The sequence below is a fragment of the Mobula hypostoma genome, chromosome 22 (genome assembly GCF_963921235.1).
Source record: "Mobula hypostoma chromosome 22, sMobHyp1.1, whole genome shotgun sequence".
Taxonomy (NCBI): domain Eukaryota; kingdom Metazoa; phylum Chordata; class Chondrichthyes; order Myliobatiformes; family Myliobatidae; genus Mobula; species Mobula hypostoma.
In genome coordinates this window covers 13,720,428-13,792,516 of record NC_086118.1, presented here as the reverse complement: position 1 = coordinate 13,792,516, position 72,089 = coordinate 13,720,428, and positions in this window count along the sequence as shown.

Sequence of the window (72,089 nt, the reverse complement as noted above, 5' to 3'; positions counted from 1 at the left end):
TGGTTCAAATCAACACAAGTATCTTGTTGGTAATTTGATTTACTTGATATCTTCAGGAATGAACAAGAGAGAGAGACTACTGAGGTAGAGTCTCAAGTGTTGTCTAATGAAAGCAGGAATCTTAAAATCAAAGTTGAATATGAAAACTAAATACTTGATAGAATTCCTTTCTATTGATATAGCACACAGATCTGGTACTGAGAAATAGATAGCTATGCAATACAATCCAATATGTTTACAATGGTGTAAATAAAGATACCAAGTTGTTGGATTTCTAGGCAAGAACATGGAGATAGAGAAATGAAGAACTGGCACTATATATTGAGCTCACCGAAACAGATAAAATGGAAACAGTGAAGGTGAAAAATTTGTCCTGATGCAGGGTGTTGTCACAATACATCAACAATTGCTTCAACACCATAAGTACTGCTCAAACCACTGATCCCCTAGTTTATTTTTGGCACGTTTTTGTATCTAATTCATCATTAGTGGAGAGAATGGCACCAGACTACATGAGAACCTGGAGAACGCATTAGTACCATTCATTACAATCACATGGCAAACTATCTGGAAATGAAGTAGTCAACTATCACTAGTTCCTCATATACAACTAGCACCAGGGAGAAACCTTTGATACATTCTTAGTTGGACTAAATTTGTCAGCAGGTAACTAAGATTTGAAAGATCTAAGGAACTTTCTCTTCAATCACTGAAACACTTGTGGACTTCAAGAGTTCAACCTGAAGAAAGTGCCACTTCACGGAACAAATTATTTTCTAAAAGAGCGCATAAAGACAGGCAAACTTGAAGAGCTAAACAAAGTCAGGCTAGAAATGTTGGACAGACAGCAGCAGGAAATACATGTTGTAAGGCATGAAATATAAGGCAGAACAGGGAGTGGCTAGTCAGTATAGCTTAAGCTTAGTAAGTATTATGAATAATGGAGAATGAAATGCCCTCTGTATTGAAAAATGGATATGAGATGTGAATTGGAAAATTATTTTACATACAATGCATTATGAGGTGAACATCAAAAGACCACAGAGACTGAAGAAGTTTCAGAGTGTCCATTGAACAAAATATATCTGGTGTCAACAAGATCAATTTAGCTTACTAAACCTAAACCATACTGACTACCCGCTCCTTGTTCTAAATGTACCTGTTGTGTATTTAATATTACAGTAATATTTGAGTAATATTATAAATATATTGTTTGATTGAGCATTCTTTGTTTCAATCATGCTTTGCGGGTTATATGTAAAAGTACATGAATGGCATACGTCATCACTCCACCTGGTCATAAGTGAGTGCCTCGCTTAAAATAAAAACAAAACTAACAGCACATATTCTGGACTCTAGTGTTTTTTTTCAATTAGTTTTATGTTTTGAAGTTAAAAAACATAGCAACAGTGACCAGGAAGCTTTAAACAAGCTTGAGATGACTAGCTACCTGTTAAAGCACTATGAGAAGTACAAGTTAAAAAAATGCATGGTGAGATATTCTATTATAAAAAGTGCTACGAGAAACAGATAAGTTAATAAAGAACACGTGGTTTCATCAGAAAAGAAAAGGTGATTGAATTAAAAAAAGGCAGAACAGCGATGAAATTCATGGGTTCATAAACCATGATTACCAGGTGATACTAATCATAAATTTAAAAAAAACAGAAATAGCTGGTTACATTGAAAGACAAACATGTTTGATTGCACAGTAGATAACTGGATATTGTATACTGTGTGAATTGAGCAGTATTCTGAATCAATTGAAACAGTAAATGAAGGTGAGAGCCAGTTATGCTCAGTGCACAAGTTGAAAGAGCAGAAGGTTGGCTTGGAAGTTTAACTGCTCCAACCAAACCAGCTGAAATGAGCTTTGCTGATATTGTGAAAGTGATGCAAGAACATTTCGATCTGCAATCATCGTTGAATGCAGAATGCTTTAAGTTTTATAATTGGAAACAAAAGGAAGGGGAAACTATTTCACAGTATGTGACTGAATTGAAGAAGTTGCTTCAACATTGTCAGTTCATTAAGTGGCTTAATAATGTACTGAGAGATCATTCAGTTTGTGGAATTTTACAAGAAAACATTCAAAAATGACTACTAACTGAAGCACACCATACATTTAAAGAACAATTGAACTAGATGTATCAATGAAAACAGCACTCAGAGTGCAATTGAGTTGTAATCAGGAATGAAAGTGAACGTGATCAAAGTTGCAATGTTTAAAGAGAAGTGTGCATGGTTGAACAAATTGCATTAACCATTGTGGCAAAGGGTCACATGGAAACATAGAAAATAGGTGCAGGAGTAGGCTATTCGGCCCTTCGAGCCTGCACCGCCATTTATTATGATTATGGCTGATCATCCAACTCAGAACCCTGCCCCAGCCTTCCCTCCATACCCCCTGATCCCCGTAGCCACAAGGGTCATATCTAACTCCCTCTCAAATATAGCCAATGAACTGGCCTCAACTGTTTCCTGTGGCAGAGAATTCCACAGATTCACCACTCTCTGTGTAAAGAAGTTTTTCCTAATCTCGGTCCTAAAAGGCTTCCCCTTTATCCTCAAACTGTGACCACTTGTTCTGGACTTCCCCAACATCGGGAACAATCTTCCTGCATCTAGCCTGTCCAATCCCTTTAGGATCTTATACGTTTCAATCAGATCCCCCCTCAATCTTCTAAATTCCAACGAGTACAAGCCCAGTTCATCCAGTCTTTCTTCATATGAAAGTCCTGCCATCCCAGGAATCAATCTGGTGAACCTTCTTTGTACTCCCTCTATGGCAAGGATGTCTTTCCTCAGATTAGGGGACCAAAACTGCACACAATACTCCAGGTGTGGTCTCACCAAGGCCTTGTACAACTGCAGTAGTACCTCCTTGCTCCTGTACTCGAATCCTCTCGCTATAAATGCCAGCATACCATTCGCCTTTTTCACCGCCTGCTGTACCTGCATGCCCACTTTCAATGACTGGTGTATAATGACACCCAGGTCTCGTTGCACCTCCCCTTTTCCTAATCGGCCACCATTCAGATAATAATCTGATTTCCTATTTTTGCCACCAAAGTGGATAACTTCACATTTATCCACATTAAATTGCATCTGCCATGAATTTGCCCACTCACCCAACCTATCCAAGTCACTCTGCATCCTCTTAGCATCCTCCTCACAGCTAACACTGCCACCCAGCTTCGTGTCATCCGCAAACTTGGAGATGCTGCATTTAATTCCCTCATCCAAGTCATTAATATATATTGTAAACAACTGGGGTCCCAGCACTGAGCCTTGCGGTACCCCACTAGTCACCGCCTGCCATTCTGAAAAGGTCCCGTTTATTCCCACTCTTTGCTTCCTGTCTGCTAACCAATTCTCCATCCACATCAATACCTTACCCCCAATACCGTGTGCTTTAAGTTGGCACACTAATCTCCTGTGTGGGACCTTGTCAAAAGCCTTTTGAAAATCCAAATATACCACATCCACTGGTTCTCCCCTATCCACTCTACTAGTTACATCCTCAAAAAATTCTGTGATTAATACTGATATAAAAATGATACTTGCAGGAAATGCCACAAAGTAGGACAAATACAAAGAGCATTTTGGGCAGATAAAAATATATGGACTGCTCAGGGAAGAGAATAAGCTAAAATGTCAAGTTGCAGTTTCAAAAAGAGCACTAATCTGCATGCTGTTGATAAAAAATCTGATAATGTTGAGAATGACACAGGACTAGGTAGCCTTCAGATATACAATGTGAAAAGTGAACAATATGGCTTACACCAGAAGTGTAAAGCAAATTATTTAAAATGTAATTGGACAGCAGTCATTCTACAAAATGAGTTTGAACTGCATTTCAATGATAACGAACTTCGTTCAAAACCTTCTTTCCTTTGTAATAGCTCTCTTACCAACCAGCATAGAGAAGGTGCTCATCCAGGGCACTGGGGTGGCATATGTAAAGCACCACATATCAACTGCACCACCCTCAGAACTACATACCCAGTAAGTACCATTCAGAATCCAATATAAGTCCACCTTCACAGCATCATTTGGCATCGACACAGGATACTGTTCCTGCTCACAGTTGTCATCCATCTTGCACCTTGTAACCAGACTCAACATACCCCCTACTCCAACACTCTGTCAGTTGTGGAAATCTTTAAGAGTTAGGACCTTCTAATTAAACAGATGGTATGTGGGGAAATACCAGCCCTTAAAGCACAGACTCCACAGGGGCAATTAAGGCTCAAGTCCTTTAAGGCTGTTACCATACTTTGGATCGAGGATGACTGGAACAGACTACTCCCTCCCAGCTCCCTCAAAACAGAATACCAAAACCTGAGAGGCCAGATAATTCCTTCCAACAGTCTTTTTCCTTGTCAAAGGGATCAATATCAGTGGTATTCCATCTGCAGTGTAGTAAGGAGTCCTCTATACAAATTTAGCAATCTGACCTGTTAATCCAGTGTGCAAATGCAAACACAATCCACAGGATTGTATCACAGGATCTCCCACTAAGATCACTTTGCCATTCTGTAATTCAGGGAGATACAAATGTACTCACTCCTGATTAGTCACTGGGTATGCAGAAAACGCGTAACAACCCAACTGGAATTGCTCCCCAAATGCTTATGCTCCTCTGCATTATGGATAGCTCATATCCGGAATAAAGTTGTCTGAATTTCTACCCCATTGGAACAAATTTCATATGGCCAGTATGAAATGTGAGTCTTCCATAAAACCAAGTACATGTGGAAGCAAATAACAAAGTAACACATTAAGACACAATAAACATGTAACAGATTAAGATAAACCAGAAACAAAGTAATTGACTAAACAAACACAAGAAGCAAAGTAACCGATTAGAACACAAAACCTAGGCGGCACTCCTCTTCTTTAAAACTTCGTAAGGAACTGCAAATTCAAAATTGACAGCTAATTTCTCAGAGAGAAATAGCACACTCATCAGAGAAGAAATGAGAAGGGAAAAAGCAGCTGGCCAGGGTCCAACAAATTCACAGACTCTTCCTAAAGGCAAAGTCCTCACACCCATATGCACAAACATACTGTCACATGTGGCCACATCTCAGGCTACGTCTACCCTATGCCGGATAACTTTGAAAACGCCGGTTTCGAGTGAAAACAATAAGAGTCCACACTAAGCGTTTTTCAAAATATCTCTGTCCACATTAGATGGATATTTGGGCGAATCTCCTCCTACTGGGCATGTGCAGGACACAAAGAAAACAAGTGAAGAAGAAACGGTATACTTAGTGCGCGTTTGTCCAGTTACAGAGTAAAAAACTTAAAAGGCTCTCGTGCAGGAGGACTTAAAACTAAAAAAAAAACAAATACTGCAGTGTAGGGAGGCAAGTGACAGGGAATTCACGAACAGTATGACCCGGTTGACGACGAACATTGAAAAACTGACTAACTGTGTTGCATTAATAAAGCACCTTGTTAAATGTATAAAACATGACTGCATCAGTGTTATCTTGCATTTCCATACAATGTTACATTAGGCTGTTATACATCTATTGTCAGAGAAGTACTTGCATAAATAGGTTGTGATGAAAAACCAAGTTATCAGAAGATTCATGCTAATGAGAGAGAGATAAGTGAGACAATGGAGAAACATTCAAAATGCTAATAAGAGAGAAGAGAGAGATTAACGAGAAAGAAACACATTTCAGAATATTGAGGGACCGGTTGCTTTGAACCTGAACTGTTTGAAGTTTGATGGACAGACAATACCCCAGCAGGGGGATAAAAAGAACAGGTTCGCCAAGGCACGACACACACCACGAGATCACGAGATAATGAGACCCTGGAAGAGCGGTGTTCCCCCACAAGTTGGTGGGAGTTGGAGGTCTGGTTCGAGGGAACTGACCATAGACTGACAAGGTGAAAAGGGACGATCGGCGGGAACCTGGTGTGTGCGTGTCCACCCTTGCCTGGGAGCCGGGTTCACTGCGGAAGAACGGTCGTATCCGGAAAAGGAGAGGTCACAGTCGGTGACCACAGAAGACATAAAAGGATTTGCCCGAAAGCTAACTGCGAAGAACATCAAAGGTCTGCTGAATCAAATTTGCATTCTCTCTCTCTCTCTTTCTCTCCAACGGCACAACAGCGATTACTGCGAACTGTACTAAGCTGAACTGAACTCCGCGTCACTTGAGACTGATCATTTTACCCCTAGACTGCGATAGAGCTTGGTTGATTCCTATTACCCTAGTTCTGTGTGCATGTGTGTTTTATCATTGCTAACCTGTTACATTTATATCCTTACGATTAGAGTACTGTGTTACTTATTTCTTTAATAAAACTTTATTAGTTTCTGTTAAACCAGACTCCAACTAAGTGGTCCATTTCTGCTGGTTTGGCAACCCAGTTACGGGGTACGTAACATAAGTGGAGATATCGCCCGCGATTTTGAACGCCAAATTTGGGACTGGGTAAATTGATTGGGTTAAAATTCTCGAAAGAAAGAAAGGGCAAACAGCAGAAATGGAGATTGAGGAATTTCTAAAGGCGCCAACCTTGGAGGCATTAGAGGATGCCAGGAAATCAGAATTGGCAACTGTTGCCAAACGGTTGAATCTTTCTAAAGCGAAGTCGACAATGAGGAGAGCGAAGATGCACAGAGCTATCATTGAGCATTATGTATATAAAGGTGTGTTTCCCCATGGGGAGCTGGAGATGGTATCTATTGGAAAACCTGGTGGAGACGCAGTACAGCTGCAGATTGAAAAATTGAGACTCGAGCACGAGTTCCGGGTAAAACAGCTGGAACAAGAAGAGAGGGACAGGCAGTTAGAATGAGAAGCAAGAGAGAAACAGAGGGAAAGGGAATTTGAGCTGGAGAAGTTAAGGATGACGCTAGCGCTGGGGCCCATGCCGAACCAAGGTGGAGGGTTCAGGGCGACCCAGGAGATTAGGATGGTTCCTCCATTTGAGGAGGCCGATGTTGATCGGTACTTTCTCCATTTTGAAAAAGTCGCTGCAAGTCAGGACTGGCCGAGGGATAAGTGGGCTGTTTTGCTTCAGAGCGTACTTAAAGGAAAGGCTCAGCAAGCTTACTCGACCTTGTCCGCAGAAGATGCCCAGAGGTATGATGTGGTGAAAGAGGTCATACTCAGGATTTATGAGTTGGTCCCGGAGGCATACCGGCAAAAGTTCCTGAATGTGAGGAAGCAGTGGGGCCGCACGTATTTAGAGTTTGCCCGTGAGATGCAGATGTATTGTGAGCGTTGGTCCGCCTCAAAAGGGGTCAATGGGGATTATGACAGACTGCTACAGCTAATACTGATTGAGCAGTTTAAAGGTTGTGTCCCTGAAGGTATGAGACCCTATCTGGATGAGAAAGAGGCAGAAACCTTAGTCGCAACTGCTAAGTTAGCGGATGAATATGCTTTAATGCACAAAGTGAAGTTTACCCCAAGTAAAAACTACCAGAAGGGTAGTCAAGAGGGCAGAGAGAGTCCGCCAGGAAAGTCAGAAAGTAAGCCGGGGACTAGTGAGAAGGATAAGGAAGACCGGGAGCAGTTTGGTAGGAAATCTCCTGGGGTCGTTTGCTATAATTGTGGGAAAGCCGGACACTTTGTGTCCAGGTGCTTTGCCCCGAAGAAGGAGACGGGGAAAGAAAAAACGATCGTTCCAACTGGCTGTATTGAGCTGGCAAACAAACCACTAGGGGAGAAGAGGTCTGATAAAGTTCAGGAAGGGCGCGAGAAGTTTATCTCAGCCGGATTGGTGTCGGTGAAGGAGGGGTTAAACCCGGTTCCAGTACAGATCTGGAGAGATACTGGAGCTTGTCAGTCACTGATCTTAAGCAGTGGTTTTAGACTTTAGTTCAGAGATCCAGACTGGCGAGGTCAGTGTGATAAAAGGCATTGGGAAAGGGACTGAAGCAGTACCTTTGCACCAGATACACCTTAAAAAGTGACTTGGTCTTCGGACCGGTCACGATCGGGGTAAGGCCCGAACTTCCGATGGAAGACGTGAAGGTCTTACTCGGTAATGACCTCGGTGGCGGAAATCTGTTCTCAGCAGTAAAACTGACAAGCCAGCCTGCCAGCATTGAGGCCCCGCCCATGGACTCACAGGTTTATCCCGTTTGCGCAGTGACTCGGCGTATGTCCAGAAAGGCTGCCGAAGAGAATGTAGATTTAGCTGAGACGTTTTTACCGGCCTTGTACCGGGGGGGGGGGGGGCGGGGGGGTGGTGTTAGAAAGTGAGAAGAAGGGGCGTAGTGAAATGGAAATTAAGGTAGACTTATCATTAGCAAGGAAGGAATTTATACAGGCACAGGAACAAGACGAGGAGCTCATGGTTTTGATGAAGACAGCTCTTTCCGAAGCAGAATTAAAAAGGGAGCCAGTGGGCTATTATGTGAAAGAGGGAGTACTAATGAGGAAGTGGAGACCACGTACCGTGCCCGCAGATGAGGAATGGGGGGTGGTACACCAGGTGGTAGTGCTGAAAATTAATAGGGATGAGATTTTTAACCTGGCCCACAAGATACCCCTTGGTGGACATCTTGGGGTGAGGAAAACAGTCGATAGAATCATGAAAGAGTTTTACTGGACGCACAGGAGGAAGGATGCTATTGCCTCTTGCTAATTTCTAAAGCACTTAAAATTAATTTACAACCTAATAAATTAACTGTGCTTTTTGGAATAGTTCCTCAAAATATTCATGCTATTTCTGTGTCTGAACAACATGTTATTGCATTTTTTATATTGATAGCTAGGATACATCAGCTCCCACTTTGTCACAATGGTTCTCACAAGTGATGCTATGTCTTAGTTTGGAGAAAATTAGAAGTCGAACCTTTGAACCTTTATTTGATTTTGAGAAAAGATGGGGTTCATTTGCTCGTTATTATCATTTGAGTTAATTGATATAATCTTCCCACAATCTAATTGTAAACTCTTTTAGTATATTTTCTTTTCTTGCTGGCGGTTTGATGTTTATTTTTAGAAGCTTTTTGTATGACGCATGGCTCCGGGGTTGTACACTTAATGGGTTCTTTTTTTGTCTCACTTTCCTGCTTAGTAGGTTTTTTTTGTTATCACAAAATTTTGTTTTCAATTTTTAAGATGATGGGGTTTTTTTTGAGGCATTGTAAGTGTTGTTACTTCGATGTACTCATGTTATTTTTCCTATATATATATATATACAATAAAAAGATTTGAAAAGAAAGAAAGACTATTGTAGATGTCAGCTAACACAGTTACAGGCTATTGATATGTTAACAGCCTGCCACGATAGGCGAGCAGACCTAGTCGGTGTTATCATGAAAATCAATGAGGCTAAGGTGCCACCTGATAAGGGGAAAGCCCATTTTGAAAAGATAAGTATGATGCCGACCAGATGGGAGAACACTATTGCTTTGGCCAACTATGCTGAAGAGTTCTCTCACTTAACCCCCGAACAGAGCGAGCCGCTGATAAAGCTAACTAACCAGCACGCAGGCATATGTCCGGATGTCCTGAGGCGATGCAAAGAGCCGGGACATGGTGTTGTTGTCACATCAGGTCAGCCTAGTAAGCAACATCCCTAAAGGATGATTAATTCAGTGACAAAAAGGCTAAGGAATGCAGAAGCGTATATTGACCATTTAGTGATCTGGAGTGACACGTGGGGGGAGCACATTGTGGCAGTAGAGGAACTGTTTAAAAAGTTGGCTGAAGCCAGCCTGATAGTGAACCTCGCAAAAAGTGAATTTGGCCACGCGAAGGTCACTTATATGGGATTTGTGGTAGGACAGTGGCAGCTGGCTCCAATGCAGGCTAAAGTGCGGGCTATCTCTGAAGTCCCCACCCCGACAGACAAGAGAGCCCTGAGAAGGTTCTTGGGGATGGTGGGGTACTATCGGAAATTTTGCAAAAACTTTGCAGATATTACCCTCCCTCTTACTAAGCTCTTGCCAAAGAATGCTAAGTTTGTGTGGGACGACCTTTGTTATATTTGTCCGGGACGGAAACCACTGGTAATTTACACTGATCACAACCCATTAGTGTTTTTGGCCAATATGAAGGATAAAAACAAAAGGTTACTAAGTTGGAGACTGGTCTTCGAGGAACTTGATAAGAAAATAAAACATATAAAAGGAACGGAAAATGTGATTTTAAACGTAAACAACAGGAATTCTGCAGATGCTGGAAATTCAAGCAACATTCATCAAAGTTGCTGGTGAACGCAGCAGGCCAGGCAGCATCTATAGGAAGAGGTGCAGTCGACGTTTCAGGCCGAGACCCTTCGTCAGGACTAACTGAAGGAAGAGTGAGTAAGGGATTTGAAAGCTGGAGGGGGAGGGGGAGATGCAAAATGATAGGAGAAGACAGGAGGGGGAGGGATAGAGCCGAGAGCTGGACAGGTGATAGGCAAAGGGGGTACGAGAGGATCATGGGACAGGAGGCCTAGGGAGAAAGACGGGGGGGGGGGGTGACCCAGAGGATGGGCAAGAGGTATATTCAGAGGGACAGAGGGAGAAAAAGGAGAGTGAGAGAAAGAATGTGTGCATAAAAATGAGTAACAGCTGGGGTACGAGGGGGAGGTGGGGCCTAGCGGAAGTTAGAGAAGTCAATGTTCATGCCATCAGGTTGGAGGCTACCCAGACGGAATATAAGGTGTTGTTCCTCCAACCTGAGTGTGGCTTCATCTTTACAGTAGAAGAGGCCGTGGATAGACATGTCAGAATGGGAATGGGATGTGGAATTAAAATGTGTGGCCACTGGGAGATCCTGCTTTCTCTGGCGGACAGAGCGTAGATGTTCAGCAAAGCGGTCTCCCAGTCTGCGTCGGGTCTCACCAATATATAAAAGGCCACATCGGGAGCACCGGACGCAGTATATCACCCCAGTCGACTCACAGGTGAAGTGATGCCTCACCTGGAAGGACTGTTTGGGGCCCTGAATGGTGGTAAGGGAGGAAGTGTAAGGGCATGTGTAGCACTTGTTCCGCTTACATGGATAAGTGCCAGGAGGGAGATCAGTGGGGAGGGATGGGGGGGACGAATGGACAAGGGAGTTGTGTAGGGAGCGATCCCTGCGGAATGCAGAGAGAGGGGGGGAGGGAAAGATGTGCTTAGTGGTGGGATCCCGTTGGAGGTGGCGGAAGTTACGGAGAATAATATGTTGGACCCGGAGGCTGGTGGGGTGGTAGGTGAGGACCAGGGGAACCCTATTCCTAGTGGGGTGGTGGGAGGATGGAGTGAGAGCAGATGTACGTGAAATGGAGGAGATGCGTTTAAGAGCAGAGTTGATAGTGGAGGAAGGGAAGCCCCTTTCTTTAAAAAATGAAGACATCTCCCTCGTCCTAGAATGAAAAGCCTCATCCTGAGAGCAGATGCGGCGGAGACGGAGGAATTGCGAGAAGGGGATGGCGTTTTTGCAAGAGACAGGGTGAGAAGAGGAATAGTCCAGATAGCTGTGAGAGTCAGTAGGCTTATAGTAGATATCAGTGGATAAGCTGTCTCCAGAGACAGAGACAGAAAGATCTAGAAAGGGGAGGGAGGTGTCGGAAATAGACCAGGTAAACTTGAGGGCAGGGTGAAAGTTGGAGGCAAAGTTAATAAAGTCAACGAGTTCTGCATGCGTGCAGGAAGCAGCGCCAATGCAGTCGTCGATATAGCGAAGGAAAAGTGGGGGACAGATACCAGAATAGGCACGGAACATAGATTGTTCCACAAACCCAACAAAAAGGCAGGCATAGCTAGGACCCATACGGGTGCCCATAGCTACACCTTTAGTTTGGAGGAAATGGGAGGAGCAAAAGGAGAAATTATTAAGAGTAAGGACTAATTCCGCTAGACGGAGCAGAGTGGTGGTAGAGGGGAACTGATTAGGTCTGGAATCCAAAAAGAAGCGTAGAGCTTTGAGACCTTCCTGATGGGGGATGGAAGTATATAAGGACTGGACATCCATGGTGAAAATAAAGCAGTGGGGGCCAGGGAACTTAAAATCATCGAAAAGTTTAAGAGCGTGAGAAGTGTCACGAACATAGGTCGGAAGGGATTGAACAAGGGGTGATAAAACAGTGTCGAGGTATGCAGAAACGAGTTCGGTGGGGCAGGAGCAAGCTGAGACAATAGGTCGGCCAGGACAGGCAGGTTTGTGGATCTTGGGTAGGAGGTAGAAACGGGAAGTGCGGGGTGTGGGAACTATAAGGTTGGTAGCAGTGGATGGGAGATCCCCTGAGCGGATAAAGTCGTTGATAGTGTGGGAGACAATGGCCTGGTGCTCCTTGTTGGGGTCACAATCGAGGGGTAAATAAGAGGAGGTATCCGTGAGTTGTTGCTGTGCCTCGGCAAGGTAGAGGTCAGTACGCCAGACTACAACAGCACCCCCTTTATCAGCGGATTTAATAATAAGGTTAGGATTAGTGCGGAGGGAGTGGAGAGCAGAGCGTTCCGAAGGAGTGAGGTTGGAATGGGAACAAGGTGCGGTGAAGTCGAGACGGTTGATGTCCCGTCGGCAGTTGGCAATAAAGAGATCCAGAGCAGGCAGAAGACCAGAGCGGGGTGTCCATGAAGAAGAGGAGGGTTGAAGACGGGAGAAGGGGTCATCGGTGGGGGTGGAAGAGTCCTTGCCGAAGAAGTAGGCTCGGAGACGGAGACGGCGGAAGAAAAGTTCCGCATCATGGCGAACACGGAACTCGCTGAGGTGTGGGTGAAGGGGGACAAAGGTGAGGCCCTTACTGAGAACAGAGCGTTCTGCCTCCGACAGTTGAAGTTCGGAGGGGATGGTAAAGACCCGGCACAGATGAGAGCTGGGATCAGAGGGGGGAGGGGGGAGGCTGGTGGTGTCAGTGGAGAGGGGAGGGTTGGGGTGAGAGGAAGATGGAGCCTCTGAGGGCCCAGGAGTTGACGGTGGGATCTGAGGAAGATGGGGCTGCGGAGTGGTGGTGGGGGAAGGGGAGACGGGAGTCACAGCAGCAGCACATAAAGACCCGGCCTGGAGTTCAAGGCTGGAGTCGCAGTTGGTGGTTGCGCGATCGCTTTGAATGTCTCCATGGTCGTTGCTGGAGTCCGGGTTTTGAATATGTCCTGAGGTGTTGGAGCCGCCGAGATCAATGGCAGGCGCCGCAATTGAAAGTTCATGCCTGCTAGCGTCGGGGCCGGCAGGCTCTGGAGTCCGTAGATGTAGGATCTTACGATCTTTGCCTAACATGACAAAGTCAAAAAAACGGCGATTGCAGGCGTGGATCCGACGGAGGATGAAATAGCGGGTAGGACCATTACAGACGGCGAAGAAAGTGTCCCGAAGGTGTGGAAGGGTCTGGGATAGGGACACCAAGTACCTCCTCATGGCGGAGAGCGTCGCCTTCAGAGCTTGACGGGAGAAGCGGCGAGAGGCAGAGTCAATAAAATGTGAGTACCTGGGATCCTCAGAAGGTCCAAATTGAGAGGCTTGGAAACAAATCCTAAAGCCAACTGGAGTAAGTTGGCGACGGAGGCACGTTCCAAGAAAGGATACATGGCTGTGATAGCGAGTCTGAGTCAAAATGTGGTCGAAAAGTTGAAGAGCCGAAGAAATTACAGATGGGGAGCAGTGAGAGATGGTTTCACTGAACTCCCGTCGAAGAGAGGATCTAAACTTCTTCGGTGTAGGCATCACCGGAAGAGGCTTCGCAGTAGTGAATTTAAACGTAAACAACAGGAATTCTGCAGATGCTGGAAATTCAAGCAACATACATCAAAGTTGCTGGTGAACGCAGCAGGCCAGGCAGCATCTATAGGAAGAGGTGCAGTCGACGTTTCAGGCCGAGACCCTTCGTCAGGACTAACTGAAGGAAGAGTGAGTAAGGGATTTGAAAGCTGGAGGGGGAGGGGGAGATGCAAAATGATAGGAGAAGACAGGAGGGGGAGGGATAGAGCCGAGAGCTGGACAGGTGATAGGCAAAGGGGGTACGAGAGGATCATGGGACAGGAGGCCTAGGGAGAAAGACGGGGGGGGGTGACCCAGAGGATGGGCAAGAGGTATATAAGAGGGAAATGTGATTGCTGACTGTCTGTCAAGGTGTTGACAACTTAAAGTTCTCTGTATTAGCCGAATAGCTGATGACCCTGTATATTAGTGTACCTAATAATGTATTCATGCCCATAATTTTTACCCCGGTAAAAATCCTTTAAAGGATAGGGGTGTGACGAAAAACCAAGTTATCAGAAGATTCATGCTAATGAGAGAGAGATAAGTGAGACAATGGAGAAACATTCAAAATGCTAATAAGAGAGAAGCGAGAGATTAATGAGAAAGAAACACATTTCAGAATATTGAGAGACCGGTTGCTTTGAACCTGAACTGTTTGAAGTTTGATGGACAGGCGATACCCCAGCAGGGGGATAAAAAGAACAGGTTCGCTAAGGCACGACACACACCACGAGATCATGAGATAACGAGACCTTGGAAGAGCGGTGTTCCCCCACAAGTTGCTGGGAGTTGGGGGTCTGGTTCGAGGGAACCGACCATAGACTGACAGGGTGAAAAGGGACGATCGGCGGGAACCTGGTGTGTGTGTGTGTCCGCCCTTGCCTGGGTGCCGGGTTCACCGCGGAAGAACAGTCGGTGACCACAGAAGACATAAAAGGGTTCGCCCAAAAGCTAACTGCGAAGAACATCAAAGGTCTGCTTGAATCAAAATTTGCATTCTCTCTCTCTCCAACGGCACAACAGCGATTACTGCGAACTGTACTAAGCTGAACTGAACTCTGCGTCACTTGAGACTGATCATTTTACCCCTAGACTGCGATAGAGCTTGGTTGATTCCTATTACCCTAGTTCTGTGTACATGTGTGTTTTATCATTGCTAACCTGTTGCATTTATATCCTTACGATTAGAGTACTGTGTTACTTATTTCTTTAATAAAACTTTATTAGTTTCTGTTAAACCAGACTCCAACTAAGTGGTCCATTTCTGCTGGTTTGGCAACCCAGTTACGGGGTATGTAACAAGATAAACCACCTTGGTTCTTGATCCTCCAAAATATTCCACATGGAATTTAAACTGGAGACAGCGGTGGGTGTTTTCTGTCCTTACCTTCATACAAGCAAGGACCGAAAACAGGGCAAAGTGAGTATACTTATTTATTCAGTAAGCTATGGGTCGAAGTATTTGGTGAGTACATTTCTAACTCTTCTGGCATCAGTCTCGTTGCCCTCTGTTCTGAAATTGTTAGGTTCTGCGAAGCGCAGAATCAAATATCGCTGGGATGAATTTAGGCTCTAAACAATAAAGTAGTAATAATAATAAGAATATGAATAATAAGAAGAAAGCAATGAAATGCTGTGCTGTCGCCATTTGTTCCGGCACGTCATGACAGCGGTTTTAAAAAGCTCCGTTTACCCCGTACACACTGCAACGGATATTAGGGGCTTTCAGATATATTCACTCTGGAGACTGTTTCTGAAAATCTCCGTTTTCAGGGACTAAAAACGCAGTTTCAGTGTGGACGGAAGGTCAAAACGAAGAGAAAAAGCTTTGTTTTCAAAATTATCCGGCGTAGTGTGGACGTAGCCTCACATTTCTCTGCAGTCAAATCATTCACACTCTATTTACAGTAAAGAGGGATTCATGTCAAATGATTCACTTCCTACACCAATGTTGTGTGTACTAACCACAATATGATTCCCACTACTGGCAAAGGTCAGGCACCGCTATTTGTAATGCCTCCAGCATGGGATATAGGGAATCCTGAATAGAATGCAAGGAATCTGGCAGAGAGCTTGAAGACTGATTCTTCCCCCTCAACAGTCTTCCTTTCTAGCTTCCCCAGACAGTACTTTCTCCACATTGCATAGCTGGTAGGGGTGGGACCCCCATTTATCTGCTCCTCTGGGACCCCAGCTTTAAGCAATGATAAAAACATTTCTTTATGGGATACATGGGATCTCCCACTTCCTTTCTGCTTATCTAACTTCTGAACTTGGCTCCACGTACCTTCTTCTACATATTATACACCTTGTAATCGTTGACTCGCTGTATTTATAGGATGACCAAATGCTGGTGCTATTAAAGACAACACTACCCCTTTTATTTGAGAAGCTGCCACTATAACCATATATCCTCTCATTCCAGAAGTTAATTCAATATACTGTAGTGGGCTACAACCATCGTGGTATAATTCTGTGCTAAGAGCCCATTGTTGTAGAACTTCAGTAACCTCCTCTACTGTGATCCATTTCATAAAAATATAGAAACATAGAAAACCTACAGCACAATACAGGCCTTTCGGTCCACAAAGTTGTGCCGAGCATGTCCCTATCCTATAAATTACTAAGCTTACCCATAGACATCTATTTCATTTGGGGTTTAAGTTTCTTTCAGTCAGAGAATGATACTTAGGTTTAACCACTGGCATTGTCTGATACCATAGGGATGCATTATGCTTGGGGGAAGCAAACAGTGTGCTCAGGGTGTTGTTGATAGTGTGTTGAGATGATAGGCTCCCAATGGTGCCCATCTCTCTGTTAGACAGGATCACTCTACTACACCCCTCATCCCACATTCTCAATAACCATGAGGCTATAGACTCCCCAGACTTTTGTCCGTACCTATGACCTAAACTCACTAACTCCTCAGTGGAGAATTCCCTGATCTGTTGCCTCGGGAGTGTCCATTACACCATCCCTCACACATTCCTGATCCACTTCCCCCTCCTGCACCTGAAATGAAGAAACCAGGGGCCAATGCCCCCAGCGGTAGCTATGGGAACTCATGATCACCGGACTGGCCTGTAGGGTTTTGGACACACACGAGAGAGGGCGATCATTTTGAGAATTAAACCAAAGGGGTCATGCTACCCTCTTTCCCTCATTTTCATCACCCAAACAGACATCTCCATCTCCCAGTCCCAGAATAGGATCATTGTCCCTCCTCATTAAAATGCACACCTTAACAGATCAGGCAGCCGACCTGCTCAGCTAAGTGCTGAGTGCTGTATCTCTATTAGCTGACAAGCTCTCTCTATATCCTTATCCTCCAACATTGCAGCCCTAATTTGAGCCATCAATTGTGATTCTCTCAGAATAATACAGCGCTGACTGAGATTTTCCAATTCATTCTTAAGATTCGCTATTGTGTTATACTGATGCCTTACAATTGATGCAACCAGCCAGAAAGCATCCCGGCGGCTGTCTTTTCTCCTGAGAAAATTCAATGATTTATTCATGGAAGCAATGCGATGTTCCTTTTCAAACTCGGCAAAAGGTAACCAGTCTGACCAATCTACCTGCATCCTGTAACCCATCAGTTACAGAGACCTCCAAACCCTCACTATTATCTGCCCAACCTGGGACTCTCCATCTCTCATACGGGGGTGGGGTGTGTCCACTCTTAAAAATAATCTTTTAAAGAAATGCATTTCTGCTTAAAAAGCCAGACCCTGCTCACTGCGTCAAACTGTAATGTTGAATCAGGTTCACGGGTCTGGCGACTAAGACATAAAACACCAACTACAAATAAGTATTTTAATCGTTTTTTTACAAACAGTAAAAATTCAACCAAACATTCATGTTCCCCACGCTACAGACACTTCAAAGCTGAATATTCAACGAACATACTTAGTTAAACGCGCATGCAGAGCATATCTTCCGAATGGCTATGTGCACTGCTTGCCTTAAACAAAGGAAAAGAGAGCAAGCCCCTTCCACGTGCTATTTTATACCTGGGACATTTGAAAATAGTCACCAGGTAGCTAACCAATGGGAAAAGCATTTGCAAATTCTAAACTAACCACTCATGACAGAAATGACATTCAACAAGCAGAATAAACCATGCCCCCCACAGGACATGTGGCTTTCCAAAAGGCAAAGGAAAGGGAAACTGGCTTGCGAAACCTCGCCTTATGGTATAGATGTAGTCATGTCATATGTATGAGTGAACACCGTTTGCATCATGTTCCCTTACTGCTGCAGAGAAAAACGACATAGATTGAAAGAGAGACTTTGAGTAAAATGTTTCAACCAGTACTTGTATGGGAGAGAGTTTACCCTCATTACTGATCATCACTACTGGTGTCCATTTTCAATTCTCAGTACGGTGTTCCACTAACAGCAACAGCATGAATGCAAAGGTAGGCTCAGTTCCTTGGAGGACACAATCACAAGATTGATTTTAAGAGGACAACTAATCATGCAAATGTTAATGGATTATCCCATTTACCATTGGAAAAGGAAATACCTGAAAAATTGACAGAAGAGGATAGTCCTCTTGATGAATTCTCCATAATGCAAATCAAAAGACTCCCTATTATGACAGAAATGATCCAAAGGGAAACCAGAAAAAGACCCCACACTGTCTCAGGTCTATATGGTCACCCAAAAGGTTAGGATATGCAGCAGAAACTCCAGTTCCCCCACTTCTACTGGCGCTGAGGTGAACTTGTCTTTGACAGGGGTTGCCTTATGTGGGGATTGAGAGTTGCTGTGCCATCCAAGTTGAGAGCTAAAGTTTTGGAGAAGCTACATGCTGGTCATCTAGACATGGTCAAAATGAAAGCATTGGCTTAAAGCTTCTTCTGGTGGCCTGGGAGAGATCAACAGATCAAGTAGCTCACCATGCACTCTTTGGGATGCTAACACTTCCAGAAGATGCCACAAGCAGACCCTCTCCATCCCTGGGAATGACCTACATTGCCCTGGCAGAGGATTCATTTGGATTTTGCCGGACCATTCATAGGCACAAAGTTCTTGGTAGTATTGGATGCAGCTACAAGGTAACCACAACAGTTTCCAATAACTTCCAGTACAGACTCGCACACTGTTGAGAAGCCTCTTCTCAAGGACTGGTGTTCCAGAACACTTAGTGTGTGACAATGGACCACAGATTGTCGCAGACTTTTCAGTCATTCCTGACAATAAATGGAATAGACATATTATATCTGCACTGTACCACACAGCTATGAAAGGTTTGGTGGAAAGGTTTGGCCCCAGAGAGTAAAGAATGCACTATAAGCAATGTCAGTAGAGCACACTACCCTTACTGAATCAGAAGCTTGTCAATTTCCTCCTTGCATATCACAATGCAGCACACTCCATAACCAACAATGTACTAGCTATACTGTTCCTTGGTCGTCTCTTGTGCTCATGCCTGGACTTCCTCAAACCCATTGTCAGGCGGAGTATGCAGGACAAATAGTTAAGGCAAGTTGAGGCTCTCCAAACAAGGAGATTCAGTGTTTCACTCATGAGCAATCAGTGCCTCAGGGGTGACCAAAAGTGAGTAATTGGAAGGATTAAGGACAGAACTGGACCACGCTGGTACTCAGTGGAGATTGCGTGCAATTTCATCTGGAGACAACACATCAATTAGTTGAGCAGAGCTGTCAGAACCACTTCCTGCAGTTCCAGAGTCAACTTCTACAACCACAGTGGAGGAGGCTCTAGAACCTCAGATTATTTCACAGCAATAATTCTCTCCTGCAAAGCAGAGTGACCCCATTTGTTAGGAAAGATGTTATCCCACAGGAGGAAGAAATCCTCTAAAGTGATTAAATCTTTGGGCCTGAATGGGATAATTCAAAATTTACTATGCAGTGAATTTCTATATAGTAGTTGTATGGTATACTGAGTATATATATGATGATCAGAGAGCAATATGTTACATATGTGAGTTCAGATGCATTCTATATTGAGCTGGAGTTTATAGCTAAGCAGGGAGGAGTGTTGTGTCTTTAAAATTTCAGTAATATTTGAGTAACATTGTAAATATATTGTTCAATTAAAGATTCTTTGTTTACCTATTGCACTGTGGGTTATATGTAAAAGTACATGAATGGTACGTCATCATGCCACCACATTATAAGTGTGCAGCTCATTTAACATAAAAACTAAACTAAAGTACACGTATTTCAGACACCCTTGTTTTACCTTCAATTAGTTTTGATTTGGAGTTACAAAGTGTAGCAGTATCCACACTAAGAAGTTAGCCCAAAGGCATTTCAACAACCTTGAAATAACATGCAAGCAGGTAACCAATCTGATGGAAGTGCAGCTTAAATCAAGATGTCACATGTAATTGAAACAACATTGTACTGCATTGAAACTGGTTTGGAGCTGCTTTGTGAAGGTGATGAAGAATCAAGGGTGCTTTCAATATGGATTCCAACACAGTATACCAGAAAGATATCATGGTCACTTTGTTAGGTACCTTCTGTACTTAAAATTACTGAGTGAATGTTCATGGACTTCTGCTATTGCACCCACTTCAGGGTCTGAAGTATTGTGGATCCAGACTTGTGCACTACTGTTGTACTGCGTGGTTATCTGAATTACTGTCATCTTCCTGTCAACTTGAATCAGTCTGACATCTCACATTAACAAGTTGTTTTTGCCCACAGAACTTCCACTCACTGGGTGTTGTTTTGTTTTTTGCACCATCCTCTGTAAATTATTGAGAATGTTAGGCATGATAATCCTAGGAGATCATCAGTTTCTGAGATATTCAAACCTCCCTATCTGGCGCCAATAATCATTCCACTGTCAAAGTCACTTTGATAATACTTCTTCTCCAATCTGTTGTTTCGACTGAACAATAACTGAATCCCATGAACTGTCATGGTCCGGTCCGTGAAGTCTGCATTCTGGTTCACGGTCCAGTCCGTGGACTCAGGATTCCGGGTCTTCCAGCTGTCCCTTGTTTCGGTTGGGTTAATCATAGGCACCTGATTCCCATCTTGAGGCTTGGAATATAAGTAGCCTTGGGGTCAAGTCTGAGCTGCTGGTTTGTCTTGTCAAGATTCCCTGGGAGAAACCTGCCAGTGGAAGGCTAGAGCAGCCACTTGCCATCTTTAGGCCGTGTTGGAGAACCATCGCTTCATGAAGCCTCGCTGTCAGTAGTCGGAGCTGTCTTTGCGGTATGGATTCGGCTGTTCCACGGGCCAGCTGAGTGGCCATCAGCCACTCTGAGCTAGGTAGGGATCCGGCTGTTTCCGTAGCCAGCCAAGGTTGCTGGCCGAACTGAGACTCGGAGCTACCCCGGAGCAGAGATGGAACTGTCTGTTGTTCTTTGGTGTTTGTCTTGTCCTGTTCTCGCCTCCATGGGGTAAGTCAGGCCATTCTGCTGTTGCCCTGCGGGGGGACCTGTCTTGACTTGTCTTGTCTTTCCCTCTGTTGGGTAAAGTCTGGCTGTTCTGCTGTTACCCAACGGACGGACCTGTCCCACCTTGGTGTGGAGGTAAAGTTGAGTCCCGGCTTGTCCAGGGGTAAGTCCCGGCTCTATGTCTATGTGCTGTCCAGTCTCATGTTAGTGTCGTGTTGAAGATGAGTCCCGGCTTTTTGAAAGATAAGTCCTGGCTCTATGTTGATGTACAGTTCCTGGTCTGTCTCCGAGCCCCAGCCTCCGAGTTATCAGCCTCCGCATTCCAAGACCCAAGACCCTAGGCTGCAGTTTCAAGACCCAGGGCGCCAGGCTGCAGCCTCAAGCCTCAAGACCCCAGCCACGTCATGTCCCTGCCTAGTTCTGGAGTCTGAGCCCGAGGCTGGGTCCTTGTCCAGTCTCTGGCTCGGAATCCCAGCCCAGGCTCCTAGTTCATGGTTCCTAGTCCTGGTTCCCTGTCTAGTCAATGTCCTAGCCCAAGTCTGCATTCTTGTCCCTGTTCCTTGCCTGTATCCTGTCACGTCCCTACTCTAGTCAAGTCTTGTTCCTAGTACTTCAGTGTCTGTCTTGCATTTGGGTCCGTTCCCAGCACCCACCTTGTGACATGAACATCTTAATCATACTTGTATTTTTATGCATTGAGTTGCTGCTATTAAGTATTCGCATTAACGAGCAGGTATGCCTAACAATGTGGCCACTGAGTGTAATTCCTAGAATGTGATTGATTGTAAAAATAGTAACAATGAGCTCATGAATGTTACTTCTATGAAAGCAGTCTCTTCATCCATGCAACCCACTGATACAGAGAATAACAAAAGTGGATGACAAATACCACATAGTCCAGCCAGTAGTGAATCTATCAATGCATATTCCAATGTCCCTGAAGGAGAAACTCAAGGCTTGGATGGTACGGCACACTTGGAATGGCTGGGGTAGGAGTCCCATTGCACACAATATCCCTGCTGTTGAGAAATAATGTGGCAAGCTGAGAACTTTCCTAGACTCAAGAGACCTGAATGAAATTTAGAAGAGCCAGTACACTGCGATGAAGATCACATGTGTTTTGCCAAGCCTAAACAAACACTTTCTGTGTGCTTGGTGGAAAAAAAATATTGGTTAGGCTGGTAGAGGAGACCTAACTCAATGCATTTTTGGAAAAGAGTTCTGTCTTGATTCAAAACAGCACGTGAAACCTTTCAGTAAACCTTTGAGGCTGTATTTGAAGGACTCAGCTGGGTAAGACCACAGACGATGACATTCTGGTCTTTGGAAAAGGGCAACAAAGGCAAGACTGAATTACTGTGAAAGTGTTATGGTATTGCTGAAGAGGGCAAAATCATCACAATCCACGTTTGAGCATTCATGCATTCTGCAATTCCTCTCATAAGGAATGACAAATAAAGAATTATAAGTGGATAACACTCTACTGTCAGCAACTAGAAACAATGGAATCACAGTGCAAAAGAGTGTAAGAAAACAGTGCAGCCAAAACCAGAGTGGCAGTCTACTTTCAGTGCTGAGATACGAAGATAGGTGGAGGGGCCGGTAGTGCTGAGGAAACGGAGAGTCTGCACAGAGACTTGGATAAATTGGAAGAATGGGCAGAGAAGTGACAAATGAAATACAATGTTGGAAAGTGTATGGTTATGCACTTTGGCAGAAGAAATAAACGGGCAGACTATTATTTAAATGGGGAAAGAATTCAAAGTTCTGAGATGCAACGGGACTTGAGAGTCCTCGTACAGGATTCCCTTAAAGTTAACCTCCAGGTTGAGTCGGTAGTGAAGAAGGCGAATGCAATGTTGGTATTCATTTCTAGAGGAATAGAGTATAGGAGCAGGGATGTGATGTTGAGGCTCTATAAGGCGCTGGTGAAACCTCACTTGGAGTACTGTGGGCAGTTTTGGTCTCCTTATTTAAGAAAGGATGTGCTGACGTTGGAGAGGGTTCAGAGAAGATTCACTAGAATGATTCTGGGAATGAGAGGGTTAACATATGAGGAACATTTGTCCGCTCTTGGACTGTATTCCTTAGAGTTTAGAAGAATGAGGGGAGACCTCATAGAAACATTTTGAACGTTGAAAGGCATGGACAGAGTGGATGTGCAAAGTTGTTTCCCATGATGGGGGAGTCTAGTACAAGAGAGCATGATTTAAGGATTGAAGGGCGCCTATTCAGAACAGAAATGCGAATGAATTTTTTTAGTCAGAGGGTGGTGAATCTATGGAATTTGTTGCCACGGGCAGCAGTGGAGGCCAAGTCATTGGGTGTATTTAAGGCAGAGATTGATAGCTATCTGAGTAGCCAGGGCATCAAAGGTTATGGTGAGAAGGCGGGGGAGTGGGACTAAATGGGAGAATGGTTCAGCTCATGATAGAATGGCGGAGCAGACTCGATGGGCTGAAAGGCCAACTTCTGCTCCTTTGTCTTATGGTCTTATGGTCTTATGGTCTTATGGTCTTACGGTCTAAGGGCTGCGGACACATTGAGGATGAGGGCCACAGCAGACTTGTGTCGGATGTGCCAGACAAACTGTACAAAAGATCATGTGAGATTCTGATGGAGGAGGGCACCTCATGTTGGAGGAATCCTTGAGAGATCATGGAAGAGGCTGGCTTCACCGAAGAAGATATGGCGAAATCTGAGGATGCATCACTAACCCAGCAGACAAAAATATCACAATTCAGCAACTGACCCCAGGAGAAACACAAGTCATTAGGAGAAGACACTCCATTATCCAATTATTTAAAAATATATATTTATTTAAAGATACAGCAAGGCAAGCACTTCCAGCCTTATGAGCCTGTGCTGCCCAATCATACCGATGGGATTAACTTATCTGTTAAACCATATGTCTTTTGAATGTGAGAGGAAACTGGAGCATCTGGAGGAAACCAACATGGTCACAGGAAATATGTGCAAACTCCTTACAGCCAGTGGCAGAAATGAACCAGGGTTGATGACATGTAATAGTGTTACACTAACTGCAATGCTGCCATGAATGATGACCGATTAGGAAAAGGGGAGGTGCAACGAGACCTGGGTGTCATTATACACCAGTCATTGAAAGTGGGCATGCAGGTACAGCAGGCAGTGTAAAAGGCGAATGGTATGCTGGCATTTATAGCGAGAGGATTCGAGTACAGGAGCAGGGAGGTACTACTGCAGTTGTACAAGGCCTTGGTGAGACAACACCTGGAGTATTGTGTGCAGTTTTGGTCCCCTAATCTGAGGAAAGACATCCTTGCCATAGAGGGAGTACAATGAAGGTTCACTAAATTGATTCCTGGGATGGCAGGACTTTCATATGAAGAAAGACTGGATGAACTAGGCTTGTACTCGTTGGAATTTAGAAGATTGAGGGGGGATCTGATTGAAACGTATAAAATGCTAAAGGGATTGGACAGGCTAGATGCAGGAAGATTGTTCCCGATGTTGAGGAAGTCCAGAACGAGGGGTCACAGTTTGAGGATAGAGGGGAAGCCTTTTAGGACCGAGATGAGGAAAAACTTCTTCACACAGAGAGTGGTGAATCTGTGGAATTCTCTGCCACAGGAAACAGTTGAGGCCAGTTCATTGGCTATATTTAAGAGGGAGTTAGATATGGCCCTTGTGGCTATGGGGATCAGGGGGTATGGAGGGAAGGCTGGTGCAGGGTTCTGAGTTGGATGATCAGCCATGATCATAATAAATGGCGGTGCAGGCTCGAAGGGCCGAAGGGCCTACTCCTGCACCTATTTTCTATGTTTCTATGACTGGGAGGACTTTAAGGTGAATAAAGCACATGTCCACTGGACAGTTCTTTGCATGGCTTTTACTTTTATCTTTCATCCTTTTGTCACAGGTAATATTGATATGTGTACAACAGTGTTTGCTTTAACACTGTCACCACTCTAAAGATTGTATCATGTGGATAAGTTCCCTCTGGACTAAAACAATGGGAAATTAAAGAATGCTGCCTGACTTTGTAAGCTTTTAATAGTTATGAAGTTCTTTTGCTGATAGCTTGGAATACAGACATGCTTCCAATAGCACAGAGAGTGAATGAGAGCTAGTGAGATGAGCAGGGGCTAGTGTTTACTACTGTAAAGCATACTAATAATGCTCAGTCTCCTTGATCAAGCCAGGGCCAGCCTTCTGGAGGAAATCTGCAGTGCTTCAAGCAGTGTACGTGACGAGCTAATGAGATAGACTGTTGTTTATCATGAGGTAAAATAACCTGATGCATATTTCTTTCTTGATCAAAGCAGTTTCAGATTTAATTAAAGCTTATATTCTGCAAACCATCCATGCCACTTAACTGATTCATCATCTGTTCAAATCTAATGCTTTGACAATTTTAACAGATATTTTTCAGCTATATCCCTGCTCTTTGGGACCAGCTTGCAAATTGCAACTTGCATTTATTCCTGATCAATTTGCCTCATCCCCAAAGGCTAAACTGCATGACACAGTCCTCATTTTTAACCTCCGGGACAGCAACACAGTGATGCTTTATTTGCAGCAACTGAATCTATTAACTATTCTATTTATCTCACTTTTTCTGGACAATGATCACTGCAATCAATAGCCTATATCATCCCGTTTGGAGCTGTACTTTTGAATTGTCTGTACGGCCCAGCATTTTTGCCTTGTTTCAGGGATTCTGTGAACTGGAATCTTGAAAGTGAAGTGTGGTGGCTTGGCGACCACAGGCTGAATCAAGGAGGTGGATCAGGTAGAGGCAGCAGAGCCTGGGCCCAAGACTGAGGAATGAGCCAATGTTTGGCTATTGCTTGAGCAGACTTGGGGCTGAATTGAAGCTGCAGGGCCCAGGTCCTAGAGCAAGGTATGAGCTGAGGTTTTGCTGATTTAAGTGCAGGGCCGGAGAGAAAAGGTCAGGGTTTCCAGGCTTTAGTCAAGGGACAGTCCTGTATTCAGTTTGCTGCTCCATGAGGTTTACTCGTCTCTGAGCTGAACTGAGGCTCTGGCCTGCAACTAATAGGCTCCAGGACAGGTGGCAGTGATGAACTGGCTTTGTGGTTATCAGTCACTTTTGTGAACTTTACTTCATACATCACATCGGCATGCCATCTAAAACTTTGACAAACTTCTATGGATGTGTAGTGGAGATCATATTGACTGGCTGCATCACTGCCTGGTATGGAAACACCAATGCCCTTGAACGGAAAATCCTATAACAAGTAGTGGATATGGCCTAGTCTATCATGGGTAAAGCCCTCCCCAGCATTGAGCACATCTGCATAAAACACTGATACAGGAAATCTGCTTCCATCATCAGCGACCCCCATCATCCAGGACATGCTCTCTTCTCATTGCTGGTATGAGTAAGAAGGTACAGAGACCTCAGGACTTGTGCCACCAGGTTCAGGACCAGTCATTACCCCTCATCCCTCATCCCTGAACCAAAGGGGATAACTTCCCACAGCCTATGGACTCACTTGCAAGGATTTTTGATCTCATTTTCTTGATATTTATTGCTTATTTATTTATTATTATTAGTTCTTTCTTTTTGTATTTGCTCGGTTTGTTGTCTTCTGCAGACTGGTTGAACACCCAAGTTGATGTGGTCTTTCATTGACTCTGTTATAGTTATTATTCTATTATGGATTTATTGAGTATGCCCACAGGAAAATGAATCTCAGGGTTATATATGGCGATATACTGCATGTGCACATTGATAATATTTTACTTTGAACTTTGAGTGGTATTTGTTTACTTTTTATTGTTTGTACAATTTGTTCTTTTATGTTGCAGATTGATTTTTTGACAGTCTTTTAAAGGGTTTTATAGGGTTTCTTTGTTTTTGAGGCTGCCTGGGAGAAGATGAATTTCAAGGTTGTACATTGTGTCTGTACGTTGACAATAAATGTACTTTGAACTTTGAAATCTACATTTTTGCATTTATTAGGTTTCTTGAACCTTAGGAAACAGCTCTTTAGAATCTATTCCTGACTATGCTTCTCTGCCATTTATTTGGCTTTTGTCACATGTGTCCTGTTTTCCGCTCATGTTGACTTCTGCTTGTTATTTCCATCTAGATGTTGCTTCATTTGGGAGGGTAAAGTACATCGGTAGGAACAGGAAGGAGATCCTTTAGTTTTATAAATTGCCTTCAGTTTTGGCTTCCTTTGTTAAATGATATATTTATTAATGAGAGGGCGAAGTAGAAGCTCACCAGACTGAGACCTGGGTTGGTGGGACTGTAGCATGAGGACAGGTTGCACCAACTAGGCTTGTGCTTATTAGAGGTTTAAAAAGATGAGAGGAGACAGGGCTTAACATACTAAACACTGCCTTGGCTTGGGATTCTAGAACTAGGGGTCACAGTTTCAGAATACGGGGTGCATCTTTAGAAGGTGGAAGGAAACTGGAATTTCAAGAGGTAACCCATATAGTCACAGGGAGAATGTGCAAACTCCACCCAGGACGAGTCCAAAGCCAGGATTGAACCCTGGATTTGAGAGGCAGCCGCAGTACCTTCTGCAGCAATGTAATGCCCTTTCAGTAATGCACAGCGTCAAACCTTTTAGAATGTGTTAGTCGTGGGCCAGGTTGCAAGGTAACAGTTTTACCTGTCTTTAGCAGTGGAGTTGCACAACTCAGTGCCAACCTTGGATGGTTGAGCTTAATGAATGGATATTATCTGGAACTACTTTTCATTGATGCATACGTTCTGATGCCATTGTTTTGGTAGAAAGTAATGACCAATATTTTGATGTTACTAACCCCCTAGGGTAGACTATTAAAGGTCTGTGGACTGCAGGAACAAGAGCAGCATGAAAGAGGAAAGGAGTTGCTGAAGATAAAAAATATGGGAAAGGAAGACCTGACAGAACAGATTGGGCCCATTGAGAGCTCAGGTAAGAGAAGCAGCTTAGGGAGTAACATGCCTGGAGCCCATGAGGAACAGCAGGGGGAAGTCTGAGTAACTACAAATACTGTACATTGCTAGGTAAAAACCTGAGAGAAAGATTTATCATAAATCTATTCATTTTGGGCTTTATAGCTATAAATGAGAGAAGTATATTTGAATAGTTACAGGGCTGGGCCAACTCAGTATTTTTGTAAGTAAAAAGAACTACTCACTCATATATCAGAGAGCTCTCGAAAAATTGTACGGCAATTTTTTAAAAACCCATTTAATACCATTGTATTAGTTACTTCCTAATTTACCGTCTATTGATAGATACAATCTTCACTGTAACTGTATGAAAGTCCCTGATAACTTTCATTTGATACTTTCGGGGAGGAGAAGATGGCGGTGCGACGCAGTGTGTGAGGCCACTCCGAAATGATATTTGTAAGTAGGATGCAGTGCACAATCCTGATTTGATGGAGACAGATGTGAGAAACATGGAGGAACATCTAGAGAAACTTCTGAAATGCTTGCTTCGCTGCTGCTGCTACTGTGCGATTGAGAATCTCCGGAGGGGAAGGCCCCAAATCCTCGGCTTTGCCTATTGCCTGTTGCCGGGGCTGGGGTCGAAGCGCTCGGCAGAGACGGTGCTCGGTGCTCGGTGTCAGAGGGTTGGTTGGAGGCTCGAAGTTTTCGGACGGACTCGAGTCGGCTGTGGTCGAATGCTTCCAGGGTGCTGCATCGGCAAGTTTGTGGCGCTGGAGGTTCATGGCAGGGAGAGGTTTTCTTCCTTCTACCGTCTGTGTGAGATGAGGGACTTTCGAGAGACTTTGAGACTTTCTTTTACCGTGCCCATGGTCTGTTCTTTATCAAATTACGGTATTGTTTTGCACTGTTGTAACTATATGTTATAATTATGTGGTTTTGTCAGTTTTTTTAGTCTTTATTTGTCTTGTGTTTCTGTGATATCATTCTGGAGGAACATTGTATCATTTCTTAATGCATGCATTACTAAATGACAATAAAAGAGGACTGCGTGTCCCCATAATCTAATCTAATCTAATCCTATAGCTGTGACACATTAATCCTCTTGTCCCCATTGGTCAATGCTATTTCAACTGAACAATAGTGATACCAAACTTTAAATTCTGTTTTAAGATGGTGCTACTGAAGATGTGCAGCAGCTTACTGGAGATTCAAAAGCAAAGGAATTTGATTAAATTTGATTAACAATGCTTTTTTTTTGAAGTAAATTGTGGTAAACTATCACCACAAACAATGAAGAAGTGAGAGAAGGCAAAGTGAATTCACGAGATGTGCCCTGCTGGTGCGCTGCAAAATCAACACAGTTGGAGTTGGAGCTGTGCTAGTTGGAGTGAATGATTTGGAGGGGAGAAGATGGAACAGAGGAGTTCCGATGCCTGCCCAGCTAGCACGGGTGCCAAGCTGATTTGGTGAGGTTGAGAATGGCTTCTTTGGCAGTGAAATCAAGGTCCGAAGTGAAGCGCTGGGTGACGTGTTCTGGGCTTAGAGCGATTTGCTGGGACAAGGTCTAGGACCTAATGCAAGGTACAATACACTGTTTGGTCAAACTACATGCTAGCCCAGGTAAGACCATAAGACCATAAGATATAAGAGCAGAATTAGGCCATTTGGCCCATCGAGTCTGCTCGTCATTTCATCATGGCTGATTCATTTTTGCTTTCAGCCCCAATCTTCTGTCTTTTCCCCGTATCCCTTCATGCCCTGACCGATCAAGAATCTATCAACCTTTGCCTTGGCCTCCACAGTCTCTTGTGGCAAAGAATTCCACAGATTTGCCATTCTCTGGCTAAAGAAATTCCTCCTCTGTTCTAAGCAGACATCCTTCTGTTCTGAGGCTACGTCCTCTAGTCCTAGATTCTCTCACTGTTGTAAACATCCTCTGCACAGCCACTCTATTTAGGCCTTAAAATATTCAGTAAACTTGAGTAAGTTCTTTTCTTATTATTCTCAACTCCAGTGCGTACAAGTCCAGAGCTATCAAATGCTCTTCATACATTAACTGCTTCATCCTGATATCATTCTTGCAAATCTCCTCAGGTCCCTCTCCAACACCAACATATCCTTTCTTAAGTATGGAGCCCAAAACTGCTCTCAACAATTAAGAAATTGTCTGTCTAATGCCTTAAGAAGCCTCAGAATCACATCCTTGCTTTTATATTTTAGTCTTTCTGGAATGAAGGCTAACATTGCATTTGACTTCATCATCACAGACTCAACCTAGGAATTAACCCTTAGGGAATTCTGCACGGACTCCCAAGTCCCTTTGCTACTTAGTTTTTTGTATTTTCTTTCCATTTACAAAATAGTCAACCCTTTCATTTCTTCTAGCAAAGTGCATGACCATATATTTCCCAATACAGTATTCCATCTGCCACTTCTTTGTCCATTCTGCTAATCTGTCTAAGTCCTTCTGTTGCCTCTCTACTTCCTCAAAACTTCCTGCCCCTCTACATATCTTCATATCATCTGCAAAGTTTGCAACAAAGCTATCAATTCCATCACCCAGATCAGTGACATATAACATAAAAATAATTGGTCCCAACACAGACGCCTGTGGAACACCACTAGTCACTGGCAGCCAGTCAGAAAAGGCTCCCTTTATTCCCACTCTTCGCCTCCATCAAATCAATCACTGCTTTATCAATGTTAGAATCTTCCCTGTAATACCATGGGCTCATAGCTTGTTAAGCAGTCTCATTTTTGGCACCTTGTCAAAAGCCTTCTGAAAATCCAAGTACACAACCTCAACCAATTCTTGTTTGTATATCCTGCTTATTTCTTCAAAGAATCCCAAAAGATTTGTCAAACAAGATTTTCCCTTGAGGAAACCACGCTGATTATGACCTATTTTGTCATGTGCCTCCAAGTACCCTGAGACCTCATCCTTAATAATCGACACCAACACCTTCACAACCATTGAGGTCAGACTAAGTGGCCTATAGTTTCCTTTCTTCTGCCACTCTCTTTTCTTGAAGAGTGGAGTGACATTTGCAATTTTCCAGTCTTCCAGAACCATTCCAGAATCTTGAAAGATCATTACTAATGTTTCTACGATCTCTTCAGCCACCTCTTTCAGAAATCTGGGGTGTAAACCATCTGACTTATTTACCTTCAGACCTTTGAGTTACCCAAAAACCTTCTCCCTCGTTTTTTGTAACTTCACGCACTCATGTCCCTTGACACCTGTAATATCCAGTAACATTTATTCAGTTCGTCTGCCAGTTCTTTGTTTTCCATTACGACCTCTCCAGCATCGTTTTCCTGCTGTCTGATATCCACTCTCACCTCTCTTTTACACTTTATGTATCTGAAGAAAGTTTTGGCATCCTCTTTAATATTATTGGTTAGCTTACTTTTGTATTCCATCTTTACATCCGTAATGACTTTTTAATTGGCTTCTGTTGGTTTTTAAAAACTTTCCAATCTTTTCACTTCCCACTAATTTTGTTCTATTATTTGGCTTCTCTTTGTCTTTTATGTTGATGTTTTCTTCTCTTGATAGTCCAGGTTGTGTCATCTTTCCTTTAGAATACTGCTTCCTTTCTGGGATGTATTAATCCTGTGCCTTCCAAATTGCTTCTAGAAATTGCAGACTTTGCTGCTCTGCCATCAACCCTGCCAGTGTTCTTTTCCAATCAACTTGGGCCAGCTCTTCTCTTATGCTTCTGTATTTCCCTCTGTAATAATGATAGATCTGACTTTAGCTTCTCCTTCTCAAATTTCAGGTTGAACTCGATCCTGTTATGATCACTTGCCCCTAAGGGTTCTTTTTCCTTAAGGTCCCTTATCAATCTTGATTCTTTATTCAACACCCAATCCGGAATAGCTGATCCTCTAGTGGGCTCAACCACGACCTGCTCTAAAAAGCCATCTTATAGGCTTTCTAGAAATTCTCCCTCCCGTTGTACAGCACCAGCCTGATTTTCCCAATCTACCTGCATATTGAGGTCCTCCATGACTATTGTAATATTGCCCTTCTAGCATGCATTTTCTATCTCCCATTGTAATTTGTAGGCCACATTCTTACTAGGACAGACTGGAAGGCAGGGTGTGTGTGAGGTTAGATTGCTCTGGGAATTGAGCTGATCTGGAGAGGTCAAGAACAGCTTTTCCAGCAGTGAAATCTAAGCCTGAAGTGATTTGCTGCAGCAGGGTTGGTTCCTAGTGCGAGTTTCGGACAATTTAAATGCTGGCCCAGGTAGCCTGGGGGCTCCTCTCTCTGCAGTGATAAGGCAGTGAGACAGCCCTTGCTGCTGTGCTTTGTGTCTGCAAACTTTGCGGTGATTTGCCTTGCAAGTATGATGAACTGAATACCAAGGCTTTGGGCCTACTCCAGGGAGCTCCGGGGATTTTGATCCAAGGACTCAATTTGGTTCAGAATGCTGTTGTTGCTTGCTTCTATTGTTTACACGATTTGTTTTGTGTTCTTTTTTCTCTTTCTCTGTGGGCAATGGGTTTGGTCTTTTTTTCTATTTGGGTACTTTCGGGTTCCTTGCATTGTGACTGTCTGTAAGCAAACAAATCTCAAGGTTGTATAGTTTATACATTTTTTGATAATAAATGCACTTTGAATCTTTGAATCAATCTATAAAATTAATTAAGTAATTTTCAGACTTGCCCCTAACCAGATAGTTCTGTCAGTTTTAAAAGACAATTGATTGGCACGTCACTGTTTGAGCCAGGACATGAGTTATTGGGCATTTTACTAATAGAGCGTTATACATGGGATGATTGAGGAGTTGGGAGATGATATCTGTGGGTCTGTTGGGAGTGAAAGGAAGCAACAAGAAGTGGAAGGTAAGCATGGGAATCTGGTCCAGCCTTTTCTAAATGGAACTGATCAACAGTCGCTGGTTCCGGGACAATATAGTCCAGTTGATGCAACTTGGAAATGTATTTTATCCTGTTTCACTCCATCACGGAGTGTATTGAAGACTGAAATAAGGACCTCTATGCAATTGAATTGCTGAACCTATATCGTGCATAGAGTTTCTTTGCTGCAGATGAGAAATTCATGATTATAACGAAATGAGCAACATTTTTGAAATGCTTGATCATAGCTTTTTTCTAAATATTTGCTTCACTAATTTATTTATTACTGTTCTGAATTAAAGTAATTTAATAAATTCTGTAACTCCTTATAATTATTTTTGACAATGTGCCAAAAGAAGTATCTTTGAATTTCAAATCCTTCTCTAACAGAAAACGTGAAGATGTCAGTAAAATACCACTCGTGTCCAAACTGATTTTAATTGATCCTATTGCCTGCTTGAGCAATAAACGTGATTAATTCTAAATGAACTGTCATCACTCACTATTCATTACACATTACACTCACTGGCCACTTTATTAGGTACACCTGTACACCCACTTGTTAATGCAAATAATTAATCAGCCAATTATTTAGCAGCAACTCAATACATGCAGACACGATTAAGCGGTTCAGTTGTTGTTCAGATCAAACATCAGGATGGGGAAGAAATGTGATCTAAGTGACTTTGACCGTGTTGGTGCCAGACAGGGTGTTTTGAGTATCTCAGAAACTGTGAATCTCCTTGAATATTCACACACAACAGTTTCTAGTGTTTACAGAGAATGGTGCGAAAAGCAAAAATAGTGAGCGGCCGTTCTGTAGGAGCAAACATCTTGGTAATGAGAAGTCAGAGGAGAATAGAGACTGGTTTAAACTGACAGGAAGATGACAGTAATTCAAATAATCACACATTAAAATAGTGGTGTGCAGAAGAGCATCTCTGAATGTACAACACATTAAACCTTGAAGTAGATGGGCAATAGCAGCAGAAGACAACAAGCATACATTCTGTTTCTGTTTATTAGGTACAGGAGGTTTCTAATAACGTGGCCATTGAGAATATATTCCATGCAGATAGTAGAAGGTGCTGTATATTGGATGAATGGAATTTCAGGGCTAACTAGAAATGTGTGGGAGGGATGATATCTGCCTCCCAATTAGAAAAGCCATGTGAATATCATGCTCCTTCTGGGTATTGCACATTTTTGTGTTTCCATCTGTCAAGGGCACATCATTTTTCAGTGTTTCAGAAGAGTAATGAGCTAGGGAGTGTGAAAGCTAATCATATCATGCTTATTTCCTCTTGTCTGGAATAAGATATTTTCAAACTATTTTGAATATGCAAATATTCCTCATTGAACAAACTGAGTTGGGAAACTCAATTGTCCAGTCAGATTAAACAAAGTGATGCATCATCTTCAATAAATACACTCATAGTCACAAGCACATCAGTCCAACTAGCAGAAAATACTAAACAATTCAAAATGCGGTCACATGTAAAATATTAAAGGGTAAATAAAGACAAAATCATTCCCATCCTGGGTGTAGTTATGGATAATTATTCTATCAGTCAAGTCTGGTGACTACTCTCCTACAAACAAAAGAAGTGGATTTGTTTTGAATTGTCTTCCACTCTTTACAATTTCCTGATTTCATTAGGAGATATTGATGCAGTTTCTGTCAGAAGTTATTACTGTTTTTTAAATCAGTTTTGCTTGCAATAGGCTTGCATGCTGTGAGATAGACAAGCATTCACTTCTTCTTCAAGTCACAAGTTGACACCACGTGTGTCGGAAGTTTTGAGTATAGCACAAGGAGAGCTTGCCGAGAAATTTTGTTACACTCTCGAGCATGCTTGAATGGAATGGGTGCAATGGAACTTTAAAAGAGTCAGGGGATTTGAAGCGGAGGGTCAGGTATTCAATCACACTCAACATAATGATGGAATAAGTGGTGGAATGCAGTGGCAAGGCGGCTAGACTCGAGAGATATCAATAGGTACATTTAATGTCAGAGAAATGTATACAGTATACATCCTGAGGTTGTATGGAAGTACGTGCCATCTGTTTAAAATGAAGGTCATCTCTCAGTGTGGTCTGATTTGCTCTCACTTAGAGGCATTTTTAAAAGTAATTAATTACATAGAGATTTTTTGTTTGTTTGTTTTCTTATAAGAGGCACTGATATACTCCTTCCACTCTTGTTGCTGCTGGAAATTTACCTAATGGCCAGCAGATGGTGATGAAGAGTGAGGTTCCATGGGGACAGCCCCTGAACTGTCCAGTCACTGGCTCCCACCTTGGTGATTCTGATGCATCATGGCATCGTAATATCGGGTTTCTTTTCCTCCGCTGTCTCTGAAGAGTTTACACATTCTTTTTGTGACTGGGTGGGGTTCTTCCGGGTGCTCTGGTTTCCTTCCATATTCCAGAGATGTGTGGTTAGGGTTAGTGAGTTTCTAGACAACTTCTGGTCTTTTGAATGCACACTGCAACTAAGTCTTCATAGACTTCTTGAATAGAGAATTATAAACTTTCATTTTGCTAAGGGAAGAACCCTTTTTGATAAGCAGAGAAGCCTTTTCCTGACAGTAAATATTGCAGAAATAATTTGAGTTGGTAATTTTGTAAATTTGCTTATTATTGTCACATGTATGGACCTATTGTAAAAAACTTCCAGATCATCAGAGAGGAAAACAAGTTAGTACAATGGAAAAGCAATAAAAGAATGCAGAATAAATTGTTACTGGACAGAGTACAGTGCAGGCAGACTACAAGGTGCATGACTATGACACAAGATAGATTGTGAGGTTGAAAGTCTATCTTATCGTACAAGAGATCCATTCAATAGTCTATAATAGCAGGATAGAAACAATCTTTAAGACTGGTGGTATGCTCTTTCAGACTCCTATATCTCATATCCGATGGGAGGGGAGAAAAGAGAACTCTGGGGTGGGTGGTGTCTTTGATGATGCTGGCTGCTTTACCGAAGCAGCAAGTGTAGACACAGTCCGTGGAAAGACCATAGACCATAAGGCCATAAAATATGGGGTTAGAATTAGGCTATTTGGCCAATTGTGTCTGCTCCGCCATTTAATCATGGCTGATCCCTTTTTTCTGTCCTCAGACTTACTCACTGCCCTTCTCCCCATAACCTTTGATGCTGTGGCCAATCACGAGCCTATCAATCTCAACCTTAAGTACACCCAGCCACCTGGCCTCCACAGTTGCCTGTGGTGACAAATTCCACAATTTCACCATCTCTGTCTTAAATGGATGCCCCTCTATCCCGAGGCTGTGTCCTCTTATCCTAGACTCCCCCACCATGGGAAACATCTTTTCCACATCTACTATCTAGGCCTTTCAACCTTCAAAAGTTTCAATGAGATACCCCCACCCCACCCCCATCCTTCTAAACTCTAGTGAGTACAGACCCAGAGCCATCAAATATTCCTGATATGATGAATCTTTCATTCCTGGAACCATCCGTGTGAATCTCCTCTGAACCCTCTCCAATGCCAACACATCTTTTCTTAGATAAGGAGCTCAAAACTGTTCACAATACTCAAGGTGAGACCTCACCAGTGCTTTATAAAGCCTTAGAATCACATCCCCGCTCTTATATTCTCGTCCTCCTAAAATTAAGGCTGCATTTACCTTCCTCACCACCAACTCTACCTGTGATCTGCACAAGGACTCCGAAATTCCTTTGCTGTGCAGAATTTGGGATTCTCTCCCCGTTTAGTCTGCACATTTATTTTTTCTACCGAAGTTTATTCTTCCGTGTTTGACAGTATACATCCTCATATCCTGAGCTTCAAAGGAAATTTATTATCAAACTACATATATGTCATCATATAACTACCCAGAGATTCATCTTCTTGCAGGCATTCATGGTGGAATAAAGAAATACAACAGAATCAATGAATATCTACACGACAAACAATCAATGTTTAAAAGAAGACAAACTAAACAGAAATACAGAAATAATAAATAACTAAATAAATAGATCGGTAGTTACAAAGACATAGTGCTTATAGGAAGTACTCACCGCTGCACACCCCCCTTGTAAAGTTTTCATGTTTTATTGTTTTACAACATTGTATCACAGTGGATTTAATTTGGCTTTTTTGATACTGATTAATAGAAAAGACTCTTCCATGTCAAAGTGAAAACAAATCTTTACAAAGTGATCTAAATTAATTACAAATATAAAACACAAAATAATTAAATGTATAAGAATCCCCCCCACACTTTAATATGACACACCAAATCATCATTGGTACAGCCAATTAGTTTTAGAAATCACATAATTAGTTAAATGGAGATCAGTTTTTGCAGTCAAGGTGTTTCAATTGATAGTAGTAAAAATACACCTGTATCTGGAGGGTCCAACTGCTGGTGAGTCAATATCCTGGTGAAAACTACACCATGAACACAAAAAAACATTCCAAGCAACTCTGAAAAGCACAATTCAGGAGATGGATACAAGAAAATTTCCAAGTCACTAGATATCCTTTGGAGTACGGTTAAGTTAATCATCAAGACATGTAAAGGATATGGTACAGCTGTAAATCTGCCTAGAGCAGGCCATTCTCAAAAACTGAGTGACTGTGCAAGAACGGACCAGTGAGCAAGGCCACCAAGAGACCTATGACAACTCTGGAGCAGTTACAAGCTTCAGAGGCTGAGATGGGAAAGACTCTCTGTCTATATACCCATGACTGTGTGGCTAGGCATAGCTCAAATACCATCTATAAATTTGCTGACAATACAGCCATTGTTGGTAGAATCTCAGGGGGTGACGAGGGGGGGTACAGGAGTGAGAAATGTCAACTAGTCGAGTGGTGCCGCAGCAACAACCTGGCACTGAACATCAGTAAGATGAAAGAGCTGATTGTGGACTTCAGGAAGGGTAAGACAAAGGAACACGTGCCAATCCTTGTAGAGGGATCAGAAGTGGAGAGAGTGAGCTGTTTCAAGTTCCTGTATGTCAAGATCTCTGAGGACCTATCGTGGTCCCAACATATCGATGCAGTTACAAAGAAGGCAAGACAGCGGTTATACCTTATCAGGAATTTTAAGAGATTTAGTATGTCAACAAATACACTCTAAAACTTCTATAGATGTACTTGGAGAGCATCCTGTCAGGCTGCATCACTGTCTGGTAGGGATGGGCTACTGCACGAGACCGAAAGAAGCTGCAGAAGGTTGTAAATCTAGTCAGCTCCATCTTGGTCACTAGCCTACAAAGTACCCAGGACATCTTCAGGGAGCGGTGTCTCAGAAAGGCAGTGTCCAATATTAAGGACTTCCAGCACCCAGGGCATGCCCTTTTCTCACTGTTACCATCAGGTAGGAGATACAGAAGCCTGAAGGCACACACTCAGTGATTCAGGGATAAATTCTTCCCCTCTGCCATCTGATTCCTAAATCAAATTGAATCTTGGACGTTACCTCACTTTTTTTTAATATACAGTATTTCTGTTCTTGCACTTTTTAAAAATCTATTCAATATACATCTACTGTAAGTGATTTACTTGTTTATTTATTATTATTATTTTTACTTTATTTGTTATTATTCTTTTTCTCTCTGCTAGATTATGTATTGCATTGAACTACTGCCGCTAAGTTAACAAATGTCATGTCACGTGCTGGTGATAATAAATCAGATTCTGATTCTGATTCTGTGTATACAGCAACTATTGCTCAGGTGCTTCACCAGTTGCAGCTTTATGGGAGAGTGGCAGAGAAAAAGACACTGTTGAAAAGAACTCACATTAACCTCTGGCTCGAGTTTGCGAAAAGGCATATGGGAAACTCTGAAGTCAGCTGGAAGAAAGTCCTATAGTCTGATGAAACCAAAATTGAGCTTTTTGGCCATCAGACCAAACACTATGTTTGGCATAAGCCAAAATACGCACATCATCAAAAACACACCACCCCTACTGTGAAGCATGGTGGTGGCTGCATCATGCTGTGGGGATGCTTCACTGCAGCAGGCCCTGGAAGGCTTGTGAAGGTAGAGGATAAAATAAATGCAGCAAAATAAAGGGAAAGCCTGGAGGAAAACCTGATGCAGTCTGCAAGAGAACTGTGACTTGGGAGAAGATTTGTTTTACAGCAAGACAATGACCCCAAGCACAAAGCCAAACTACACAGGAATGGCTTAAAACCAACAAAGTTAATGTCATGGAGTGGCCAAGTCAGAGTCCAGATCTCAATCCAATTGAGAATTTGTGGCTGGAATTGAAAGGGGCTGTTCACTCATGATCCCCATGCAATCTGACAGAACTTGAGTAGTTCTGTAAAGAAGAATGGAGAAAACTAGCAGTGTCCAGATGTGCAAAGCTGATAGAGACTTATCCACACAGACTCAAGGCTGTAATTATTGTCAAAGGTGCATCTACTTAATACTGACTTAAAGGGGGTGATCTTATGCAATCTATTATTTTACGTTTTATCTTTGTAATTCATTTAGATGACTTTGTAAAGATCTGTTTTCACTTTGACACAGAAGAGTCTTTTTCTGTTGATCAGTGTCCAAAAAACCAAATTAAATCCATTGTGATACAACATTGTAAAACAACAAAACATGAAAACTTCTGGGGGGGGGGGAATATTTTTTATAGATAGATGAAAACAAACAAACAAGCAATGCTAAAAAGATGAGTTTTGGAGTCCATGAAAATGTCCATAGGTTGTGGAATCAGTTCAGTGTTGAGGTGAGTGAAATTTTTTATACTGGTTCAGGAACTTGATGGTTGAGGGGTAGTAACTGCTTCTGAAGCTGACGGTGTGGGACCTAAGGCTCCTGTACCTCCTTCCTGGTGGACAGCATGGCCTGGATGTTGGGGGTCTCTGATGATGGATGGTGCTTTCATGTGTCAGTGCCCCTTGTAGATATGCTCATTGGTGGTGAGGGTTTTTCCTCTGATGGACTGGGCTGTATCCATTAATTTTTATAAGGCTTTCTGTTCAAGTGCATTGTTGTTTCCATACCAAGCCATGATACAACCAATCAGGAGACTATCCACTCTTCAGTTTCTGCTAATTTTCAGTCTTTGACAGTGTCCTTGGATTGAAGATCATTTAATACATCTCCTCAATTGTGCATTCTGAGAGGGCTGATGAGGAGAATGTGGGAATAGAAGACTCTTTGATGGAGGGGACCGAAGCTGGCCAAGAAGCAGTTTGTGAAACGCCTGCCTTTCGCTGCTGAAATGGGATTCAGTGTGCTCCTGATGCACTACCTCAACACTATTTCAACACTATTATGTGCTGACACAGTGTTTCAATTCAAAACATTGACAGCTCCCCCCTCTTCCCCCCTCCATCCATCGTCTGACCCTCTAAATTATAACAGCAGATTGTTTTATAGTCCCAAGAGTCAGTGAAGATTTTATATTTTTTTTACATTTTACATTTGTGCACATCCTTGAATCTTTATTTCTGTCCAGAGTTCCAGTAGAATACCTTGTTAGGGAGTCTGGTGTTGGCACGTATGCCACATAGCTGACACAATGCAGTCAGTTTAGTACATCCAGAAGGCACTGCTGAGGGCTGAGACACAAGAGGCTCTGCAGATGCTGGAAAACCTGAGCAACACACACAAAATGCTGGAAGAACTGAGTGAGTCAGGCTGTTTCTATGGAGAGAAATGAACATTTACTATTTCTGGCCAAAGTCTTCATCGAGTTTATCTTCCTCCATAGACAGCTTCAGAACTTTGTTTATGTTGCAGAGAACGCTGAAGTTGGGTTTATTCCCCTTCTGGCGAATATGAAGGATTTTTCTGAGTCATGGTCATTTAGACAGCAACATATGAGACTCCATTTGGAATCACTGTATCAGTTAACAACATACCACTCATTGACTCTTTGATGAGGTGTCTGCATAAAAAAATTCAGCTACGCCTGAAACCAAAGTATTTAAAGCTGGGAACACTCAGCATCTTGTGAAGGACAAATTGTTGGTGTTTCAAATTTGACATCTTTAGTCATTTCTCCTTCCATGGATGATGCCTGGCCTGGTGACTGTTTCCACGGTTCCTGATATTGCACCTGATTGCCAACATCTGCAGTTATATTGAGGTTTCCTTCAGCGTGCTGGGCATGTAGTTATTTCAACCACCACAAGAGGGAGCAGAATATAAGGGTGCATCAGATGCAAGTGCAGAACTCCGATCATCCTTCAAAATGTCACCAAAGATGAGAGACGGGGCTCCTAAATTGGGAAAACTGAACAAAAGTAAGAAATTCCATCTTTAAAATTGGCTGATTATCATCACAGTATGGGGAAAACTTGTCTTGCACACTGTCCATACAGATCAATTCATTACAACAGGTGATAGTACAAGGTAAAACAGTAACTGAGTGCAGAATAAAGTCAGTTCAGTGTCAGAGAAATTTCACACCATTACATAAGCTATGAATGCACTTGAAAAGTTTCTGCAATTGACAGACTCCCAAGCAGGAGAAGCTATGCAAGGTGACAAGTGAGAGGGTAAATGAAGGCTGAGGAATATCAAGCAAAGTTAATAAAAAGATTTGTGTGGCAGAACAGTTTCGTTGATGTACTGGTATCTTATGACTGACACATGAGCTGAAAATTTCAAAGTTCACAAAGATCAAAGTAAATTTTATTATCAAAGTACATATATGTCACCATATACAACCCTGAGATTCATTTTCTTGTGGGCATACCTAGCAAATCTATAGAATGGTAACTATAACAGGATCAATGAATGATCAACCAGAGTGCAGAAGACAACAAACTGTGCAAATGCAAATATAGATAAATAGTGATTAATAAGAAGAACATGAAATAACAAGGTAGAGAGTTCTTAAAGTGAGTTCATTGGTCGTAGAAGCACCTCAATAGATGGACAGGTAAGTGTAGTTATCCCGTTTTGTTAAATAACCTGATGGTTAAGGGGTAATAACTGTTCTTGAACCTAGTGGTGTGAGTTGCAGCAAGGGGAAAAGAGAATGGCCTGGTTGGTGGGGATCTCTGATGATAGGTCTGCTTACCTGCTACAGTGTTTAATGTAGATATGCTCAGTGGTTAGGAGGACATTACCTGTGATGCATTGAGAGAATCCACTACTTGTAGGCAGCTCAAGAATTTAAGCTCAGTTAAGTAAATCCACAATTAAAAAGTTGTTTTGAAAGCAAGTATGGAAGTTTAGCAATAAGTCAAAAGCAAACTGACCTGTAAGCCAGACATCTTTATCGTACATATGCAAAGTTTAGATCCACTAATGACTTTTTCATTCACAGAAGGACATTTAGATTGAACAGATTCTTCCTTCACTGACCCATTAAAATGTGAAGGAAAAAGTTGCTCAATCTAAACGTCTTATTGTAATGCAAATATCATTTCATATCAAACTATCCTTTCTGTTTACATTCAAAACTTTCTTGACCTACTAAATCAACTGCAAGATCTGAGCAACCAGTCATACCCTTCTGGATTCGAAAAGACATTCCATGTCTTTCAGTTTTGTTCCGCTGGGATAGGAAGTACTTTTCTCCCTAATACTGCTTCATATGTCTCCATTCTCCTCTGCACTCAATCCAGTCCCCATGTTGATGTTGTTGCATGAATGAAGTCACTGGAGAAAAGTACTGATAGAATCAATGTAGCTTCATTATTCAACAAAACAAGGTTCAGCAGGCATCGTATGGAGATGCTTTCAGTCAAGCGGTCTCACTGGCCCAACATGGGGCTTGACATTATATGTGCTAAACATCAAAGGACAACTCCATATTTACGATGTATGGACAATGTTTTCTTTGAAACTTCATACAATCTTCAAACCTCTTGATTCACCTCCCCACCACAGACATCCAAATGAATTTTAGTCAGCATTGTCTGGTCAGGGATTCACAACTTTTAGGAACCCATTGTTCAGAGCTGAACTCCAAATTAAATCCACAATCCATATTCAGATGTGAAGACTGGTAGCCATAGTCAGTTACTAAATGTATATGTCCTAAACCCAAAAGTTGCTCTAATAGTCCCTTGTCTCGGCCCTCCTGGACAAAAATAAATTTGTACCAGGAAAGGCCAACCTAAAGGAGGATCTACTCAAATAGGACAGCAAAAATGCCCTGCCTCAGAATCCCCCCCAGTTATTTTGTGTGCCTCTACAGTTATCCTAACATCCCTAATCACCACCTGCAAAAGGCTAAGCAGAAAAATTGTTCCAGAAATTTGAACAACGGTGTTTAGAAATCCAGCTTCATTCGTATTCCTGTTGGTTCTTCCCCTGCTGGTCAGGTCTGGTGTGTCAGGCTAGTGTTCAACTCTTAGGTTCTTTGTAATTACATGGTTACGGGGTACACTTGGTCCTGCACTCTGTCTGTGGGAGCGACAAGAAGGTGAGTCATACGGTTTAATCTGAGTCTAATGCTTCCACCGGTTGCTTTGCCGAGTCTGCACACAGACAAAGGTGTCACTTGTAAAATGTACCATCTGTGGTCCTATCTATCTGGGAGCAAACCTTGCCCTTTCTGGCAGCGCCCTCACTATGACTTGGTCGCCTGGGTGTGTGAAAACGAATTCCTTTTCCTCCTGCTCTCTCTAATTAGCAACGTGCTGCTGTTGTTTTGCTCGGTCCTTTAAGTTGGATACAAAGGACTTTCACATGCTGTGTCATTCTATCCCTGCAAGTCCCAGGCTCTCCACAGCCTGTAGTTACCCCATAAGGGAGTTGCATTGCTTGCCCCATTAGTAATTCATAGGGGGCTGAAACCCAGCATGCTGTAATTTCATCAGGATTCCTGGTAAGATACATCAATCCATGCCTCTCCCATCTCAGCTACAGCTTTGGCAAAGGTATTATTGATTGTTTGGTTCATCCTTTCTACCATCCCTGAAATCTGAGAGTGGTAGGGTACTTGGAACCATTGTCGAATCCCTAGCAGTTGGCACATTTCCTTAATCATTTTCCCTATGAAACGTGCTCCCTGATCCAAGTCCTAAACTGTGGTTCCCCACCTTGGGAGGATTCCTGAACTAGGATCCATTCAATGGTGCTGGCGGTGCAGTCCCTTGTTGGCAAAACCTCTACCCACCCCGTGAAGTGATCCATAATTACTTGACAGTAGCACTCCTCCCTGCTTTTGGGTAGGGGTCCTGTGAAGTCCATCTGGATGTTTTCCCATGACCCCTTGGCTGTGGCTGATCTGCCAGCTGTAGCTTTCTGCCCTTGCCAGGGCAGTTTCCTCTCTTAAAAATATCCAATTAATTCCAATTCCAATACCATTAACAATGACCATTCAATCATCCTATTTCAGCTTCCTGATTCAGGAACTCTTAATAAGATTATAACCATTATAAGATTATATACTGCAGAACTCTGTTACTTTTCCCTGAACTGTATTGTATGAAACTATTTGATTCAATCTGCGAGTTAAAGGAAGAACTCAGAATGCCTAAGAACATCTCTGTGACGCTCCTTGTAGACCTGGAGCCTCATTACATTTGTTCTCACTCTGACTGTAACAACTGTATTGATTCATGAACTTTCTCTTCAGAGGATAACCCTAATCATCTGACAACTATCTGTGTGCCAGTTTGAGTCATCATAGTCAGCAGAGTGGATTGATGACTGATGAAAGAGTCATGACAGTTCCCTGGTCAGTAAGCATTAATGTGCAGGATAAATGGTTTTTGCACAGTAAATACATATTAATTGAATGACAGCCTTTCCTATTCATGGAGAAATGAACTCTCATGTGTGACAGTTAGCATTACTCAGGAATGAAGGAAGAAGAACAGACCATTTAATCCCCCATTCCATCTTTTAATGAGATGACTGGTCTGGGACATTACTTCACATTCCTGCCTTTGTAGAATATCTTTTCATAACTCTAGCTAACAGAAACTTATTCACCTCTGACTTAATGTTACCAATTGACTGAGGAACAACTGCTACTTCTAGAGAGGATTCAAATTTCTACCAATTTCTATGTGTGACAGCACCTCCTAATTTTTCTTTAGAAAATCCTGCCTCTTAGTTTTAATGTATACAACTTAGTCATTTGCCCCTCAGCCAACGTGTGAAGCTTTTTCTTCACTTCTATCCACTTTATGTCCTGAAAGTATTGATACAGTATCTTCTAAATTCTAGTGACTGCAGTCTTAATTTCTACAATCACATTAACCCTTAGACTTTATGGTATCTCTCAGAAAAGTCTAATATATCCTCTGCAGGGTGCGATGCCCAATACTCTTGAAATTTCAGGTTGGGTCTAATCAGGGCTTTTCATAGCTGCGCTGTAACTTCTGTCCTGTTACAATCTAGTGCTGTCTACACAAATGCTGGCATTTCATTCCTTTTTACAATATTTTCCCTACCTGAAATATCAATATAAAATTAGAAAATGCCAAAAGCATACAGAAACATGCTGAGTTCTTTCAACACTTTGACATTTAGATTTTTAGCATCCTGTCATCATGTTATTGCTTAATGTATATACATAACTGGATCTCTTCAGATTGCCTGTACCATTTGGTTTTCAATACTTGGGAGGTATTTTGTTCTATCCTTTATAAGCTCAAGATGTATCAGCTCACATTTGTTAATAATGAAAAATAGCATGGAAATACCAACAGGTCAGGCAGCGTCTGTGGAGAGAGAAGCAGAGCCAACATTCCAGGTTTAATTGCCCGTTATCACTTCACCAAACTGAATGGGAACAGGAAAATATGATGTAGGATTCATGTATTCTGTGCTGTGTGTTTATTATGTTTTTTATGGTAACTAGTCACATGAGTGGAAGTGTGGTAAAAGAGAAGGGAATAAGTTCCGTATTCTTGCTCATTTTTTGACAGGTTGTAGCTTGGGACGTCTGAGGTCATATCTTTGCTGATCACTTAATACAATTTAATATCACTTCAAGATTGTATGTTTGCTGATTGCTAGTAAAGGAACAAATCTAGGATTCAACTCTTTAGAACAATCGTTTCATTTGAGCTGAGGGTGAGTCATGCAAGTATAACAATCCCGTGATGGTTGCAGGCTGGCAGCAATTGTTTGTTTTGATTTTGGATCAATTTTGCTGCTACACAATGATAAGTGACGTTTCAATGGATCAAGTAAGCTGATAATAAAAACTGAATAGTCTGTTCTCAGTGCAGTTCCTTGTAGAAACATATTTGTCATTTCTTGCCAATATCTGCATTTGCTATTTAGTCTCTATTACCACAAGAAACCAAACACAGGTTGAAAGAGCAACAATTCATATTCTGTCTGGGTAGCCTCCAATCCAGTAGCATGAACACTTATTTTTCCAACTTCTGGTAATTTCTCCCCCCTTTCCTCTTCTCCTTATTCAGCCCTCTACCTCTTCTGCTATCACCTCCTAGCTTCTTACCTCGTCCATTCTCCTCCACCATCTGTGTTATGGTGTAATAAATTTTGTAAAAATATCGGATGAAAGACTGAACAATTCCAAGTGACACTTTAACTCTTTGTGAGCTTGCTGCATGTAAGATAACTGTACAAGCTAGACAGTGTAGTTTTGTTAAATGTTTGCTAATAGCAACTGGATTCTATCTTGAAATCAAGGCACCAGTGGCATGAGAACAAAAGACCAAATAGTTTGTCTGTTTTAGTATGTCTCCCCATGTTTGCGGAATGAATCTCTATTTACTGAGGCACCCTTCACTCGGTTCTTGGGACTTCACTTAGACCGAGGAATCGCGATCATCGGTGCCTAGGATGGACTCAGGGTAATTTCACAAGTTGGAATCCAGAGATCCCCCAACACAAATGACAACCAAATCCCCGAAGACAGCAACAATCAAGTGGAGACTACGAATCTTGACCCCTGAAATCTTTGTGGAAATCTTTGTAACTTACTACATGCAACACACATCAAAGTTGCTGGTGAACGCAGCAGGCCAGGCAGCATCTATAGGAAGAGGCGCAGTCGACGTTTCAGGCCGAGACCCTTCGTCAGGACTAACTGAAGGAAGAGTGAGTAAGGGATTTGAAAGCTGGAGGGGGAGGGGGAGATGCAAAATGATAGGAGAAGACAGGAGGGGGAGGGATGGAGCCGAGAGCTGGACAGGTGATAGGCAGAAGGGGATACGAGAGGATCATGGGACAGGAGGTCCGGGAAGAAAGACGGTGGGGGGGTGACCCAGAGGATGGGCAAGAGGTATATTCAGAGTGACAGAGGGAGAAAAAGGAGAGTGAGAGAAAGAATGTGTGCATAAAAAAGAGTAACAGATGGGGTACGAGGGGGAGGTGGGGCCTAGCGGAAGTTAGAGAAGTCAATGTTCATGCCATCAGGTTGGAGGCTACCCATACGGAATATAAGGTGTTGTTCCTCCAACCTGAGTGTGGCTTCATCTTTACAGTAGAGGAGGCCGTGGATAGACATGTCAGAATGGGAATGGGATGTGGAATTAAAATGTGTGGCCACTGGGAGATCCTGCTTTCTCTGGTGGAGAAAAGGCCACATCGGGAGCACCGGATGCAGTATATCACCCCAGTCGACTCACAGGTGAAGTGATGCCTCACCTGGAAGGACTGTTTGGGGCCCTGAATGGTGGTGAGGGAGGAAGTGTAAGGGCATGTGTAGCACTTGTTCCGCTTACACGGATAAGTGCCAGGAGGGAGATCAGTGGGGAGGGATGGGGGGGACGAATGGACAAGGGAGTTGTGTAGGGAGCGATCCCTGCGGAATGCAGAGAGAGGGGGGGAGGGAAAGATATGCTTAGTGGTGGGATCCCGTTGGAGGTGGCGGAAGTTACGGAGAATAATATGTTGGACCCGGAGGCTGGTGGGGTGGTAGGTGAGGACCAGGGGAACCCTATTCCTAGTGGGGTGGTGGGAGGATGGAGTGAGAGCAGATGTACGTGAAATGGAGGAGATGCGTTTAAGAGCAGAGTTGATAGTGGAGGAAGGGAAGCCCCTTTCTTTAAAAAATGAAGACATCTCCCTCGTCCTAGAATGAAAAGCCTCATCCTGAGAGCAGATGCGGCGGAGACGGAGGAATTGCGAGAAGGGGATGGTGTTTTTGCAAGAGACAGGGTGAGAAGAGGAATAATCCAGATAGCTGTGAGAGTCAGTAGGCTTATAGTAGACATCAGTGGATAAGCTGTCTCCAGAGACAGAGACAGAAAGATCTAGAAAGGGGAGGGAGGTGTCGGAAATGGACCAGGTAAACTTGAGGGCAGGGTGAAAGTTGGAGGCAAAGTTAATAAAGTCAACGAGTTCTGCATGCGTGCAGGAAGCAGCGCCAATGCAGTCGTCGATGTAGCGAAGGAAAAGTGGGGGACAGATACCAGAATAGGCACGGAACATAGATTGTTCCACAAACCCAACAAAAAGGCAGGCATAGCTAGGACCCATACGGGTGCCCATAGCTACACCTTTAGTTTGGAGGAAATGGGAGGAGCAAAAGGAGAAATTATTAAGAGTAAGGACTAATTCTGCTAGACGGAGCAGAGTGGTGGTAGAGGGGAACTGATTAGGTCTGGAATCCAAAAAGAAGCGTAGAGCTTTGAGACCTTCCTGATGGGGGATGTAAGTATATAGGGACTGGACATCCAACCGCCGCATCTGCTCTCAGGATGAGGCTTTTCATTCTAGGACGAGGGAGATGTCTTCATTTTTTAAAGAAAGGGGCTTCCCTTCCTCCACTATCAACTCTGCTCTTAAACGCATCTCCCCCATTTCACGTACATCTGCTCTCACTCCATCCTCCCACCACCCCACTAGGAATAGGATTCCCCTGGTCCTCACCTACCACCCCACCAGCCTCCGGGTCCAACATATTATTCTCCGTAACTTCCGCCACCTCCAACGGGATCCCACCACTAAGCATATCTTTCCCTCCCCCCCTCTCTCTGCATTCCGCAGGGATCGCTCCCTACACAACTCCCTTGTCCATTCGTCCCCCCCATCCCTCCCCACTGATCTCCCTCCTGGCACTTATCCGTGTAAGCGGAACAAGTGCTACACATGCCCTTACACTTCCTCCCTTACCACCATTCAGGGCCCCAAACAGTCCTTCCAGATGAGGCATCACTTCACCTGTGAGTCGACTGGGGTGATATACTGCGTCCGGTGCTCCCGATGTGGCCTTTTATATATTGGTGAGACCCGACGCAGACTGGGAGACCGCTTTGCTGAACATCTACGCTCTGTCCGCCAGAGAAAGCAGGATCTCCCAGTGGCCACACATTTTAAGTCCACATCCCATTCCCATTCTGACATGTCTATCCACGGCCTCCTCTACTGTAAAGATGAAGCCACACTCAGGTTGGAGGAACAACACCTTATATTCCGTATGGGTAGCCTCCAACCTGATGGCATGAACATTGACTTCTCTAACTTCCGCTAGGCCCCACCTCCCCCTCGTACCCCATCTGTTACTCTTTTTTATGCACACATTCTTTCTCTCACTCTCCTTTTTCTCCCTCTGTCCCTCTGAATATACCTCTTGCCCATCCTCTGGGTCACCCCCCCCCCCGTCTTTCTTCCCGGACCTCCTGTCCCATGATCCTCTCGTATCCCCTTCTGCCTATCACCTGTCCAGCTCTCGGCTCCATCCCTCCCCCTCCTGTCTTCTCCTATCATTTTGCATCTCCCCCTCCCCCTCCAGCTTTCAAATCCCTTACTCACTCTTCCTTCAGTTAGTCCTGACGAAGGGTCTCGGCCTGAAACGTCGACTGCGCCTCTTCCTATAGATGCTGCCTGGCCTGCTACGTTCACCAGCAACTTTGATGTGTGTTGCTTGAATTTCCAGCATCTGCAGAATTCCTGTTGTTAACTTACTACGCAGTACTTTGTGGAGTTTATTTGTGCTTTCCATTTTATGATAATAGATTATGCTTAAGGTACTTTGTTATGGTCGTATGCTTAAATCCACATTTCCTGGACACTTGAATTGGTTTGCGTCTTTTGGGTGTGATCAACCCAGTCCATTACACCAACCCATCTTCCCACTTCACCTGATCTTACTTGCCAGCTTGTACACCTTCTCCAACTCACATCTTCTTATTCTGGTCTCTGCCCCCTTCCTTTGAAGTCCTGATGAGTCTTAGCCTGAAACGTTACCTGTTTATTTCCCCTCCATAGATGCTGCCTGTCTTGCTCAGTTCCTTCAGCACTTTGTGCCAATTGCCAGTGATACCTATTGCTCTCTGTAGTTCAACCAAGTCAATTATTTGTCTTCAATTGCATAAATTTAACATTCAAGGATAGACGTTGTATCAGAAGGACAGGCAAATAGGCGGGGGGGGGGGGGGTTGTGGCTCTGTTGATAAAAAAATCATTAGAAACAGGTGGCATACAATTGGAAGATATTGAATCGTTGTGGGTAGACCGAAGAAATTGCAAGGGGAAAATACCCTGATGAGAGCTATACAGTGCCTTTGAAGTTTTCATGTTTTATTGCTTTACAACATTGTATCACAATGGGTTTAATTTGGCTTTTTTGACACTGATCAACAGAAAAAGATTCATGTCAAAGTGAAAATAGATCTCTACAAGGTGATCTAAATTAATTACAAATATGAAACATAAATAATTGATTACCTAATTACTCACCCCCTTCAAGTCAGTATTTAGTAGATGCACCTTCGTCAGCAATTACAGCCTTGAGCCTGTGTGGATATGTCTCCCACAGACACTACCGATGATGGGGAGGGGTATGCCATTGAAGTATTGGGCTGAGCTCATTTCTCTCCCCAGCTTCTTATCTCCATATCCATGGACAATCCATTACATTTCTTACCTCTTCTCTTATCAATCTGTGACATGAAATAGCTTTCTATCTCTCTGCATCTGAAATCATTAAGAAGGGAGATGATTGTGTGGATAACTGAAAATATTGACCAGAAATAAGATACGTGTGTATATGTTTTTATGTCTAAATTGCACATGAAGATTATTTTCCTCAGTTTGGATTCCTACTTAGCCAAACATCAACCAATGGAATATTAGGGTGAGGGTTTAAGAGTGTGATACCCCATCACTTAGCCGAAACTTGCTCAGTCCCAGCTGACAATATCACAAGTAATGCAATCCACATTTCCTCCACTACAGCAAAATTGCAGCATTTTGGGGGGAATCTTGAAAAACAGGAAGGAATTCTGCAGGGTTCAGGAAAGACTCTGTCGCATCAATGTGAAGCATGCAGCGTATTTTAGGCTAGGAGTCCTGTGATCAGGGTTGTAGAAAATCAATCATAGGGATCCCTCTTGTCATTTTTGGCCTCTTAGTATAATGCAGTCCTGAAGTGCCTGCCATGGTGATAGGCCTTCTTGACCAGCTCGCAGAAGCTTGGATCACTCATAATTCGAACATATTGAGTGAGGAATTTGATTCTGTGACAGATGGTAAACAAACGAAAGAGCACATACACTTGTGTAACTTCTTTGTGGCATGTTAGGTACACAAGTCAAGGCCAGGAACAGAAATAACAATGCTTTTATAAAGTCAAGACCAATACAATATCGATACAGGCCCTTTGGGGCAATGAGTCCATGCTGACTATATTGCCCACCTGGCTCATCACAACTCCCTGCATTCAGCCCATATCCCTCTATGCCCCACTCTACCACGTATCTATCCAAGTGCCTCTTAAATGATATTATTATACCTGCCTCAACCACTTCCTCTGGCATGTCAATGAATAATCAGGTTTGTAAGAGTTATATTGCCACCTTGTTCAACCTAATGAAAATATCTTTTCACCACCATTGGCATGAAAGTGTTGCCCTTCAAGTTCCTTTTTAATTGTGCCCCTATTGCCCTAAATCTATGTCCTGAGTTCTGGGGAGACATCGTCATAGTCATAGTCATAGTCATAGTCATACTTTATTGATCCAGGGGGAAATTGGTTTTCATTACAGTTGTAGCATAAATAATTAAATAGTAATAAAACCATAAATAGTTAAATAGTAATATGTAAATTATGCCAGGAAATAAGTCCAGGACCAGCCTATTGGCTCAGGGTGTCTGACCCTCCAAGGGAGGAGTTGTAAAGTTTGATGGCCACAAGCAGGAATGACTTCCTATGACGCTCTGTGTTGCATCTCGGTGGAATGAGTCTCTGGCTGAATGTACTCCTCTGCCCACCCAGTACATTATGTAGTGGATGGGAGACATTGTCCAAGATGGCATGCAACTTGGACAGCATTCTCTTTTCAGACACCACCGTCAGAGAGTCCAGTTCCATCCCCACAACATCACTGGCCTTACGAATGAGTTTGTTGATTCTGTTGGTGTCTGCTACCCTCAGCCTGCTGCTCCAGCAGACAACAGCAAACACGATTGCACTGGCCACCACAGACTCGTAGAACATCCTCAGCATCATCCGGCAGATGTTAAAGGACCTCAGTCTCCTCAGGAAATAGAGACGGCTCTGACCCTTCTTGTAGACAGCCTCAGTGTTCTTTGACCAGTCCAGTTTATTGTCAATTCGTATCCCCAGGTATTTGTAATCCTCCACCATGTCCACACTGAGCCTCTGGATGGAAACAGGGGTCACCGGTACCTTAGCTCTCCTCAGGTCTACCACCAGCTCCTTAGTCTTTTTCACATTAAGCTGCAGATAATTCTGCTCACACCATGTGACAAAGTTTCCTACCGTAGCCCTGTACTCAGCCTCATCTCCCTTGCTGATGCATCCAACTATGGCAGAGTCATCCGAAAACTTCTGAAGATGACAAGGCTCTGTGCAGTAGTTGAAGTCCGAGGTATAAATGGTGAAGAGAAAGGGAGACAAGACAGTCCCCTGTGGAGCCCCAGTGCTGCTGATCACTCTGTCAGACACACAGTGTTGCAAGCACACGTACTGTGGTCTGCCAGTCAGGGATCAAGAATCCATGATACCAGGAAAGCATCCACCTGCATCGCTGTCAGCTTCTCCCGCAGCAGAGCAGTTATCATCCACCTTATCTATGCGCCTCATAATTTTAAACATTTCTATAATAGCACCCCTCACTTTCTTACATTCCCTGTAATAAAAATCTAGCTTGGCCGACCTCTTCCTGTAACTAAGGCCCCCTAGTCCTGGAAGCATCCTCTGATAAAGACAAATGTAGGTCCCCTGCAAACAGAAACAGGTGAATTGATTATGGGGAGCAAGGACATGGCAGACCAATTGAATAATTACTTTGGTTCTGTCTTCACTAAGGAGGACATAAATAATCTTCCAGAAATAGTAAGGGACAGAGGGTCCAGTGAGATGGAGGAACTGAGCGAAATACATGTTAGTAGGGAAGTGGTGTTAGGTAAATTGAAGGGATTGAAGGCAGATAAATCCCCAGGGCCAGATGGTCTGCATCCCAGAGTGCTTAAGGAAGTGGCCCAAGAAATAGTGGATGCATTAGTGATAATTTTTCAAAACTCGTTAGATTCTGGACTAGTTCCTGAGGATTGGAGGGTGGCTAATGTAACCCCACTTTTTAAAAAAGGAGGGAGAGAGAAACCGGGGAATTATAGGCCGGTTAGCCTAACGTCGGTGGTGGGGAAACTGCTGGAGTCAGTTATCAAGGATGTGATAACAGCACATTTGGAAAGCGGTGAAATGATCGGACAAAGTCAGCATGGATTTGTGAAAGGAAAATCATGTCTGACGAATCTCATAGAATTTTTTGAGGATGTAACTAGTAGAGTGGATAGGGGAGAACCAGTGGATGTGGTATATTTGGATTTTCAAAAGGCTTTTGACAAGGTCCCACATAGGAGATTAGTGTGCAAACTTAAAGCACATGGTATTGGGGGTAAGGTATTGGTGTGGGTGGAGAATTGGTTAGCAGACAGGAAGCAAAGAGTGGGAATAAACGGGACCTTTTCAGAATGGCAGGCGGTGACTAGTGGGGTACCGCAAGGCTCAGTGCTGGGACCCCAGTTGTTTACAATATATATTAATGACTTGGATGAGGGAATTAAATGCAGCATCTCCAAGTTTGCGGATGACACGAAGCTGGGTGGCAGTGTTAGCAGTGAGGAGGATGCTAAGAGGATGCAGGGTGACTTGGATAGGTTGGGTGAGTGGGCAAACTCATGGCAGATGCAATTTAATGTGGATAAATGTGAAGTTATCCACTTTGGTGGCAAAAATAGGAAAACAGATTATTATCTGAATGGTGGCCGATTAGGAAAAGGGGAGGTGCAACGAGACCTGGGTGTCATTATACACCAGTAATTGAAAGTGGGCATGCAGGTACAGCAGGCGGTGAAAAAGGCGAACGGTATGCTGGCATTTATAGCGAGAGGATTCGAGTACAGGAGCAGGGAGGTACTACTGCAGTTGTACAAGGCCTTGGTGAGACCACACCTGGAGTATTGTGTGCAGTTTTGGTCCCCTAATCTGAGGAAAGACATCTTTGCCATAGAGGGAGTACAAAGAAGGTTCACCAGATTGATTCCTGGGATGGCAGGTCTTTCATATGAAGAAAGACTGGATGAACTGGGCTTGTACTCGTTGGAATTTAGAAGATTGAGGGGGGATCTGATTGAAACGTATAAGATCCTAAAGGGATTGGACAGGCTAGATGCAGGAAGATTGTTCCCGATGTTGGGGAGGTCTAGAACGAGGGGTCACAGTTTGAGGATAGAGGGGAAGCCTTTTAGGACCGAGGTTAGGAAAAACTTCTTCACACAGAGAGTGGTGAATCTGTGGAATTCTCTGCCACAGCAAACTGTTGAGGCCAGTTCATTAGCTATGTTTAAAAGGAAGTTAGATATGGCCCTTGTGGCTACAGGGGTCAGGGGGTATGGAGGGAAGGCTGGGTTCTGAGTTGGATGATCAGCCATGATCATAATAAATGGCGGTGCAGGCTCGAAGGGCCGAATGGCCTACTCCTGCACCTATTTTCTATGTTTCTATGTTTCTATATACCTTTCCAGTTCAGCCATATCATTCCTATAATAGGGTGACTAAAACAGTACACAGTACTTTAACTGTGGCCTCATCAACGATTTATACAACAGAAACATAACGTTCCTTTAATAGGATGCAGGTGAAATTGGGTATAACGTTACGCTGTTGTCAGTTGCATATTCTACCATTGATAATGTAGTCCTTATCACATTTTTTGGCTCTTGGTAACTCATGTTAGAGGATGCCTTTGAGTTCCTTTCAAAGCAGCAATATGGCCATCTCACGTCTTGGCTACATACTTTGACTCTGAAATAGAAGATGATTAACGTTGCTGTATTGGCATCGGGTTGAGCTAGATGGCAATACAACTCTTAAAATACCTAACTCTTCATTGTCATGGCACTTTCCTGGCTTGGATCGTGTCATTGGCTGCATTAACTCCAAAAATAAAGATTAATTGTAGAGAAAATGTTATCGATTGTGGCTATGTTACCACCTGGAGCTGACAGAGCTCATATAATTACAAAGAAACAATGCAAGCTGTGATGATTAATCTAACAATTGATTGTAATATAGAATCAATTGAAAAGCAAATAATCAAGTCGTTGCCTTGCATCCACAATCACAAAACATTGGCAAATTTTAGCAACATGTAATCAGCTCCATTTTTGATTCGTGTTGTTATCAATAATAGTACATCAATGACTGATAGTGTCATATAGCTTAAAAAACAGATCATTCAATCACTTGAGTCAACACTGACCACTAAACTCTCTTTCTACATTCTACATTAACTCCTTCATATTCTAACACTCACCTGCAGACCAAGAACAAGCCAACCACACTACCAAACAAGGGAGGAAAATGGAACACATGGAGGAAATCCACATGGCCATAGGGACAACATGCAAACTCCACACAGTCAGAAGTGAATCAGGAGTTACTGGATCTGTGACGTAGCAGCTTTACTGCCTACGGAACTCTGACAATCCTGGCACACATCAGTCTCCTGATTCGAGAATTCTCAGTAGGGCCTAAAATGAAGTTCAGTCTCTGCCTGAGATTCATTTTCCTGTGGGCATACTCAGCAATTCTATGGAATAGTAACTATAACAAGATCAATGAAAGATCAACCAGAGTGCAGATGACAACAAATTGTACAAATGCAAATATAAATAAATAGCAATAAATAACGAGAACATGAGATCATGAGATAAAGAGTCCTTAAAGTGAGATCATTGGTTGTGGGAACATCTCAATAGATAGTCAAGTGAGTGTAGTTTTCCCATTTTGTTCAAGAGCCTGATGGTTGAGGGGTAGTAACTGTTCCTGAACCTGGTTGTGTGAGGCCTGAGGCTCTAGTATCTTCTCTCTGATGGTACTCCTGCAACTGGTTAGCACAGGCTTTCATTGCTTTACCAGGTACACCATCAGGACCTGACCTTGTGAAGCTTCATCCTCTTGAAAGATGTTCTGACATTGTCCTCCATGACAGAGATCGCAGGATCAAAAGACGCTGCAGGGATTCACATGGGCTTAGTTTTATTCTCTCTTTCAAAGTGTGCATAAAAGCTGTTGAGCTCCTCTGGAGGTGAAGCATCACAGCCAATCATGATGTTAGGTTTGGCTTTGTAGGGTGTACTGGCCTGCAAACCCTGCTAGAGATGACATGAGTCCGATTACCTCTCTAACTTCAACCAGAATTTCTTTTTTTTGCTCTTAAAATAACCTTCCATAGGGTGTACCTGGATTTTTTGTGTAGTTCTGGATCACTGGTCTTGAATGGTGCAGATCTAGCCCTCAGAAGACCACAAATTTCCTGGTTCATCCATAGCTTTTGGTTTGAATATCTCTGGTATGTTCTCAAAGGCACACACTCACCCACGCAGATCTTGATGAAGTCAATGACAACTGTGGGATATTCATTCAGATTCAACAATAATCCCTGAATATTGTCTATTCCACTGAAAACCTGTGCCAACCGAATGGCAGGAGTGTTCCGAGACTATTCAAACTCTCATTCCTGCAGCAGGAGGTCAAAACGGCAACAATCATGCAGAATCAAAATCAGGTTTATTATCACCGGCATGTGTGGTGGAATTTGTTAACCTAGCAGCAGCAGATCAATGCAATACATAATATAGAAGAAGAAGAAGAAGAAAAATAAATAAATAAATAAATAAATTCGGTATACCTATATTGAATAGATTAAAAATCATGCAAAAACAGAAATAATATATATTATTTCATGAGATGAGGACATCTTAAAGCCTCATGAGATGGGGGAGATCTTAAACAATTTTTTTTGCATCAGTATTTACTCAGGAAACTGACATAGTGTATATGGAAGGAAGGGAAATAAGCAGTAGTGCCATGGAACATATAGAGATTAAAGAGAAGGAGGTGTTTGCTGCCTTACAGCGAATAAAGGTAGATAAATCCCTCGGTTCTGACATGATATTTCCTTGGACCTTCAGAGAGTCTAGTGTAGAAATTGCAGGGGCCCTGGCAGAAATATTTAAAATGTCCTTAGCCATGGGTATGGTGCCGGAGGATTGGAGGGTAGCTCATGTTGTTCTGTTGTTTAAAAAGGCTCTAAAAGTAAACCAGGTAATTACAGGCCGGTGAGCCTGACATCAATAGTAGGTAAATTATTGGAAGGTGTTCTGAGAGATCGGATATACAAGCATTTGGACAACCAAGGGCTGATTAAGGAAGTCAGCAAGGCTTTGTGCGTACTAGATCGTGTTTAACGAATCTTATAGAGTTTTTTGAGGAGGTTACCAATAAAGTAGATGAAGGAAAGGCTGTGGATGTTGTCTACATAGACTTTTGTGAGGCCTTTGACAAGGTCCCACATGGGAGGTTAGTTCAGAAGGTACAGACACTAGGTATCCATGGCTAGGTTGTAAACTGGATTCTAAATTGACTGTGTGGGAAAAGACAAAGAGTGGTAGTGGATGATTGTTTCTCAGACTGGAGGCCTGTGACTAGTGGTGTGCCTCAGGGATCTGTGCTGGGACCATTGTTGTTTGTCGTCTATATCAATGATCTAGATGATGATGTGGTAAATTGGATCAACTAGTTTGTTGATGACACTAAGATCTGAGGCCTTGGGGACAGCGAGGAAGGCTTTCAAAGCTTGCAGAGGGATCTGGACTAACTGGAAAAATGGGTCAGAAAATGACAGATGGAATTTAATGCAGACAAGTGTGAGATGTTGCATTTTGGAAGGACAAATCAAGGTAGGATATACACAGTAAACGGTAGGGCATTGAGGAGTGTGGAAGAACAAAGGGGTCTGGGAGTTCAGATACATAATTCCCTGAAAGTGGCATCACAGGTAGACAGGTTTGTAAAGAAGGCTTCTGGCATCCTGGCATTCATAAATCAAAGTACTGAGTATCAGAGTTGGGATGTTATGGTGAGGTTGTATAAGACATTGGTGAGGCCAAATTTGGAGTATCGTGAGCAGTTCTGGTCACCCAACTATACGACTGTTATCAGTAAGATTGGAAGAGGGCAGAGATGATTTACTAGGATGTTGCCGCGTCTTCAGGAGTTGAGTTACAGGGAAAAATTGAACAGGTTAGGAGTTTATTCCTTGGAGCATAGAAGAATGAGGGGAGATTTGATAGAGGTTTACAAAATTATGAGGGGTATAGACAGAGTATATGCGAATAGGCTCTTTCCACTTAGATTAGGAGAGATAAATATGAAAGGACATGGTTTTAGGGTGAAAGGGGAAAGATTTAGGGGGAACATTAGGGGGAACTTCTTCACTCAGAGAGTGGTGGGAGTGTGGAACGAGCTGCTGTCTGACATGGTAAATGCGGGCTCTTAAGTTTTAAGTATAAATTGGATAGATACATGGATGGGAGAGGTCTGGAGGGTTATGGACTGGGTGCAGGTCAATGGGACTAGAGGAAGAAAGTTTCGGCACAGACTAGAAGGGCCAAATGGCCTGTTTTCTGCGCTGTAGTGTTCTATTGTTCCATGGTTCTATTAAAAAGGTGAGGCAGTGTTCACAGTTCAATGTCCATTTAGGAATCAGAAGGCAGAGGAGAAGAAGCTGTTCCTGAATTGCTGGGTGTATGCCTTCAGGCTTCTGTACCTCCTGCCTGATGGTAACAGTGAGAAAAGGGCATGCCCTGGGTTCATCCCTAAATACAGTCCAGTCCACCAATTCAAAGCAGTCCTGTAAGTGCTCCTGTGCTTCCCTTGTCAATACCTTCTTAGTCCTCACTACTGGTGCTGCAGTCTTCAGTCTCTGCCTATACTGAGGGAGTAGAGGTACAGTCAGGTGATCAGACTTCCTGAAGTGAGGACGTGGAATAGCACAGGAGGCGTTCTTGATGGTACTGTAGCAATGGTCCAGTGTGTTGCTTAGTGATTTTCTTTCAGACTGGCCTGGTTAAAATCTCACAAAACAATGGTGAAGGCATTAGTGTGCAAACCATGAAGGCGTACCGTGACCAAGAAGAGCAGGCTGAGCTACCTCAATGGCTATCACCCATTTGCATTCACATCTGTGTGATGGAGTGCTTTGAGAGATTGGTCATGACCAGAATCAACTCCTGCCTAAGAAAGGACCTAAACCCACTGCAATTTGCCTTGCACCACAATCGATTTACAGCGGATACAATTTAACTGGCTCTTCTTCACTTGGCTTTGGATCATCTAGAGAATAGCAACACCTATGTCAGGCTTCTATTTATTGATTACTTCTCAGTGTTCAACGCAATCATCCCCTCAGTTCTAATCAGCAGGCTCCAAATCTTTTGTATATCCCTCTGTAACTGGATCCTTAACTTCCTCATGGGAAGACTAAGTCAGTGCAGACTGGAAATAACATCTTCTCCTCACTAACAATGAACACTGGCGAACCTCTTGGATACGTGCTTAACCCAGTGCTCTACTCACCTTACACCACAACTGGAAAACCATCCACAGTGTGAATTTGCTGTTGACACAACCATTCCACAAGACCACAAGACAAAGGAGCAGAAGTCGGCCATTCGACCCATCGAGTCTGCTCCGCCATTTTATCATGGGCTGAACCATTCTCCCATTTAGTCCCACTCCCCCGCCTTCTCACCATAACCTTTGATGCCCTGGCTACTCAGATACCTATCAATCTTTGCTTTAAATACACCCAATGACTTGGCCTCTACTGCTGCCCGTGGCAACAAATTCCATAGATTCACCACCCTCTGACTAAAAAAATTTCTTCACATTTCTGTTCTGAATGGGCGCCCTTCAATCCTTAAGTCATGCCCTCTCGTACTAGACTCCCCCATCATGGGTAATAACGTTGCCACATCCACCCTGTCCATGCCTTTCAACATTCGAAATGTTTCTATGAGGTCTCCCCTCATTCTTCTAAACTCCAAGGAATACAGTCCAAGAGCGGACAAACGTTCCTCATATGTTAACCCTCTCATTCCCAGAATCATTCTAGTGAATCTTCTCTGTACCTTCTCCAACGTCAGCACATCCTTTCTTAAATAAGGAGACCAAAACTGCCCACAGTACTCCAAGTGAGGTCTCACCAGCGCCTTACAGAGCCTCAACATCACATCCCTACTCCTATACTCTATTCCTCTAGAAATGAATGCCAACATTGCATTCGCCTTCTTCACTACTGACTCAACCTGGAGGTTAACTTTAAGGGTATCCTCTACAAGGACCCCCAAGTCCCGTTGCATCTCAGAACTTTGAATTCTTTCCCCATTTAAATAATAGTCTGCCCGTTTATTTTTTTCTGCCAAAGTGCATAACCATACACTTTCCAACATTGTACTTCATTTGCCATTTCTCTGCCCATTCTTCCAATCTATCCAAGTCTCTCTGCAGACTCTCCGTTTCCTCAGCACTACCGGTCCCTCCACCTATCTTCGTATTGTCAGCAAACTTAGCCACAAAGCCATCTATTCCATAATCCAAATCGTTGATGTACAATGTAAAAAGAAGCGGCCCCAACACGGACCCCTGTGGATCACCACTGGTCACCGGCAGCCAACCAGAATAGGATCCCTTTATTCCCACTCTCTGTTTCCTGCCAATCAGCCAACGCTCTATCCACGTATGTAACTTTCCCGTAATTCCATGGGCTCTTATCTTGTTAAGTAGCCTCATGTGTGGCACCTTGTCAAAGGCCTTCTGAAAATCCAAATATACAACATCCACTGCATCTCCCTTGTCTAGCCTACTGGTAATTTCCTCAAAAAATTGTAATAGGATTGCTAGGCAGGATTTTCCTTTAAGGAATCCATGCTGAGTTCTGCCTATCTTGTCATATGCCTCCAGGTAAATCTCATCCTTGACAATCGACTCCAACAACTTCCCAAGCACTGCTGTCAAGCTAACAGGTCTATAATTTCCTTTTTGCTTCCTTGCCCCCTTCTTAAATAGCAGAGTGACATTTGCAATCTTCCAGTCCTCCGGAACCATGCCAGAATCTATCGACTTTTGAAAGATCATCGCTAATGCCTCCGCAATCTCCACAGCTACTTCCTTCAGAACACACGGGTGCATTCCATCTGGTCCAGGAGATTTATCTACCTTTAGACTATTCAGCTTCCAGAGTACTTTCTCTGTCGTAATTGTGACTGCGCACACTTCTCTTCCCTGCCACCCTTGGCAGAATTTCAGATGATGATGAGGAAGTGTACAGGAGCAAGATAGATCAGCTGGTTGAGTGGTATCACAACAACAACCTTGCGCTCAATGTCAGTAAGATCAAGAAACTGATTGTAGATTTCAGGAAGGGTAAGTCGAGGGAACACTCGTCCTCATCAAGGAATCAGCAGTTTAAATGGTGTGTTCACATCATTGAAGATCTATCCTGGGCCCAAGATATTTATGTAATTACAAAAAAGGCACGACAGCAGCTATAGCTTGAGGAGTTCGGTTTGTCACCAGACTTCCACAAATTCCTACAGATGTAATATGGAGAGCATTCTAACTGGTTGCATCACTCTCTGGTATGGAGGAACCACTGCACAGGATCAGAAAAAACTGCAGAAAGTTGTAAACTCAACCAACTCCATCACATGCATAAGCCTGCCCCGTCTTGTGCAGCTGGGTCCTGGACTTCCCCTGTTGGATCGCTGGCAGATAGTAAGGATGGGAACCCTCACCTCTGCCCCTCTTACTCTCAACACAGGAGCCCCAGGGCAATGTCCTATTCCCTATACACCCACGACTGTGTTGACACACACAGCTCCAATCTGCTCAACAAATTTGCAGATGACACAACATTGATAGGCTTTATTTCCAACAATGATGAGACAGCCTACAGAGGAGAAGTCAATGCCCTAACACAGTGGTGCCAAGAAAACAATCTCTCTCTCAATGTTGAAAAATCAAAGAGTTGATCATGGATTACAGGAGGAACTGAGACAGCCTAGCCCCTATTGACATTAATGAGACTGTAGCTGAGAGGGTGTGTAGTTTCATGTTCTTCGGTATACACATCACTGAGATTCTCACCTGGACTGTAAATACTGGCTGCGTGGTGAAAAAAGCACAACAGCACCCCTTTCACCTCAGACGGCCGAAGCAGTTTGGCATAAGTCCCTAAATCCTCAGGAGTTTCTACAGAGGCACTATTGAGAGCATCCTGACTGGCTGTGTCTTCACCTGGTACGGGAAATGTACTACCCTCCATCGCAGGGCACTGCAGAGAGTGGTGCGGACAGCCCAGCACATCTCTGGATGTGAACTGTCCTCTATTCAGGACATTTATAGCAGCAGGTGTGAAAAAAAGGCCCAGGGGATCATCAGGAATTCCAGCCACCTCAACCACAGATTGCTTCTGCTGCTTCCATCTGGCAAACAATACCGCAGCATTAACGCCAGGACCAATAGGCTCCAGGACAGCTTTTTCACCAGGTCACCAGATCGATCAATACACATTGATATGATTGCGTATCTGACTGTACACACATGTATACAAGACAATTATGTATACAATCAGTGTTTGGGCAATATCTGCCCACATTTCTCTTCCTTATTACTTGCATATTATGACAGAAACACAACATCAAGATGTTTACTCCCTCATTTTGTGAGATGGATGTAAGAAATAATATTCTAGTTCTAATTCTAATTTTATTTGAGGACACTTTCAAAAAGCGATACCTCCAAAAAGCAGCATCCATCATTAAGAAACCCCACCACCCAGGTCATGACCGCTACTTATTGCTACCATGAAGGATGAGGTATGGGAAACTAAAGACACACACTCAACATTTCAGGAACAGCTTCTTCCCCTCTGCCATCAGATTTCTGAATGGACATTATGAACATATGAACACTATCTCACTATTTTTTCTTGCTGTCTTTTTTGCACTTATTTAATATTTTTGATATATATTTATTATAATATTGTTTATTATTATTATGTATTGCAAATGTACTGCTGCACAAAATGACAGATTTCATGACGTATGCCAGTGATATTAAACCTGATTCTGATTCATTCAGGATTCTGAACAATGTCAAGGAAAAGAAAAAGAGATGATAACTATGCCCAAATTTCAAAAATAATTGATACAAATATTGTGAAAAATAACTTGCTATATTGTTGAGTTGAGGGTGAAAGGTGAAAAGTTTAAGAGGAACATGAAGGGAAACTTCACTCAGAGGGTCGTGAGAGTGAGCGTGTGGAACGAGTTACCAGCTCAGGTGCTGCATGCAATCACGATTTCAAGGTTTAAGAGAAGTTTGGATAGGTACCTGGATGGTAGGGGTTTGGAGGGCTATGGTCTCAGTGCAGATCAATGGAAGTAGGCAGTTTCAATGGTTTGGCACAGATTAGATGGGCCAAAGGGCCTGTTTCTGTGCTGTACTTTTCTATGTCTCTATGACCTTGAACATTTAAATGAACAATGTATTCACGAGGATTGGAATAGTAACCCTAATCTTCTTCTGAGGAGACCATTGTACTTACAGACATCAAAATTATACACCTTGTAAAACTTTACTCTTAACTTTAAAGTACAGTGGTGATGTTGTGTAAAATTACTGGAGTGGCAACCTATAGGGCGGGATTAATAATCTGGTAGGTCTGAGTTCAAACCCCACAACAGCAACTGTGGTATTTATATTTAGTTAATAACATGGAACTTCAAAAAAATACTCTATGTAATGAAACCAAAAAACTACTGGGCTGTTCAAAAAGATTATTATTAAAGCTCTGCATGAGAGAAAATCTACCAGACTTATCTCTGTGTGATTCCAGACACATTAGATTATTTTAGTCTTATGATTTTAGCAGGATTAAGCCATTTGGTCCATTAAGGCTACTCTGTCATTCATCATGGCTGATTCTTTCAACTACATTCTCTAGCGATCTTCCTGTAACCCTTAACCCCTCTTACCAAACAAGAACCTATCAAACCATCTTAAATATAGCCAAAGACTTGGTCTCTGCAGCCCTCTGTGGCAAGCAATTCCACAGATTCACACCCTGGTTGAAGAAATTTCTCTTCATCTCAGTTTTATAGAGATAGTGCTTAATTATGAGGCTATCTACTTGGATGCCGGACTCTTCTACTAATAGAAACATTCTCCCCATCTCCACTCTATCCGTGCCTTTCAGTACACAGTAGATGTCAATGAGATTACCACCCCCCACCCACCCCACACCTCCCCTCATTCCATTGGGTACAGGTCCAGAGACATCAAGCATTCATCAAGCCTTTAATTACTGGGATAATTTTTGTGAATGTTCCCGAGCAGTCTCCAGAACCAGTATATTCTTCCATTGATTTGGAGTTCAAAATTGCTTCAATATTCCAAATGCAGTTTGACTAATGTTTAGAAAGCCTCATCAGTATATCCTTGCATTTACCCACCACTATGTTTGACTCTGAAATGACCTAGTAAATCGGTCAAGAATAATTAATAAAGAAAGATCTTGAAAAATGAATTTTATTGAAATTATCCTTCATCAATATAGAAGTTGAAAGTGACACTTACAAAATGCAGTCAATCAATATCGAATGTATATTGAAGATATATTGCTGAAAAGGATTTCTGAAAACTTACAAGCAATTGCATCATTTATCTAATTCTCAATTTGGGAGGTATTGTAAAACTTAGAAAAACAAGATTATGAGAAATATCAACCAGCCAAAAATGAATCATTAGGTGATTGCACATGGCTCACTGGAAAGAACAAAAGCATCAAGTGCAAAACAATCTGGAGCTGCTGCAATAATTTAACATCACATTTTGGAAAGAAAATCAAACAAGTTTATTTCATTTAAAGATCTTTTAAAAAAAAGCAGAAGCCATCAAAGCATTCCAGTGTGATAAGGATCTTCATAATCTTCCCAGAGCAAAGAACTTGATCAATTATTTATTTTGAGTTGGCTTCAGTAGAAAAATATCAACAATCCATATTAATATAGTGCCTTTAGCTTAGTAAAATGCCCCTAAGCACTTCCCCAGAAAAATTACCAAACAAAATTTGACAGAGACCGACAACTTTTTTTAAAGCATTCTGCAGAAGCTGGAAAACCAAAGCAACACACACAAAATGCAGGGCAAGCAGGATCCATGGAACTGAATAAACAGTCAACATATTGGGCCAAAACCCTCCTTCGGGACTGGAAAAGAAGGTGGAAGATGCCAGAATAAAAATTGGAAAGAGGGAAAGGAGAATAGCTAGAAGGTGCTCGGTGAAGCCAGGTGGTAAAGGGGTGGAGAGGAAGGAACCTGATCGGAGATGAGAGTGGACCATAGGAGAAAGGGAAGGAAGAGGGGACCCAGGGAGAGGTGATAATCAGGTGAGATGAGGTAAGAGACCAGAGTAGGGAATAGAAGAGGGTGGGGGGGGGGGAGAGAGGGAAATTTATTTTTACCAGAGGGAGAAATCGATACTCATGCCATCAGGTTGGAGGCTACTCAGACGGAATATAAGGTGTTGCTCCTCCATCCAGAAGGCAGCCCCTTCATGATACAAATAGAGGCCATGCACTGACGTGTCAGAATGGGAATGGAAATGGTAATAAAAATGTTTGACCACAGGAAGTTTCACTTTCGGCAGATAGAGCAGAGATAATCAACAAAGCAGTTCCCCAATTTACGACAGGTCTCACCAATGTAGAGGAGGCCATAGAGACAGCAATAGCAAAGTCAGTTTTTAGGACTACCTCTAAGCACACTTCAGTCGGTAGCAATTCATTGGAGTGCAGTCGTCTTACTGGTGACTTCTATTGTGCTATCAGATAGAGAGTTGATAGGATATAGACCCATTTAGCCTGAACAGTGACTTGGAGGGGAACTTACAGATGGAGCTGGTATTTGATTCCTTTGTACATCCAGATCAAGGGCTCCCAACCTTATTTCTACCATTAAGCAAGGGGTCTGTGGACTTCAGGTTGGGAACCCCTGTTCTAGATAGTGTTGGAGGTGTTGTGAAGATAGATAACAGATCCAACAAGCCTGCCCTTTTCTCTCCCCTCCCCTATCAACTATTGGCAAAGGTAAAGGTAATAACGGAATGTAGGAAAAGGTATTATAGTCAGACAGAAAGTGCTGTGCAGGGAGAAAATAAGGTGCAAAGTCATGGTGATTGTAAGATCAAGATTAAATGTTATTCTACAAGAGATACATTCAGTAGTATTATAATAAGGGACAAACGCTGTCCTTAATCCTGGTGGCATATGCTTTCGGGCTTTTGTATAGTTTGCTTAATGAGTAAGGAGAATTGTGCAAGGCACAGTAACAGTGATTAGTGTAACACTATTACAGCATCAGGGACTTGGGTTTAATGCTTACTCTTAATAATTTCTCCTTTGGCTCCTCCCACTTCCTCCAAACTAACGGTGTAGCTATGGACACCCATATGTGTCCTAGCTATGCCTGTCTTTTTGTTGGCTTTGTGGAACAATCTATGTTCCAAACTTATTCTGGTATCTGTCCCCACTTTTCCTTCGCTACATTGACGACTGCATTGGCGCTGCTTCCTGCATGCATGCAGAACTCGTTGACTTTATTAACTTTGCCTCCAACTTTCACCCTGCCCTCAAGTTTACCTGGTCCATTTCTGACACCTCCCTCCCCTTTCTAGATCTTTCTGTCTCTGTCTCTGGAGACAGCTTATCCACTGATGTCTACTATAAGCCTACTGACTCTCACAGCTATCCGGACTATTCCTCTTCTCACCCTGTCTCTTGCAAAAATGCCATCCCCTTCTCGCAATTCCTCCGTCTCCGCCGCATCTGCTCTCAGGATGAGGCTTTTCATTCCAGGACAAGGGAGGTGTCCTCCTTTTTTAAAGAAAGGGGCTTCCCTTCCTCCACCATCAACTCTGCTCTCAAACGCATCTCCCCCATTTCACGCACATCTGCTCTCACTCCATCCTCCCGTCACCCCACTAGGAATAGGATTCCCCTGGTCCTCACCTACCACCACACCAGCCTCCGGGTCCAACATATTATTCTCCGTAACTTCCGCTACCTCCAACAGGATCCTGCCACTAAGCACATCTTTCCCTCCCCCATTCTCTCTGCTTTCCGCAGGGATCGCTCCCTACGTGACTCCCTTGTCCATTCCGCCCCCCCCCCATCCCTCCCCACTGATTTCCCTCCTGGCACTTATCCTTGTAAGCAGAACAAGTGCTGCACATGCCCTTACACTTCCTCCCTCATCACCATTCAGGGCCCCAGACAGTCCTTCCAAGTGAGGCGACACTTCACCTGTGAGTTGGCTGGGGTGATATACTGCGTCCGGTGCTCCCGATGTGGCCTTCTATATATTGGTGAGACCCGACACAGACTGGGAGATCGTTTTGCTGAACACCTACGCTCTGTCTGCCAGAGAAAGCAGGATCTCCCAGTGGCCACACATTTTAATTCCACATCCCATTCCCATTCTGATATGTCTATTCGCGGCCTCCTCTACTGTAAAGATGAAGCCACACTCAGGTTGGAGGAACAACACCTTATATTCCGTCTGGGTAGCCTCCAACCTGATGGCATGAACATTGACTACTCTAACTTCTGCTAATGCCCCACCTCCCCCTTGTACCCCATCCATTATTTATTTATTTCTATACACACATTCTTTCTCTTTCTCTCCTTTTTCTCCCTTTGTCCCTCTGACTATACCCCTTGCCTATCCTCTGGGTTCTCCCCCTCCCCCTTTCCTTCTCCCTGAGCTTCCTGTCCCATGATCCTCTCATATTCCTTTTGCCAATCACCTGTCCAGCTCCTGGCTCCATCCCTCCCCCTCCTGTTTTCTCCTATCATTTTGGATCTCCCCCTCCCCCTCCCCCTGCCACTTTCCAATTTCTTACTAGCTCTTCCTTCTGTTAGTCCTGACGAAGTGTCTCGGCCTGAAACTTCGACTGTACCCTGTTGCGTTCACCAGCAACTTTGATGTGTGTTACTCGGGTTAATGCTGCCTGTCAGGAGTTTGTACGTTCTCCCCATGGACATGTAGGGTTCCTCGGGGTGCTGTGGTTTCCTCGTTCATTCCAAAGATGTACAAGTTAGTAGGTTCATTGGTCGCATGGGCGTAATTGGATGGCGCAGGCTTGTTGGGCCTGTTTCTGCTATTGCACCTCCAAGTGAAGAACGTCTGAGGTGGGAGGCATTTTCATTCATGTTGGCTGTTTTTCCAAAGTAGTGAGATGTGTAGCCAGAGCCTAATGGGGAGGAGGCTTGTTTTTGTTGTGGGCTGAGCAATGTTCCTGATATACAGTATGTACATTCCAGTACAATCCTGATTTGATGTTGGAAATAATCTGGGCGTCAGGAGATTCATATGCAGCTTCTGATCTGCTCCTTAAGGACCTAGTATTTATCTGGATGGTCCTATTATTTTCTGGTTAATAGTGACCCCAGAATGTGGATGCTGTGGAACTCTGAATGCTATTGCATGTCAAAGGGAGATGCTTTAGTCTTGTTGCTCTGCACTTGTGTGACATATAGTTTACCAAAAGTTATCTTGATCTTGCTACATCAACATGTGAGCTGTTTCATTTTTTGAGGAATTGTAATGTAATTGACTTTTGTTTCCAATCATCAAATCACTTTTAGCTTTATAACCGAAGGAGGTCATTGATGAAAAAGATGAAAATGATTGGTCCAGGACATGGCCCTGAAAAGCCTTTTTAGCAATGAATCAGGGCATTGATTATTGACCTCCATCAACTACAATAAGTTAGCAAAAGCTTTTCTGAGATTCCTTGTTGATGCACTCAGTCAAGTACTACCTCGAAGTCAAGGCCAATTGTTCTCACATCACCATGAGTTTGGATCCAAGAGGTCCTAGTGGTAAATCCCGAGATGAGTTTTGGTGAGCAGCTTGTAAGGCATTAAGTGACGCTCAGATGAATCACTAACATTGTTGACATCTTTACTGATAATTAGCTAACTAATGAGCAGTAATTAATTTGATTATTACCATGCTTCATTGAGCGGATGCTAGCATTGTAACTGTACTGGAATAACTTGGCTGGAGGGACAGTTGGTTCTGGAATAGACATCTTAAGTACTCCAATAGAGATGTTTTTGGTTCCTCTGACTTTGAAATTTTCAGTACTATCCTCCATTTCTTTATACCAAGTGTAGTAAATTGAAGTGGCTGGAGAATGGCTTCTGTAACAGCCAAAATCAACAGACAACACCAAGAAGAGCCACTCGCTTCCGATAGAAGATGATTACAAATGCTTTAGCATTATCATTGGCACCCAGATACTGGTCTCTGTAACATGACTGAATGATAAAAATATGTCATGTTATGAACATACATGTTTTGTGGAATACCATCTATTGCTACCAATGATAAACAATACATCATGAATCTCTGTTTTGAACTCCCAGCTTGTAAAGGGAGAGTTAATTGTGATTGCTGCTTTGTACATGTCAAAATAAAACGGAAGTTCGAAGAAAAAATGGTGTCAGCTTGGAATGTTGTGATAGTCCGGAGACGTGCATCAGTGCACATCCCTGAGATTAGATAATGAATAATATATTCATCCTAACAGACCTGTTGTCTCTTTTTTCCTAAATTATGTGTCTGGGCTGATGTTCATAAGAGATATTTGGGTGCAGCTGGAACCATGAAGGAATGGAAAAGCACTTGGGTGATAATTATGTTTTGCTTTAAAGACATCTTAAAGGGTATAAAAAAGGTGCAACTTCTTGGTGCAGGATGAGAACTTTGTCTTAGGCTAGGTCATGACCAGAGTTAGTGCTAAGAGTTGGAGAAGATAGGGACAAGTATGTCGAGATTAGTTAGACAGAGAAAAGACTATGTGAATGTTTGTTGGCATTCTCCAGTTCGATCGTTTAGTGGATGAAAAGTACTAGTTTGCTTTCTGTACTTCAACTACGACCGTAGATGTTTGTTTTTCTTTCTTTATTGCATTTGCACTAGTTCCAGTAAAGTGTTTTCTTGTGGCCTTCAGCACACATGCAGTCTCCCTTTGTTTGTGAATGCATATATGAATCACCCGAGCTGAATGGGGAAAGAACTTATAATGAATTTTTAAATATTTTTGTTACACAGCCTTAATCCATTCCAGTAAGCATGATGGAAATTCTACACAACACATTGGGAGTTGTTTTGCGTCGTATAGTCATATACATATTTGAAAAAATTGCACAGTACGGAAACAAACTTTTCAACCCACTAGGTACATATCAACTGACTGGTACTATCTATATTAAACATATTTATTAGCCTTTGGTCCTCAGCCTCCTATGGCTTGATAATGCAAGTGCTCGCCCAAATAATTTTTTAATGTTATGAGAGTACTTGCCTCCACCACTTTTTCAGATTGCAAACATCCTCTGCATGACAAAGAACTTTTATATCCACTTTAATGTTCTTATACCTCACTGTAAACCTAAGCTCTTTGGCTTTAGACATTTCTGCTTTGGAAAAAATCTTTTCCAATCTATCTATTTTGTGCACCTCAGTCTGATACCTCCTTGGCCTTCACATCTCCAAGGTAAACAATCTCAGCTTATTCTATCTCTGCTCAAAGTCAAAGCACTTCATCCCAGACACCATTCTAGTGAATCTCCTCTGTGGCCTAGTCTAGAAGGTCATGAAGAACATTTGCCACCAGAATGATGTTGTAGTGATCACTCCTATCAAAGGTGCCCTGGAAAAATGCATCTGCTGGAAACAGATCAGTGAAGACACATAACTTTATCCCTTCTGTTAGCTCTCCATCAGCAAGACACAAGTGAAGATGTTATTCGGCATATGAGCAAAAGCCTGGCCAAAAGAGTAGCTTTTGAGTATATAAAGATCTGTCCTATTGACTAGGGAGTTGGTCATCTACCTTAATATCTTCTCATTCCTTGGCAGATAAAGAGAGAATCATGGGGTGTGGTGGGAAGATAAAGTCAGGGCAGAGATCGTGGAAGCTGAAGGCACCTCTACCAAAGGGAGATTAACTTTGACGATGCTCAGAATTCAGACACAAAGTGGAACAGCTAGTAGAGCTTTTGCCTCTCCTCACTATTGGTTTGTGTCTGATCCTCTTCTCAAATACTCTTTCCATGTTCTCCTACTAACAATGAGGATTCCCTCCAACATCTCAAAAGGTGTAGATTCGTAGGTTAATTGGACAGCAATAATTGCTGCCAGTCAGCATTTGGGAAGAAATTGATGGGAACGTGTGGAGAAATAAAATGGGTTAGTGTAAGAATTATACAAAAACTGAACAGTGAAAGAATGGCAGGATCGATTTCTTGACTGTATCTCATAACAGTTTTAAACATGTTGAATGGTATTGGACTCAACAGGGACGGCTGAGTACTGAGTAGATTGGAATTTAAAAATCAAAGTTTTTCTTAATTGGGAGCCAAAGTAGGTCAACACATGTTGGAGTAATGTTTGACAGGTGTGAGCACAAAGAAGGTTATGGAAAAAATAAACCCTTATCTACTGTCACACTGCATGTCAACAAATGTTCTTTAGTGTTTGATAAAATCTGCAATGGTTCATTTGATTTTTGGCTGTTGGCATTTTGAACAAAAGAATAAAGTAATCCTGAAATTCATATCCAAGTTTAAAACAGTGAGATTCACTGAGTACATACCAGCCAATCCATTTCTATATGACATTATCAATTTAACTGCATTTACCTGCTAGTGTGAGGTCTCTACAGGAAGCTGTAGAAATTTTGCAGGGCAAAAAAAATGGCTCCAACATCTGTGGAGATTAAATAGGAAAAACAACATGAGTTTACAGTTAGGTAGTGCATTTAATACAGTAGAATGTCACATGATGATTAGACCATAAGGTATAAGTGCAGAATTAGGTCATTCAAACTGTCAAGTTTGCCCCATCATTTGACCTTTGATGATTCATTATCCCTCTCAACCTCATTATTCTGCCTTCTCCCTGTAAACTTTAATACTCTAACTAAT